The sequence below is a fragment of the Grampus griseus genome (genome assembly GCF_964374135.1).
Source record: "Grampus griseus genome assembly, chromosome: 13".
NCBI classification, from domain to species: Eukaryota; Metazoa; Chordata; class Mammalia; order Artiodactyla; family Delphinidae; genus Grampus; species Grampus griseus.
Genome location: NC_139007.1, coordinates 31,418,029 through 31,490,117, shown reverse-complemented (window position 1 = coordinate 31,490,117; position 72,089 = coordinate 31,418,029). Strand labels below are relative to the sequence as shown.

Here is a 72,089-nt window from a genome sequence, read left to right as displayed (position 1 = left end):
TAAGTGCATTCAGATTGTTGCCATAACAATCATCACCATCCATCTCCAGAACTCTTTGCATTTTGCAAAACTGAAACTCTGTACCCATCAAACAATACTCCCCTCGTCCCTCTTCCTTCAGGCCCTGGAACCACCATTCTATTGATACTTTCTGTCTTTATGAATTTGGTTACTCTAGGTACCTCATATAAATGGAATCATACAGTATTTGTCTTTTTATGATTGGCTAATTTCACTTTGTATCATGTCCCCAAGGTTCATCCATGTGGTAGCATATATCAGAATTCCTTCCTTTTTAAGGCTGAATAATGTTCTTTTGTATTATGCCACATTCTCTTTAATCCAGTTTTCCATCCATGGACATTTGGGTTGCCTCCATCTTTTGACCATTGTGAATAGTGCTTCTATGGGGGCTTCCCTGGTGGCGCAGTGGTTGAGAGTCCGCCTGCTGATGCAGAGGACATGGGTTCGTACCCCGGTCTGGGAAGAACCCACATGCCGCGGAGCGGCTAGGCCCGTGAGCCATGGCCGCTGATCCTGCGCGTCCGGAGCCTGTGCTCCGCAACGGGAGAGGCCACAACAGTGAGAGGCCCACATACCGCAAAAAAAAAAAAAAAAAAAAAATAGTGCTCTTATGAACATGGGTGTACAAATATCTCTTCAAGACCTCGCTTTCAATTCTTTTGAGTATATACCTGAAGTGGAATTGCTGGATCATATGGTAATTCGATTTTTAATGGCATACTGTTTTCCACAGCATTTGCACCATTTTGTATTCGAAAGTGAGATTCTTTTCAAACTTTTTTCTGAAAGTCTAAGATGTAACAGAATACCTGAAGTAAAATATAATGGAAACTGCAGCTCTGAGATCCAAGCTGCTTCAGTGAGATGAATCACAGCTGGTGTCTGGAAGCCAATTCAATGTGAAGAATATGACCCGTAGCCTGGAGTTCCTGAGCCTGGCTGTGCTTCAGAATCCTCCCACCAGATATCCTGAGCTAGAACCTCTAGGAACCTGCCATTACACAGAGCTCCTCCCTTGGCTATATGGCCTGGGTGTATGGGAAGAGTCTTTTCATGAACTATGAGTAAGTCCACGCACTTGTCTTGGTGCTTATGGCACTGGGGCTGGGGGAGAGGAACAACCGGTTAGTATTTATTTTAAAATACCTCGTTTCAATAAATTCACATTCATGACGATACCTTGGGACAGGACCCCTGCACGTGTTCAGTTAACTCCAGCGTTGGGGGTGTACAGAGAAGCTGGAGCCACAGAGATGAACTATGGGGCCAGACCAAGCAGGGAGGAAGTGGGAGAACATTAGAGGGGCGTCCAGGAAATCAGTGGCTGTGGATTTGATCGGCTGTACAGACGGCGGTCAGAGGATGATAGAAGAAAGACTGCAACACAGGATGCAAGAGTAGGCAGGACTCGGAAACCAGGTAGCTGGGAAAGCAATTGGCATCAGGGAATTCCATCAGTAGGGGACAGGGGCAAGACAAAATAGAGGGCAGGGAAGAAAGATCCTAGTCCTAGAGGGACTGAGGTATTTGGAAGTTCACAAAATGAAGAAGCCAGGCATAATGGAACAACCGTAAAAACGAGAACCAGGCTAACGCTGAAACGGACATCCCCATTTCTTCAATTTGTCATCCTTTTGTCCACGCAGTGACAATTGCCATAGACCGACTTGGTGCTTGGCAATATGATTCTGCGTTCAGAGTCCTCTTCTGGAATCCTCCAGTTCCTTTTATTTAAGGTAAAGAATGATCCAGAGCGCCCCCCACACAGAATATTGTTACTAACACATGTAAACTGATTGATTCTCTTAGTTTAAGTAGTGTGTGTGTGTTTTCCTAGGAGTCCGGGTCTGTGAATAAAAAGTGGGCATTCTTTCATTAGGTATTTCAACAATACCATCAAAAGGGGCATTTCAGTCGGTCAACATTGATTTTGATTTCTAACTTTGTCAGTACTCTTTTGTTTAATTCAGGCAACCACTGCTCAGCCAGTAGACTCTTTTCCCTGATGTTCCTGTGTGTGTGTGTGTGTGTGTGTGTGTGTGTGTGTGTGTGTGTGTGTGTGTAAACTTCTCTCCCCTGTGCCCCTGCTTTATGGACTTTCATTGCTCACTAAATTAATGTATGAACAGGAGTAGGAAAAATAACAAAACTAAAATTAGTCATGTTTCCTACTTTTTAGCAGCAGTGATATGATTTACTACAGGAGGGAATTGGAACTGTGAACTAAAATTAAACTTTTGAATTATCTGAAGATTTCACTCATCCTTGTGATTCCTAACCCCAGGGAAGAACTCTGTGAGCTGGGGAAAAGTTGCATGCAAAACATACACCAGTTTCAAATGCTTCCTGCCAAATCTGAACAAGCATAAATTGTGTTTATTTCTCGAACATTTAGGTTGGCAATCTTAATTTAAAATACGCTGCCCATAATTTCATCACTTATGTAGTCGTTAATTAAACTGGTAATGGTATCAAAACAAAACTGAGTTTCAATTTAGTTTTACAAATATATTTTTCATCACCCGCAACTGTTTTACAGCTAAGTATAAATACAGAGCATTCTTTGAATAGATACTTATCATTCCCTAAATTAAGGAGTCTTCTGATGGCACACTATTTCTGACTTTAACTGATAAGAGGCTGACTTATCTGCCCCTTGCTAGGTGACTTACTGATAACTTTCACTGCATCCATTATTCCTTCTGCAACCCTGCTCTTTTTGTTTCTTGATTTGTACTATCTTCATGACATCTCAGTTGTTAAGTAGGTGTTTAGGGTTATCACCTCTGAGAGTTTCTGTGGAAGACATTCAATACATTGGAAGTAGACAGAGAATGACTTATTCTGCTCTAATCTTTGTAACCTTATGCAAACATTTAATATCAAAATTCAACAGAGATGCTTTACAATGGAAAAATTCCATGTAAGTATTATGAGGGATACATCTTTCTAGTTCTAGTTCATTGTTTTCCAAAGTTCTTCTAAGTATCCCAAGCCTGTAGGATACTTCACAAAAGAAAAATCGTTCTGAGATCAGAAAATGGTGCATTGTATTCTCATCACTGGAGATGTCCAAGGAGCGTTAGTATTTTACAGACAGAGTAGACTTGCTGTAAAGTAACTTGTACAACTTATTCAAGTTTTTCCCACAGTTACTCAGAAAAACTTTTCCTCCCCGATGGAAATAGTATTCCAAGAAACACATTTCAAGAAACACTGCTTTTTCTTTTTTCAATGCTTAAAGCATGTTTACCAGCATCTGTGTAATTACTATATGTTAAAAATACAGCACAAAAAAGAGCTCCCTTCCGATGAGCAAATTATGTGCTAACTTTAAAATATAATGTAGATTCCCCATTAAATGGCATATTCTTCCATTCAGAAAATTTTCTTGTTGATATCTAGCAAATAATGTCAGACGGTTAAAATTCACGTGTTGAGAAAAAGTACAACAATGAAATGTTCCCCAGGCTTTTAGCATTTTCAATAAGTTATAAATCAAATTTATACATCCTTAAAATTACTATTAGTTTCTTGTTGAAAGGACTAGTGTCCCTAGGGATGTGAGCGTTAATATTTCTTCCCTCAATGAGCTGGCACCGTTTTAAGTTCTATTTCTTCCTAAAGATCATCCTTCTTGCCAGATACATACTTATGTATGTATACATAAGTATGTATACTTTAGTTATACCTACTTATAACTAAAAAATGACAGTTGTTCCTTGCTCTGTTTTGACTTTTCCTTAAACTGATATTATGTTTCAGCAAAAATTTACTGTTTTCCTCTTACATAGGTGAGTTCTTACTTTACACGGGATTGACATTTTCAGAAGCCTTTGGGATATTAGAGGAAATAATAGCGGGATAAGCATCAGCATCCCGCATTCCTGTCCCATTTTTGCTTTGTGAGTAAACAAGTCCATGAGTCTCTCACCAAGTTTTCACATTGCAAGAACTGACACAATGAGAAGCAGATGGACTTAAAAATACCTGGCCCTAAGAGGCACATGAAAAGATGCTCAAAATCCCTAATAATTAGAGAAATGCAAATCAAAACTACCATGAGGTATCACCTCACACCCGTCAGAAGGGCCAACATCAAAAAAATCTACAAACAATAAATGCTGGAGAGGGTGTGGAGAAAAGGGAACCCTCCTGCGCTGTGGGTGGGAATGTAAACTGATACAGCCACTATGGAGAACAGTATGGAGGTTCCTTAAAAAACTAAAAATAGAACTACCATATGACCCAGCAATCCCACTACTGGGCATGTACCCAGAGAAAACCATAATTCAAAAAGACACATGCACCCCAATGTTCATTGCAGCACTATTTACAATAGCCAGGACATGGAAGCTACCTAAATGTCCTTCGACAGACGAATGGATAAAGAAGATGTGGTACATATATACAATGGAATATTACTCAGCCATAAAAAGGAACGAAATTGGGCCATTTGCAGAGATGTGGATGGACCTAGAGACTGTCTTACAGAGTGAAGTAAGTTAGAAAGAGAAAAACAAATATTGTATATTAATGCATATATGTGGAATCTAGAAAAATGGTACACATGAACCAGTTTGCAAGGCAGAAATAGAGACACAGATGTAGAGAACAAACATATGAACACCAAGTGGGGAAAGGAGGGGTGGGATGATTTGGGAGTTTGGAATTGACATATATACACTAATATGTATAAAATAAATAACTAATGAGAACCTGCTGTATAGCACAGGGAATTCCACTTCTTTCTACAGTGGAAACTAAGACAACATTGTAAAACAACTATACCACCCCCCTAAAAAATAAATAAGTAAATAAAAATACCTGGCTCTAAATAGGGGGCTTCGGAAACAGATTAATGTCAAATGTAAGAGCTGGAAGTCACCTCAAAAATCATCCAATTTGGGAGTTTTCCTGGGCAGCTTGGAAGCAAACAAACCAGCAAACAAACAAACAAGGTTTAAGGGTTCAGCACACAAAGATTTAGATTCAGTTGATCTAGGGTCAAGTCTAACGTCTGGGATTTAATATTTTTTAAAATATTACTGGGCATATACCCAGAGAAAACCATAATTCCAAAAGACACATGCATCCCAATGTTCATTGCAGCACTATTTACAATAGCCAGTCATGGAAACAACCTAAATGTCCATCGACAGAGGAATGGATAAAGTAGATGTGGTACATATATGCAATGGAATATTACTCAGCCATTAAAAGGAACAAAATTGGGTCATTTGTAGAGATGTGGATAGACCTAGAGACTGTCATACAGAGTGAAGTAAGTCAGAAAGAGAAAAACAAATATTGTATATTAATGCATATATGTGGAATCTGAAAAAATTGGTATAGATGATCTTATTTACAAAGCAGAAATAGAACCACAGGCATAGAGAACAAACATATGGATACCAAGGGGGAAAGGGGCGGTTGGGATGAATTCGGATTGACATATATACACTATTGATACTATGTATAAAAACAGATAACTAATGAGAACCTACTGTATAGCACAGGAAACTCTACTCAGTGCTCTGCAGTGACCTAAATGGGAAGGAAATCCAGAAAAGAGGGGATATATGTATATGTATAGCTGATTCACTTTGGTGTACAGCAGAAACTAACACAACATTCTAAAGCAACTATACTCCAATAAAAATTTTTTAAAAAATCTCTAGTGGGGAGGAAAGATCTCAAGTGCCGACAGGGTTGAGGACAACTAATCTTCTCACAAACTTCCTCATTTTATGAGTGAGGAAACTCTTGAGCAGTTAAGTGATTTACTTGCTTACTGTGCAAAATTAATTAGTTCGTTCAAATCAGAAAACAGACCTTCTGATTCTTAACCAGTGCCCTTTCACCATGTAGACTGCCTCCCCAGGCCTCTCTCCTTGGCTGTGTGACCTGGGCAAGTCACACGACCTCTCTGTTACCTTGTCAATCGTACTTGACAAGGGTCATTTTAGGATCAAACAATCAATGGAAAACATGCCTGTGCAAGCTTAGATGGCATTGCTAATTCACTGTCAATGACCCAGATCACTTTGTTCATTTGCACTAATTAATAGGCTGTTTCCCATAAGCTTTCACTTGAAAAAGTGTTTTCCTCAATTTTTATTTGAAATCTAAGACCACCTCTTGGCATGTTATTCACTTCCAGGCTCAGTGTCTTTCCTGAATCCACTGAGTGGTTTTTACGCATCTGTCCCAACATCCAACCCACTATGGGACACAAAACCTTTTTAATGGTTTTTCCAAAAGAAAACAGAAATAGGAATCCTTAAACAAGTGTGCTAGCTCCATGTCCTGGGCCACGACAGTGCTTTGAGACACTACAAAATAAGAAGCAAAAGCAAGTGAAGAGAAAGTACTTTCTCCACATCTTCCCCCAGGGACGCAGCCAGCAGACTCGTTCCCTTTGGGATGGCCCACCTGCCCCCTTCACCAGCTGCATCCCTGACCTTCTGAGCCCCACCTCACACAGCAGGTTCTCCCCGCTGCTAGCTGCTGCACCACTCCTCAGAGCCTCCATCGTCAGTGGGTCTGCCTCCCCTTGAGAAAAAAGCTGCAGAAGAGGATGGAGGAAGGCCTCCCTCGGATAGGATTGGATGCCAGGGCTGCCAGTGTTTCCGCAGAGCAGATGAACTGGCCTGTATCCATGCTGGAACTCCAAGTGGTTCTTGGAGCGCTCTTTAGAATCTTGACATCTTTCTAGGCCAGTGGGGATGAATGGGTAGTTCAGCGGGTGGCTACTACTCTAAGCTCCCACCTACTACCCTGGAAAAATGCAGAAAGTACCCCTGACAAATGCCTAACTGACCTCTGGGTACACGGAGCCGGAGACTGCTGTTATTTCTAGGCCATCAGGACTTGATGCTCCACTGGGAACTGCAGGGCAGCCTGCCTGTTCCTCATTACCATGAATAATCGAAAGTTGGAAGTATGTCAGAGGGCTTCTGTGGACCTTGCTTTTCACCTACCATAAAGTGATGGCGGTTGGTAGAAAAACGATTTCATGTAAGGTCCCTAGAACGTGCCGATCTAAGCAGCTAACATCAGCCCCTCTAAATCAATCATGCCATGGTTTCAGCCTCATTACTGGAATTGGTTTTCAGGCTAAAGTCAGTAAATACCAGAAAGTAAGTTTTATTGCAAAACAGATTGCAGTTCCAGTAAAGATGCCGTGTGTGAACAGAAAAGTGCTGGTTACAGATGCCCATCAGGCCCGATCCTAAGTAGTATATATGACAAACCGAAGGGGGAGGGCACCCACAAGCGGCAAGGACAGATGCTCCTAGCAAGGCATCACAAATCAAAATCAAACCTAAATGTTCACAAGGGGTATGCTGAGACTGGTTGGAATGAAATCAGACAGACTGGATTTTAAAAACTGCTTTAGTTGACAGTAGTCTCCAGAAAAACAAAAGACAAAGAAAACGGGCTCCATTTTAATTCAATGCCTGTTGGAAAGCCTTCATCTACAACTCTATGCCTTGGCTAGAGCAGGTACCCAGTGATGTGAGCTACACAAATCCTATAGACATGAAGAGGAAAGTGCACATTTCAAAGAGTGTTCTATCAGCCTTGTGGCTCAGTTTGTGCCTCCAAACTACGGGGGAGAAAGACCTGTGACCAGCAGGGGGAAAAGGTGGTTACTTTGCTCTGGGAAATGGAATCAAGTTCCCCAGACTTCTGTCTGGTGTCTTTATGCCAAACAAATATCACTGGCTGACAGTCTGATATGTTCACCATTTATTCCCTATTTCTTTTCTCGGATGGGGGAAAGTAATGATCTCTTTGAACCTAATAATCTTTTAGGCCTTTGACCATCAGGCTGTAAGCCTCTTTGAGAGGGTACCGTATCTCTTTCCTAGCATACGTAATAGGTGTTCAGTAAATAACTACATATTCGTGTTAGGTGTATGTCTTATGCAATGGCCTTGCCGATGAGGCCACTGTCAACCAATGGATCTTTTCGATTTGTGCCTTTGTATTCTGGACACTTTCCTATCTATACGGACAGACTTCATTTCTCTCTTACTTCATCCTCCTCTTCTCCCTCCCAGCCCCTCCCCACCTCCATCCCCCAGTACAGTGTGTGGGTCCAGGTCTGGCTGCTTTGAGGAGAATTATCTTCTACCTCACTGATATGATTTCAGAGCTAGTGATGAAGATGTATGTAGCTAACTTTTTTTTTTTTTTGCGGTACGCGGGCCTCTCACTGTTGTGGCCTCTCCCGTTGCGGAGCACAGGCTCCGGATGCGCAGGCTCAGTGGCCATGGCTCACGGGTCCAGCCGCTCCGCGGCATGTGGGATCTTCCTGGACTGGGGCACGAACCCGTGTCCCCTGCATCGGCAGGCGGATTCTCAACAACTGCGCCACCAGGGAAGCCTGACAACTTATTTTGAACTTAAAAAATATATAATTCCTGTGCCTTCCTCCTGAATTATTTCATAAAAAAATTAAAGTTTTTTTATAAGTGAACCTCAGGTGTACTGAATTGGGTTGATCCAAATTCTTAGTTTGAAACGCATTTATCACTATCAGCTCCTGCACAGTCTCATTTTAATGCCTTTGTTTATTTATCCAATAACAGAGTGAGCCCTTGTGAGCACACAGCCCCACACAAACCCTGGAACATTGCTAATGACTTAGACCAACTCGTGTGCTCCAGCCCCTGGCTCCAATGCACAGGAGCTACTGTCCTGAAGTTTGTCATTATCTGTCATCCGCAGGCCTTTTATCATGCATATGCCTAAAGGATATATTGTTTAAGTTTAGTTGCTTTTTGGAAAGGATATCCTGTCTTCTGATGTCCTCTAGCACTTGCCTTTGTCACTCAACGCTGCCTTCATAGGATTCACTCCTGAATCTCCTTTTACGATAAAATAGATTTATCGTTAAATGAAAAAAATATTTTCTTCTCATTTTTTTGGAGTATAGTTGATTTACAGTGTCATTTTAGTTTCTGCTGCACAGCTAAGTGAATCCGTTATACATATATGTATATCCACTCTTTTTTAGATTCTTTTCCCATGGAGATCATTACAAGAGTATCGAGAAGAGTTCCCTGTGCTATACAGTAGTCCTTAGTAGTTATCTGTTTTATATATAATAGTGTGTATATGTAAAAATCCTTACATATTCTCCCTGGGAATGGTATGGCCCTGAATTTGGGTTATGTTAAATGAAAGGACCTCTTCTGTAGAATAACATCTAGAGTAAAACATCAGATGTTGTGTCATTTACTCTCAGTGACTTCAAGTAAGGCTAATTCAAGAGTAACTGACACGTTATGTCCATCTATGCGTCATGTTGTTATTCTGTAATACTTTCTATCAAGGTTGTTACATGAGGTAAGATACAAAATACATTTTTACATCAATATATGATAAAATTACTGTGTATACTTTTTAATATGATGCTCAATATATTCGATTCAAAGAATTCCTCCCTTGAGACTCATATCTGGTCTTTTCAGCTCATGAAAATACATCTCAGAAAGGTATTTCTTTTGGCATTTTTGGCTCATATTAATACAATAGCAAACACCTCTCAAATTTTTCTAGGTAAGTTTTCTAGGCTCCACACTATAATAACTCAGAATTAAACTCCCTGGGCTCTTTGGGGGCTGCTCACAGGATCTAAGTCTTTGAATCTTGTGAGACTTGGCCATGAATAATCTAACGGATCCTTTCACTCAGTAGTTGCCCAACTCACCACTGCTGCAGCGTCAAATCCAATGTGATCACAGAGATCCACCCGGCAGGCCTGGAGGAAGCTGGCCAGCGCTTCATTTTCCAGCTGGATGATTTGTTTCCTCATGCATCACATCCCTCCTGCCGGGCAATTTGCACTGCACCATGGAGTTCCGGTTATTTTTTTTAAAGCCTTTTGGATAACCTCAGGAGCTGCTGTGGAAGTTTCAGCTGCACAGGAGATGAGTCTGAAACGTCAGAAATGAAGAATACAGGATGGGGCTTCCCTGGTGGCTCAGTGGTTGAGAGTCCGCCTGCCGATGCAGGGGACGCGGGTTCGTGCCCCAGTCCGGGAAGATCCCACATGCCGCGGAGCGGCTGAGCCATGGCCGCTGAGCCTGCGCATCCAGAGCCTGTGCTCCGCAACGGGAGAGGCCACAACAGTGAGATGCCCGTGTACCGCAAAAAAAAAAAAAAACCCCAAAACCAAAAATACAGGATGAATGACTAGAAAAATCCGGACTCTAGTTCTTGACCTGGTAATAGTGTAGAGGGAATCGTGAAAGTGTTAAGCGGGGGCAGTGATCCTACTATGAAAGGAAAGTTTTCTTCTTTATTTCCCATGGCCTTAAAGCTGTAGTTAAGGAACAACTTTGAAATGAATTGCTTTGGTTATATGATTGCATTCGTCTCATGTGCTTGGCCAAGACACCGGCTGGTCATTCAGAGTTCTAGTAGGTGCTGGAGAGGGCACAGAGGAAGGAAGGAAACTAACATTTATTACATGCCCAACACTGTGTTAGACACTTCCCCTTTACAGATGAGGTCACTGGGGCTCAGACAAGTTACCTCATTGCCGTGCTTTATAGTGTCAGAGCCAGGTTGAAGTGCAAAGCCCATATTCTTTCCATAACAGCATTGTCTACTCTTAAGGAATTTTAGAGTCTAATTGAAGACAAAGGGAAAAAAAGAAAGAAAGAAGCATGGTATGCTTACTGATGGCTGGAGACGGCATCGGACCAGCAGTGTTGTCAGAGTGGTGGAAGAGGGGTAGATTTCTCACTGAGAAGTGTTGATTTGGGTTCAAGTTCAAGCTAGTGATCATCAGGAAACAGAATAGACTTGAGTAGGATGGCTTTGTAAACAATGGATTTTAGAGAAGCTGATCTGATTATGGCAGTCCAAATTTCATAGCTGTAGTCATAGGAATGGAGAAGAAGTATCTAATAAGAGGGTTCTGTTTTTTAATCTCCACAGTTTGGCTAGAACATGTTATATGGTAAATAATAGTTTATTAAATGCAAGACAGAGATATTGTGAAAGAGGGCATGACAGAACTCAATAAAAAAAATATATATATATAGTCATTCAAAAAGACTGAGAGAATCATTGTGCTGTTGGAATAATTGGGAAAATTATAATACTATCTAACATACAGTGTCAGCTATTAGCCACGTGTGATTCTAAATCCTTTTATTTACATTAATTAATATTCATAACAGCCCTAAGGGTAGATACTATTAACCATATTTCACAGGTGAGGCACGGGGAAATTATTGTCTTGCTGAGACTGACGTAGCAACTGAGTGATAAAGATAGAACCAGGCATTCAGGCTGCAGAGTCTACATCTGCATAACCTCCATGCATGAGATTTCATACAAGAACACTAGGGCAGAGATGGTCTCTTGCCCTTTTGACAGGCTTTCAACATAGAAATTCAGAAGGTGGATAGACTTTACTGAAAGGAATCAAATACACAGATGAATTGTAGTTTTACAGATATGCTGTATCTGCAATAAAAGCGAAATATTCTAGAGGCGTCAAATACTGCATAACTTCAACTGATGCCCCAGAGCTGGGCACTGGTAGCAGGCAACGCTCGGCACACCAGCTCCCCATGAAGCATAATGTCTCTCATTCCTGCCACTGACAAGAGCCCTTACTTAGTTATAGGCTATGGAACACTGGCCACCGTTCTATAAATTTCTTCAAATTGATTTCTAGCTTTGTGTACATGTTTTTCATGCCTGTCTTAGTCAGTTTGGGTTGCAATAAAAATTACCAGAGAATGGGTGACTTAAACAACAAACATCTATTTCTCACAATTCTGGAGACTAGGAAGTCCAAAACCAAGGTGCTGGCAGATTCGATGTCTGGTGAGAGCCCTCCTCCTGGTTTGTTGTAACTTCACATGCAGAAGATATAACTGCTCAGTGAGACACAGAGAGAGACAGAGAGACAGAGAGACAGAGAGAATCTCTCTTATACCTCTTCTTACTCATGAATGATCGCGAGGGCTTCACCTTCATGACCTAATTAACTCCCAAAGGCCTCACCTTCAGATACAGTCACATTAGGGATTAGGGCTTCAGCATACAAATTTGGGGAGCACGAACATTCAGTCCATAGCAACCCCCAATTAAAGTTTAAGACCTTCGAAGACAGAAACTGTTCCTTTGCTCTCGTTGGTATCCTCAGTGCCTATGGCCATCCTGAGCACACAGTGGGTACTTAATTCTTTTCTGAGCAACTGAACGTTTTTGAAGAATAACCTGAGAAAGACTATTTTCAGTTATGCAACATCAACTCCCCACATGGCAACTCCTTATCCTTTCTGTTCTCATCCACAGTCCGCTGGTTGGAGCAGTCGCAGTTAGGGAGAGAGATATGGGAGAGAACCCAACTTCTAAAAACTGTAGAGGAGGGAACAGGTTAGAGCCACTGTGGTGCTCCATTGAAATATCGAGCAGAGCTGCAGGGAATTGTTAATAAAAACAAATCTCTCTTACATTGTCATTACTTACATTTGTACCTTACATATTGTCTGCAGCCTCACCTCTTCTTCCCTAGTAGATATATACTGTTTCCCCAGCAGCATTCTTTTCTTTGTCAAAGTTGACTTCCCCTCTCCAGGTGGTCCAAGTGGGGCTGTCAATGACATCTCTTCATCACAGTGAGATGCACTTGACCTATGACGGTTAATCAGACTAGCCACTCGCCCAGCACAGTAATTTAGTGGAATGAAGCAGAGCCAATTACAGTCTTCCATGAGATTTGCTCTAAGGGCACCAGGACATAGAAGGTCTCTCCACCTTGAATCATACGTTGTGAGAATGTAGGCTTATAGATGCCCTCAGCCATCTCTCCACCATATCAAGAGACTCTGCCTGTGGAATGAAGCTATCACACAGAGAAGGCAGAGTTGAGATACAGCAAGAGAGAGAGATCCTGATGGCACCCGAGTTCCTGCCTCATACTGTGCCCATGGCAGCGCCCCCCCGGACTTCCCAGTTACACGGGCCAGAACTTCCCTTTGCACTCATTCTATTTGGAGCTGGAGTTCTGTTGCAACTGAAATGAAACACTTGTTGCTAGCACCGCCCTTCCCCACCTGATGATTACCAGTCTCTCCTTGTTTCTCCCGGCTCTCTGCTAGCATCTCTTCTGCAAGAGAAACTTCTTTGAGGGTAAAATTACATTTCACACCTATTTTTAGGACCCAGCAACACCTGTAATAACGATAGGCACACTGTGGTAGGTGTTGCTGACTGCAGACATTCTTCTTTATCCGGATCTAACACGTTCCATTTTGTGCCAGAGAGTGTGGGTTCTTGAGGTGCCTCAGGGAAGGTCTGTTTCCAGCCCTGGGGCTGAGCACTCCGGGGACACTTCCCGTCATGAAACTCCTGACCTTTAGTTCTGACACATTTTTAAAAATTAGTTTTCTCTATTTTCTTTGCTCTCCCTTTATAGAACTCATACTTTAAAGATTTGGGGATCTCCTGCATGATGCTCTAATTCTACTGTATTTTCTTTCCTATTGCTGTCTTTTTGTTCTACTTTCTGGGAGACTGCCTGAACATCATCTCGTAAGTCTTCTTCTGAGCCTTTCATTTCTGTCGTCACAATTTTAATTTCTAAGAATTCTAGTTAGTTCTCTGAAAGTTCTTTTTGTGGCATTTTTTCATGCATTTCATGAATCTTATTTTTCTGAGGATACTGGTAGATTTTAGGGAAATTTTATTTGCCTCTGAGTTTCACCTTTCCTCTGAGTTTTATTAACACTTTCACATGGTTTGTTGTGGTTGCTTTTCCCTAAGTTTTGATGATCTGGGGTTATTTGCTCACATTTAAGATGGAGGCTTAGGGTGCTTGGGCAGAGCTAGTCAAGCATGAGCCTCTAAAATTCCTTAAGAGTAGAAAATGCTGTTATGGAAAGAATATGGGCTTTGCACTTCAACCTGGCTCTGACACTATAAAGCATGGCAATGAGGTAACCTGTCTGAGCCCCAGTGACCCCATCGGTAAAGGGGAAGTGTCTAACACAGTGTTGGGCATGTAATAAATGTTAGTTTCCTTCCTTCCTCTGTGCCCTCTCCAGCACCTACTAGAACTCTGAATGACCAGCTGGTGTCTTGGCCAAGCACATAAGAAGAATGCAATCATATAGCCAAAGTAATTCATTTCAAAGTTGTTCCTTAACTACAGCTTCAAGGCCATGGGAAATAAAGAAGAAAGCTTTCCTTTTATATTAGGATCAGTGCCCCCGCTTAACACTTTCACGATTCCCTCTACACTATTACCAGGTCAAGAACTAGAGTTTGTATTTTTCTAGTCATTCATCCTGTATTTTTTATTTCTGACGTTTCAGACTCATCTCCTGTGCAGCTGAAACTTCCACAGCAGCTCCTGAGGATATCCAAAAGGCTTTAAAAAAAATAACCGGAACTCCATGGTGCTGTGCAAATTGCCCGGCAGGAGGGATGTGATGCGTGAGGAACCAAATCATCCAGCTGGAAAATGAAGCGCTGGCCAGCTTCCTCCGGGCCTGCCGGGTGGATCTCTGTGATCGCATTGGATTTGACGCTGCAGCAGTGGTGAGTTGGGCAACTACTGAGTGAAAGGATCCGTTAGATTATTCATGGCCAAGTCTCACAAGATTCAAAGACTTAGATACTGTGAGCAGCCCCCAAAGAGCCCAGGGAGTTTAATTCTGAGTTATTATAGTGTGGAGCCTAGAAAACTTATCTAGAAAAGTTTGAGAGGTGTTTGCTATTATTGTCAGAGTGGAGGAAGAGAGGTAGAATCCTTAAGGAGAAATGCTAGTTTGGGTTCAAGCTCAAGCTAGTGACCATCAGGAAACAGAATAGAGGCTCGAGTAGTACAGCTTTGTGAACAATGGATTTAAGAGAAGCTGATCTGATTATGTGTCTGTTTTTGTGCCAGTACTATATTGTTTTAATTACTGTAGCTTTTCAGTGTAGTCTGAAGTCAGGGAGCATGATACCTCCAGCTTTGTTCTTTTTTCTATAGATTGCCTTGGCTGTTCAGGGTCTTTTATGGTCCCATGTAAATTTTAGCTTTATTTGTTATAATTCAGTGAAAAATGTCAAGTGTATTTTGATAGGGATTGTATTAAATATGTAGATTGGTTTTGGTAGTATAGACAAATTAACAATATTAATTCTTCCAATCCATGAACAAGGGATATCTTTCCATTTATTGGCAGTCTTGAATTTCCTTTATCAATGTCTTACAGTTTTCAGAGTATAGGTCTTTCACCTACTTGGTTAAGTGTATTCCAAGGTACTTTATTCTTTTTGATGCAGTTGTAAATGGGATTGTTTCCTTGACTTCTCTTTCTGATAGTTCATTATTAGTGTATAGAAAAGGAACAGATTTCTGTATATTAACTTTGTATCCTACAACTTTACTGAATTCATTTGTTGATTCTAATAGTTTTTTTGTGTCTGTGGAGTGTTTTTTAGGGTTTTCTATATATAGTATCATGTCACCTGCAAATAGTGACAGTTTTACTTCCTCCGTTCCAATTTGGACAGCTTTTATGTATTTTTTACGTCTGATTGTTGTGGCTAGGACTTCCAATACTATGTTAAATAGAAGTGGCAAGAGTGGGCATGCTTGTCTTGTTCTTAATTTTAGAGGAAAAGCTTTTAGCTTTTCACCCAACTGTCCATCAACAGAGAATGAATAAAGAAGATGTGTGTGTATGTATATATATGTATACACACCCACAGTGGAATACTACTCAGACATAAAGAAGAATGAATTTTGCAACAATATGGATGTACAGGGAGGGTATTATGCTAAGTAAAATAGTCAAACAGAGAAGGACAAATACTGGATTATATCACATATGTGGAATCTAAAAAATAAAACAAACTAGTGAATACAACAAAAAAGAAACAGACTCACAGATAGAGATAACAAACTAGTGGTTACCAGCGAGGAGAGGAAAGGTGGGGAGTGGCAATATAGGGGTAGAGAATTAAGGGTACAAACTATTATGTATAAAATAAATAAGCTACAAGGACATATTGTACAACACAGAGAATATAGCCAATATTTTATAATAACTATAAATGGAGTATAACCTTTAAAAATGTGAATCACTATGCTGTACACTTGAACATATATTATACACAACTATACTTCAATTTAAAAAATCCAAAAAAATTTTTAAAGAAAAAAATTATCTTTTATTTCTAATCATTTTTTGAGTTCTGTCACTTCATGTCTAAATTTTTCCCATTCTGACTTACATTGTTCACTTATCTCTTGTATTATATTCTCAAGTTTTAAAAGATTTTTTGAAATAGTATAATTTTTTGCTTCTAAATGTGTATATAGTATTTAACTTACTATTGCTCATTTTAATGTAAATTTAGTTTTCCTGAATGTTTAAAAAGAAGTAAGCTTCAAGACAGAGTTAATAACTGCACAGATTCTCTTCATGTTCTTGTGTAGTGTTAAAAAAAATTGGCAGATTTTTTTTCTTTTTGTTGAGATTTTCTAGCTCTTTTTCCTGCCCCATTTTTATCTGGACCTTCTCTTTCCTTCATCTCTATTGTCTCAGTCCTCAATTTTTATTCATATCTTATTGTTTCTCTTCTATTATGAATGGAGTCATGAATAGTCCATGTTGAGAGCTCATGGGGCTGGTCCGTTCCGGTCCCTCCAGTCCTTATCCATAGGCTGTTTGCACTCCTATTGGATTGGGCATAGTCTCTCTGAGTTTCTCAAATGGGCATTCTGCCCTTTTAGCGAATGTCTGTTGACCGTGTGGGGACTCCCCTATTCTCAGGTCTGAGAGACGTCTGCTCTTTCCCTCTGCTTCCCCCCACATGGAAGCCGAAAACATCTAGGTCTTGTGGCTATTGGTAATCTGTTCCCATCTCCTTGTATTCTGGAGTTAATGGGGATACTTTGTCACCTTTTTGGGCTGTTCATGGGTTTTTTATCTTGCTATCTAGTTGTCTATTTCTTTTTTACATGGTATCTGGGAAGATCCAAAAATCATGTTGCCACCTCTACCCCAATGGGTCTCAGATTTCCTCTAAATAAATTAATAGTTTTTGAATGTTTACATGTCCTAAGCACTGTTCTTATTGGATTGCTATGGATTAACTAATTTAACCCTCACACTAATTTTATAAAGTAGAATTTATTATTACCTTCATATTATGGATGGTAAAACAGAGGCATAAGGTGGTTAAATAGCTTGCTCATGGTCGCACAGAGCTAAGTGGGTACCAGCCCAGAGGTAAGTGGGTGTCATCTACTAGTCTATTCTGTCTTCCAACATTTAATATCAAAAGGAAATAGCTTCCAAAATGGTTTAGAGGGCAAAGTTTATTTTTCAAGTACTGTCATTCGGGTAGAAGACACATTTGAAAATTAATATGGGATTTATAGAGCAGAGTTAAATGCAATCCTTGGTCATTTTTCACATCATATGAGTCAAACTAGAACACCCTCTTTGTCACACAGCTTTCTCTCCACGTAGTTTTTTCTCCACTTACACCAGTGATAGAAAATGGCATCAAAAGTAGGTAGGGAGTCATGGAAACCTTAATTCAGTCACTTGATCCTGAGCACCAACATGTTTTCTGTCAGGTTTTCTGGAGTGTGAAACGGTGAGTGGTACAAGCAGCAGGAAAATCAGTGTTCTCACCTCACCAGAAACTCTGGGCTGCTCCTGCGTGGTTGAAGGCCACCACAAGTTCAGGAGAACAACTTCTTTCTTGACTCATGCAAATGGGTCTTGACTTTCAATAACCAGGGGTTAATTCAGACAGACATCAGAAAGCAATTCAGGCCCCCATAGAGAGAGAGCCACGAAAAACTTCACAACTAGCAGCTTCTGCAGAACTAAGCTGTTGCTGGTATTGCCCTTGTCTGTTGAGTTTTTCCAGTATGTTTTCCACTTTTTTATTTGCCCATCTCCCCAAGCAGTCTACAGAGCAGGTAAGAGAGTTTTAAACATACATTTCCTGAAATAAACTTTTTTAGAAGAAAGAATACATGACTTTTATACATCTTAAAGACTTTGCAAAACCTGTAGACTTTGAGGGTACAGAGGAACAGCAAGGTAGAAACGATTAGGAGAGAATGGGTAGACTCTCCTCCACACACGGCTTCTCTGGGACCCCTCAGCGTACAACTACTGCCATAATGGAAGTGTGCAAGGTAGAGTATAGAGCTCCTGAAAGGGGTCATGAAGAGGAGTAGGTTCTGAGCGATGACATCAGGAAAGGAAAGAAGAGGTAGTGCTGTGAGTGAAATACCACCCAGGTGCATCTGTGGAAAATGCATGCGTTTCATTCATAGATTGTGTCTTCCAGTGACCGGCCACTTTATGAGTTCTGTTTCTCTTTCTGTGTGTGTATTTTTGATACCCTAATGTTTGGAAGGGATGGAGAATACATTGTCAGACAGGAGATGATACTATTAGATAAACAAGATTACATCTAGTTGGAGGGTGGAGCAAAACAACTTTGTATTTTTCCTCTTAAATTGCCCATCACTCCAAAGTGATGCCATCTCAGCTCCGTGTCAAGGATTTTCTCCTTCTCTGTCTCCTTCCCTCTTGTTCAACTCCCCTGATAGTCCAGACCACCTGTTCACTGGTTCTAGGTATCCTTACGGTGAGAATCTTTGCCATAAGCAGTTTCACCACACAACCAATTGGCCATAAGGCAATTTTGCTGTAACAGAGAAGATAACTGGTTTGACAGTTTGGTTTGACAGTCGGGTTGCAACTGATTGACAGTTTGGTTTCATGTCTCCATAAATACAGTACTCCCATTTTTTATAGTGTATACATTTTAGGCCTCATAATGGTCAAGACAGTGACGAGGAGACATGACAGTCTTCAAATAGTGGATAACAACTACTTATATCAACTTAATAAAAACACAGTGATAAGAAAACTTACTGGAGTTGTGAAATAATAGTGTAAAGCCAGCCTGCATACTACATTAGACTAGAAGAAAATAACATATCAGTTTGCAAATCCTTCAGTGAGCAAATCCCTCTCACCCATTAAAAGCAAAAGTTTACAGAACTATAAAAACTATAAAAGAGGCAGCTAGTAATCGACAACAGTCTTCAAGAGCATTAATCACTGATTCTTTGGCTGATTTCGACACAGCAGCTTGTCCTCCAATGCCACCTTTACCCAATTTATCACACAATAGTAGAAGTTGGGGGCAAAAGAAGATGAAGCTCCTCCTATAATCCCAAAAAGCAATGGTTACTGATTCCTGATAAGTACAAGTTTCTTGAAAATGGTGAACATTTTTTTGCTATTTGATAGTGGAGACCATCGTGTAGACAGAATTTTGGTATTTGGCACAGAATGTGGCTTAGACGATTTGGTGAAATATAGAGACTGGGCATGTGATGGAGCATTTAAATGTAGTCCAGATATGTACTACCAATTATACACATGACATATAGATAAAAAATACCAGCATCCCTCCTCTGCTCAGTTTACTTCAGGGAAATCTAAAGAGACTTAAAGCAGGTTTTTTAATATCGTAAAGAACTTACATCTATCATTAGATCCTGAATCCTTAATGATCAACTTTGAGAAGGGAAGTATCATTGCTTTCCTAAGATATACTTGAATACAACTATAACCATGAATCTACATATATGTTAAGTGTATTCAAATATTTTTTGTATTTTCATTTTTCACAATAAAATCTTTTGAAATTTTCATTATTAATTTTTCATGTTTTGTTACATCTCTTTTAATGTCTCTCTTCTATTTTATTTTCATTATTTTATATTTTTTAAAAAATTTATTTATTTGGCTGCATTGGGTCTTCATTGCCATGCCTGGGTTTTCTCTAGTTGTGGCGAGCAGGGGCTACTCTTCTTGTGGTGCGTGGGCTTCTCATTGTAGTGGCGTCTCTTGTTGCGGAGCACAGTCTCTAGGCACGCGGGCTCAGTAGTTGTGGCTCACGGGCTTTAGAGTGCAGGCTCAGTAGTTGTGGCGCATGGGCTTAGTTGCTCTGCGGCATGTGGGATCTTCCCGGACCCGGGCTCAAACCCATGTCCCCTGCACTGGCAGGCGATTCTTAATCGCTGCGCCACCAGGAAGTCCTTCATTATTTTATCTTTTAGAGCAAAACTGTCTTATGGCCAATTAGTTTTGCAGGAAAAAAGCTTGCAGCAAAGATGTTCATAGCGAAAATACCAGACACGCTTTTCATCTCTCCACCCCAGGGTATTGGATTTCAATTACATTACACCGTCTTGACTTCCACCTCCTTCTCAAAGAGCTGGGAAGGCTGAGGGCAGGTTCTTCAGGTACTCTGTAGTAAACTATTTATAGGTAGACACACCCGTATTTCTTATAATATGACCACTTCTTTCAGCATAATGCCAGGACGTTATTATTATACGGTCCCTTTTCTCGGCTGTGTCAAATATCTACCTCTATTGCTCTAGTTTGGCATGGGCAGTGCTCAGGGAGAGAGGTGAGCCCCCTCCTGCCATCGCCCTCAAGAAGAGGGTACAGGCGTGGGAGGAAGGCCCCTCCCATCTTGTGCACCCTTTGAAGCCTACAGCACAAGCATGTCATTAAAGCTCACCGAACAGGGAATAATTCTCACGAATGCTAGAAAATGCAGGTTGCAAAGATTTTCCTGGTTGCTAACGCTGAGAAAACACAGAATATGCTAGTTATGCAAAACAGACCATTTAGTCAAGATGGCAGAAAAACTGAATTGGGGCAGTTTCAGCCTTTTCTGCTCGTAGCTTTTCCTACCTTTCACTGTGGACCATTTTTGTAAATCCCAGTGCAGTACCAGGTGTTCAGTCTATGTTACCTTCCTTATCTGTGGAAGGTAATCTTTGTAAATTTGAAGGCTGCCTATAATTAAAGGTAGTCATACCAAGTATGAAATATATAATAGTCCCAAGTGGTAACAGAACAAACACCCTTAAAAAGGTTAGTTCCTAAATATCCTATGTTTTTCCTAAGATATCTAATTATGCTATCTATTTTTTCTTCAGGAGACGACTTCAGAAATAAATATGTCTCTAAAGCAACCACTTGTATGTGAAGCTGGAAATACTAACCGAATCATCTTCTCTCTCCCCTTTCTCCCGAGTCCCAGGAGGCTGAGTCAATATCAGTAATGGAGACACTCAGATATAGGCAAGATACACATTTAACAAGTCCCATGAAGGAAAGCTTGTTTGCTGTGTCACTATGCTCTCCAAAGTCAGCTGGGATGATGGCAAAGGGCAACTGTCTTGCGATCTTTTACGTTAGTGCAGAGAAGTGTCCTTGGCGGTCAGAATTACCCACTTTATACCAGGTAGTCTTCAAAACATTTCTAAATATCATAATTCACCATTATAGAGACCGTGTTATTAGAGAAAATAAAATTATTAAGCTAGAGTAAGAGGTCAGGCTGTCCAGTATTAACATGTCATAACAACACAGAAGATGTTGCAGTAACCTGACCTTCCTGTTACAAATGAAAATCAAGTATAAGCTTTTTCTGTTACATTAACAATCATGTAATCCTCTAAAGGTGGCTTTTACAACATGAAGGATTCAACATTTTCTAGTACCTATTAGGAACATTCTTAAATTGAATCTTTCCTGAGTAGAATGACATCTAGTCTTTCTAAAAGGTGTTCCCTTGGGGATTTAATGACCATGATGAACATCCCTAGTTGAGATTAGAGAAATCTAATCTAATAATTTCCAATCGTTATAGAGAAATCATTCCATTTGCTAAGCATTTCTTGACCACCTACTATGCACTGAACACAGTGAGACAAAACGAATAAAAAATCCAGAATCTGCCTCTCAGAAGAAGATAATCTTTCTGGGAAAACAACAAAGGTTTAAAAACTAGAAAGTAAGACAAGGTAGAATATGGAGTAGAAATAATAAATGTTACAGGAGAGATTGCAATGAAAGGAAAAGGGGTGTTAGGGGAGGTCTGGAGCTTGGCAAGAGGGTAGGGAAACCAACCTGAGCGAAATGCCAGTGGGCAAAAGAGCATGGTGGGTATAGACCATAGTGAAGAGCCTTGGGAAATAAAGCCTTATTACCATGAGGAGGGGTTAGATGATAAGAAGTTTCAGTCCCAGAAAAAGGAACTTTTCAATTGATCTCGTAGACAAGGGGGTTATGGCAGTGAAAATGAATCATGCAAGGAAATGGCAGTGGTACAGAATAAACTCAAAGATTAACCATATGCAAACCTGAAAATTTAGGGCTTTTGCAGTAATAGATTCATTAAGGGATTGGAGTCCATGTGACTAGACAGGAAAAACAAAACTGAGAACATGAGGGAAGGACTGATTTATGATAGGGTTCAAAGGAAAATAAAGTGCTGCAGATCAGGCCCTAGGACAGTGTCTGACGGATAACGGTTTTTCAGTGGATGGTGTTTGAATGGATGGCCAGTATGTAAAGCTCAGATTCTGAGCCTGGGTGACTGAGACATTGATAGACAGACAGTAAATGACAGACAGTAGTGTCACCCACACAGTGGCTTAACTGTCTCGGAGATGACCCAAAATTGAAATTATGGTCTCTCAAGGTCAGTTCATTTAATTCAGTAAATCCAGTTTTTAAAAAATCATATGTGTTAGTTTAGTGGTACATAGGAGAGACAGCTAGCTTTTAAATATTTCCCTTCTTGCCTAGTTGGCTTTGATGTTGTAGCAACCTAGGTTCATGAACTTGGAAAGATGGAGCCATATTAGGGGTTGTGAGACGTGCTAACCTTTCCTCCATATTCTTCTTTTACAGAAAAGATACTTGATTGAGCTACGTTTTCAGTGAGTAAATATTTTCCATGGGCTCATTTGCAAATGCCAAAAATAAAGAGAGCTTTTCACTGAACAGCATGCGGTTTTGCCTGAACATAATAAGCTGTTTCTATCAGGGGAGATCTTCTCACCTTCATAGCCTTCAGGAGAGCTGTCACTCCTTCTCTTTTCCTGCTCCTGGTTTTAAATCATTTCTTTACTGTTATTGCTTTGGCTCAAAGCTCCCATAATAGCTTCTTTCTTAAGCACAGGGACATGGAAATCAGAGCAATGGTCACAGCAGAACAGCATGGCTGGTGTGAAGGACGGGAAAGGCCAGGCGGTGATGAGAAACAGGCCGACACACAGTGTTACGTTAGCGTGGAAGTCTCAGGCCACAGTCTCGTTCTTGAAACTCTATGCTTTGTTTTATTTTCAAGTCTATAAACTTGCAATATTTCTTTGGAAGGGAGTATTTTCATAGGAAAGCCAAAACAAGTATATTTAATCCAAGACTAGAAGAGATCACTAATAATTTAATACTTCTTGCAGAGTTCCAGATTGGTGGTGTCATTTAGATGTTTATTTCTGGATCCATTGTTATTATGTAGTTACCGTATCTTTACTTCTAATTAAAAACCTCACCAGGGGAGGATTTGAAAGCTATGAAGGTGCTGCCACCTTGAGGACTCTTCCTTTCCGTTTGGACATTTATCATACCAAGCAAGAGTTGCCTGGCAGTGGTATCTTTTATTCCATAAAGAAACTGAAGTAAACTACAGTATTCCCATTTGGGATATTGCAGAACATGGAGACACACATCTTGATGGCTAACGGCACTTTACACTCTTAAGCCATACATTTCAGAATCAGGTGACACAAACACTGATCTGAGGTGGTCTTTCACATTTTCCTCACTGGTGCCTGCTTGGACTCACATGAACTTTATCATGCAGTTCTTCTTTCCTCACCTTTACCTCCCATAAGCAATATAAAATCATTGGAGAAAGAAGATAGGATTCTATTTCATTGAAGTTGAAATTGACATGAAACTAATAAATAACTAAAAGTACAGATATAATCACAGAAAGAGAATGACAAAACTTAACCTTTCCAACTCTTCCAAATGCTATCAATTCTTTCAGCATGAAAGCTGTAACTAGGACAACAGTGGTCTAAAAATCCCCTGCTCAGAAAACAGAGGAGTTAAGGATGCATGGGATCTCACTCTTAGATTTATAAAAAGGGGCAGGATGGTTGCCAAATTCATTATCATCTACAAATGAAAAGACGATGAGATGTATTACTAAAGGTACTCTTTATTGACTAGTCCCCATTTGGTGAGATTTAGTTCTATGTACATTAGATTGATGTATTAAAAAAAATAAACTTATACAGTAGACTGTTCATTTGGAGGATTTTTTTGTATTTCTTGGCTTTCAGAAGCCCTTCTCATTAACCCTTTAGTATGTTCCCCATGAATTCACTAAGCATGGTGTTTACCGAGATGCCTGCTTCCGGCATGCTGAGAAAAGGAAGACTTGAACTTCTATTGAACCTGAGGCCTCAGCACAACTATGGGGCAGAAATGGTTCCCTTTCCCCCATTAAAAAGCTTTCATTTGCAAGCCACAGATGAAATTTCATCTGCTTTGCATCAGTGTAGTATATAACTTGAGAGAACTTGGCACCACGACCCTAAACCCCATTATTGGTGTTTTCCCTTTTGAGGGAAAATAATACACTTATGGCTCGGTTTTTGTTTATTTTGTTTTTGTTTAAAGAATAAAACACAGTGGCGCCCTCACATTTTTCACCCCTCATTCACAAGCTTTATTCTGGGCTGCTCTGAACTGAGCATCTCCCGGAATGACAGCCATATGTGGTTTTTTTGGTCTCCATGTGTATTGCCAAGCAACCTGGAACTCTGCTGGCACTTACAAACACCCTCTTGGATTGCTGAATCCACTTCCATCGGAAACATTGTTTTATATAGTAGAAAATAAAATGGCATATTTTTAGTTTTCCCTTAGAAAATGTAATCATAGGACAAATACACGTTTTCCTCCTGCATATTCTTATACTACAAAGGCACTACCCAGTGGGTAATTATAAGACCCATAAAATGTAGTTTAATTTGAGGAGCCCCAGACTATCTTGACTGGACATTGACAGCCACGTGGAGGAGTCTATGGAGCTCAACGCAGGGCACATCTAATTCAATAAGAAGCTTATTGAGGACGGGAGCTGGACCCTCCCATTTAGAGAGTGGGTATTTATTGATCAAGGACATAGAAGAATGAGAGGAGAAAAAGAGAAGAGAAAGAGAGGTACTTGCTGGAGAGTGGTTAAGCACTACTAGTAATTACCAGTGGCATTGCTCAGAGAGTTCTAGGCACTGGGGAGGAGCCAGGCAGGGGATGCCCATCTTCATCCCTTCCCCAGAGTGGTATTTCCAGGAATTAACCACTTCCATTTCTATAAGTGTGCAACGCAAAAACAGTGATGAAATGAATGCAAAATCCACTGGAATAAGCTCCCATTTCATTCTGGCAGGGATTTCTTTACCTCCTCTTTTGGCTAGGTTTCTTCTTCCTGAACCAAGCCCTTGTAACTTAGCTACTCTTAGCTATTAGCAGTTGTAACTTAGCTTAGCTATTATTATCAGTATAAATGTCTGATTCAACATTCATTTTGCCAGTATGGAGAAATAGTTTGGCCATAAAGTAATTGGCTGAATTGAATAGATTTTACCATACAAGAGAGAGGCCAAATCTTTGCAAAAAGCATAGTATTGACATTTTTCTTTCAAATGAAATTTTAAAAGCAAAATGTTCAACTTACCTTGCAAAGCTAAAAATAAAGGAAGGGAAGGGCTTCCCTGGTGGCGCAGTGGTTGAGAGTCCGTCTGCCGATGCAGGGGACACGGGTTCGTGCCCCGGTCCGGGAGGATCCCCACATGCCGTGGACCGGCTGGGCCCGTGAGTCATGGCCGCTGAGCCTGCGCGTCTGGAGCCTGTGCTCCACAACGGGAGAGGCCACAACAGTGAGAGGCCTGCATGCTGCAAAAAAAAAAAAAAAAAAAAGAAGGGAAAAATGCAGTTGTTGAGCTTCTTGACAGGTTAAGTCACAAGACATAACAGATACTGTGATTCACATTCCAAATCATGTCATTATGTCCCAAAAGTGGAAACACTTTAAAAAATATTTTAAGATTTAACTCAATGACAAAATTAATTAATTACATATTATCTGTCCTATCTCTCTTCTTCATCTGAAAACAGAAATAAAATATGACTTACAAGGTAAGTATGATACAGATATTTAGAGTAATAAGAATTTCAAGATAAGCCGCTAACTTCATCATATGAATTTCTATCACCAACCTTAGATAATAATAGCATAATGGTAACTGTAAACCAGGTACTGGGTTAGAAGCTTCGGAGCCTTCATCCCATTTAGTCCTCCCAGCCCTATAAGGAAGTTGCTCTTATTATTCCATTTTGCTCCGACACTTAACGAGATGGGACAACTTGCCCAGAGTGATACAGTAGGAAATGGCAGATCAGAATTCAAACACCTGGAGTCCAACACCAGAAAGCACCCTGTGGGCAACCACAGAGTGAAAAGCATCCTGTTAGCATCGGTTGTTTATTCTAGTTCCATTTCAAGATTCTTATTTCTGGTGACGATTAACCTTGGTTCATATTGTCCTTTGAGCGGTGACTTCTGGTGTCTACAGCACCTAAATTCATTTCAGGGAAGTTCTAAAAGAATCTGCTCAGTTTTGTTTTTGTGTTTTTCTAAGTTATAGTGGATGAGGAAACAGTCATTTAAACTCACAATCTCTAAACAGTCAAAAGACTTTGATTTTAGATAAACCAAGTTGGCAGTCTAATTTTTAGGTATAAAAAAGAAAAACGGAGAGAAAGACCTGGCAGTTGAATCATGCATTCATTCTGTTACTCCATTAAAAATCTTACCAAAAAAAAAAAGCTTTAGGAAGAAATTATTAAACTTTTTAGTAGTTTTATAATATTGGCAACAGCGAATAGCTGGCTTTAGAACTAATCATTGAGCTAGGAAAAGAGATCCCTAGAACATTGTTTTATTGGCAGTGGCAGTATGTCCCTTATTATTTTGTCATATGAAAAACAATGGGTGCAACATAGACCTGCTGTCCTCAACTTACCCTTACGGATCCTCATCGCCTCCATCTACCTACGAATCTCTAAAACGTGTTCTCATGAATTAGTGGCGTTGCAGTGTGCCTTGTACAGAGTTATCATTCATTGGAGATGTTAACTAACACAGCGGGTAAAGAGATAGGGTTGAAAGAGTTCCCCCCAATTTTTCACGGTTCACATACCAGACAGGCATGTGCAAGGTCAATTTACAGCAGAGGGCAGAGGTGGCTATGAGAGCATTTCCCTTAATTTTATTTAAAAAAACTAAGCACAGTGGATTTAGGAAGTTGTTTTAATGATCTTATTAAGAGATTTTCTTGGTAAAGACAGGCATGCAATATCTTTTTATTTTTCTGTAATTAAAATAAATAAAGCCTCTTAGGAATTTTGTGATGGTATAATAAAAGCCTAATTTATGAGGCTTTTTTGTTGTTGTTGCTGTTGTTGTTGCGGTACGCGGCCTCTCACTGTTGTGGCCTCTCCCGTTGCGGAGCACAGGCTCCTGACACGCAGGCTCAGCGGCCATGGCTCATGGGCCCAGCTGCTCCATGGCATGTGGATCTTCCCGGACCGGGGCACGAACCCGTGTCCCCTGCATCGGCAGGCGGACTCTCAACCACTGCGCCACCAGGGAAGCCCGAATGCAGTCTAATTTTAAGTTATATTTGGTCAAGGGTGCTTTTTGTTGCTTTGGACTTTCATTTATGATCTAGGATGTGGCCACAGTTTGAATGTTTCCTTGCCTGTGAAGAGCCTGGCTGATGAAAGGGATAAATCACCTCTTATCCATGACACTGCATACAACACGACCTAAGCCACCTCACTGCTTATTCTGGGCACTTCATTATTCCCACTGCTGTCAGACTCCTTGGTAATCCTATTTTAGAAACTTGAACAAACTTGAAGAGTCACAGAGCACTGAGACACTGCTGCCCTGGAAGTAGGTGGATAAGCTACCTTTTCTCTCCGACAAGTATAAGTAACTTGGCCTATTCATACACTTAATGTGGCCATTTTTAGACAAGCAAACCCACCTTCTCTTCTCTAGCTTTTAAGTGTGCGTTTTCTCATATATTTGCACCAGCTCGTTCATCAACGTATTCCCTTTCTGACGAAATGTCATCACTTTTGCTTCAGCTTCCTTACCCACGGCCTCTGTTCTCCATCAGAAATGATTCTTGGGATGTTCAAGGTGGGCATCTGACTCATACATAATAATAAAGAACTCTACAAACTGCAGATTATCTTTGAAACCCTCTTTCTAAGACAACTGTTTTTTAGGAAATAGCCAACAGTAACTTTCATTACTATGTTTTACTAAAATGAAGTCTTGCAGCCTACACAGTAAAAACAAAGAGAGATAACTCCTTCCCCGCAAAGACACAGATTAAATGGCATCCGGGAGAGGCAGTGGGCTAAGGTGGAAAGGGACCCTGAGTAGGACACAGACAGCCTACTGGACTCAGTGTCGTTGAGCAAGCATTGAACTACTCTGGACCCCTGTGGAAGCAACTTAAGTGTCCATTGACAGATGAATGGATAAAGAAGATTTTATACAGATATAAATATATATGAATATTTTATAATATATGAATATTATTTAGCCATAAAAAAGAATAAAATCTTGCCATTTGCACCAACATGGATAGATCTGGAGGGTATTGTGCTAAGTGAAATAAGCCAGAGAAAGACAAATACTGTATGATATCACTTATATGTGGAATCTAAAAAACAAAACAAACACACAAACAAATAAAACAGAAACAGACTCATAGATACAGAGAACAAACTGGTGGTTGCCAGAAGGGAGAGGGCTGTGGGGAGACAGATGAAACAGGTGAAGGGAATTAAGAGGTACAAACTTCCAGCTATAAAATAAGTCACAGGGATGTAATGTACACATAGGGAATATAGTCAATAAATTTGTAACAACTTTGTATGGTGACAGATGGTAACTGGTCTTATTGTGATGACCAAATCATTATGTTGTACACCTGAAACTAATATAATATTGTATGTTAATTATAACTCAATAAAAAATAAAAAATGAGGATTTATGCTAGGTGATCACTAAAACTCTATCCAGCCTTACATGTTAAAATCATAACTTTATAAATACAACTGATGGCACAAGCTATTAGGTTTGACTGTGTCTCTTGTGCACGTGTACCTGGCCTTATTTCACATATCTATTGGATAACAGCTCTTTACTTCTGTTCTGATAATGAAATCACGCAGGTAAATCCAATTAGGGGCAGCCCTTCTCTCCAGGTCCCAGCAGAGTCACCAGCTGCTGATCATTAGAGACCCAGCCACATTCAGGTAGTTCTCCTTCAAAAACTAATTAGAGCACTTCCATCAGGATTTTTAACAGAAAGATGTCCGAGAATAACTCCGAAGTGATATGGACAAAATGATAACCAGCTTTATCAGACACTGAATAAAACACCAAACAAATTACAGTACCTATAAGTGAGTCAGCAGTTGGCGGCTGCATTTTTTTTTCACATCTCCTTCCCTGTTAACGCGTTAACCCATCTCAACCCATATCTTCTGCCTTCTTGGGCATCTTCCTGGTGAGGCCCTTATGAGTTGTGCAGTTCTCTGGGTCTCTAGGACACCGTCCATCTGAGCTGCTGGGAATACTGAGAACATGACAGACGCCAGCTCCAAAGACATTTCTCAGCTCACAACCTGCACCGCAACATGTTGTGGGAGCTATTTGTGGAAAATTCTTATAACTTCTTTGTTTCTCTGCCTCTTCCTTCTACCCTGCTTATACGGTGCTCTCTCCTGTATTCTCTCTTCCCCCAGCCTCTGAGTTTCTGAGACAGCTTTCTCCATGCTCTGCCCTGCCCTGCCCTGAACAGGGGCTGCTTCAGCCATCTTCCTATCCTTTTCTCCAATGTGCGTGGGCAATCATCTATGAAACGAGAGGCTAAACTGGGGGATGCATAAAACCTTGAGCAGCCCACCTGCATAGGCAATCACTGGGGTTGCCTACAAAGGTCCTTCCATCCTTGGTTCTTGGAACTTACTGAAGAGGAGAGGCTACTTACGACACAGATGATGTTTTGGTGGCAAGAACGAACTTTGGGGGCATGCCACCATGGAAAAAAAGATGCCTCCAGGAAGCTGAAGAAAGTTTGTCTGTAATTTATTTTTCTTCATTTTAAAGCATTCTCAGACCATATCAAAGGCCACTGATTCTTAACCCCATCTTTACCCATACTTATAGGTAATAATCATAAGCAATGCTTTTGAGCACTTGCTATGTGCCTGGCACTATCCTGGGTGCTTTTATTCATCCTCACAACCACCATTTGAGGAAAGTACCATTATTATCCCCATTTCACAGATGGGAAAATGTAGCTCAGAGAGGTTAAGTAATTTGCCCAAGGTCATATAGTAGCAAGTAGCAGAGATTGGCTTTGAAATTAGGCAACCTGGCTCCAGGGTCTTTGTGCTCTCCTGCCTCTAAATATAGGCTTTGGATGCGCAAAAATTTGATCGGGATCGTGTGTATGTGGGGGAAGGGGGGTGATGAAATGGTTTGGCTCCATTGAATAGCAAGTGATTGCCTGGATTCTCTTTCCCCCTTTTCAAAACAAATGCTTGACCAAAGCACAACCTATTTGAGAGACGGATGCTGTTTGTTTGCTTTATGGGTTCCTATAAATCTAAAGTTGGCATATTCTCCTCAGAATTTATCCATCCTGATTTGAGCTGGTAATGCGTGATTTTCATCTGCTTTGGGATGGGTTCAGCCACTTTAATAGAGCACCATGTGAATAACAAGACATATAAAAACATGGATGATTAGAGCCGGAAGGGACTTGATTTTTTTTAATAAGAAAGAAAACTGAGGCCCAGGTTGAGGAGGGGACCTGCCTGAGTTCATGACGTTTGTTAGCGATAGGATAGAATTAGAATCACCGATTTCTTAGAATTCTTCTTAGAAGTGGATGATGCCTCTTCTCTCACGGAAGTGAAAGTATCTAAAGTAAAGGCCATAGCCCTGCTTCTCTCAATGGGCTTATATTTTTAATAACACTGTATATATTTTCCTTTCTTTCTACCATCAATATTCAAGGGTAAAGAAAATGTCAAGAAGGAACTAGCAACCATAGTCCCTGACCTTTTCTGTCATCCCAACGCTGAGGACGCAGTTCCTCCCCACATCCCCACTTCTGGGCCAGTGGGACCAGGGCAGAACCTGGAGAAGGGGGGATGTAGAGAAGAAGCCAGCGCCAGATTCACCATCTGGACCCAGCCATACTCATGGTGCCCTTCTTTGGAAATTCTTTTAAAGTAGGGTATCTTTCTTTAAACGAATACTCCCTCTGTCCCCAAATCCTTAGTTCAAACTCCTAAGGCAAATAGGCAAATAACCCAATCATTCCAATCATTAGATGCCCCCTCCATGCTGTCTTCCCAAAGATAGGGAATAAAATTTCTGATGCCAAAGAATATTCCCTATCATGAAGTCCTTTCTAGGTTATTTCTGCCTTTGCAGAAATGCTTCCCTCCCTTTCTTTTTGTATTTAAATAAGGTAAGATCCCATGAGGTACAGCCATAAAAAGAAACAAAATTTAGTTATTTGTAGTGAGGTGGATGGACCTAGAGTCTGTCATACGGAGTGAAGTAAGTCAGAAAGAGAAAAACAAATACCATACGCTAACACATATATATGGAGTCTAAAAAAAAAAAAAATCGTTCTGACGAACCTAGGGGCAGGACAGGAATAAAGATGCAGACGTAGAGAATGGACTTGAGGACGTGGGGAGAGGAAAGGGTAAGCTGGGACAAAGTGAGAGAGTAGCATGGACATATATACACTACCAAATGTAAAATAGATAGCTAGTGGGAAGCAGCCACATAGTGCAAGAGATCAGCTCGGTGCTTTGTGACCACTTAGAGAGGTGGGATAGGGAGGGTGGGAGGGAGACACAAGAGAGAGGAGATATGGGGATATATGTGTAGGTATAGCTGATACACTTTGCTACAGAGCAGAAACTAACACAACATTGTAAAGCAATTATACTCCAATAAAGATGTTAAAAAATAAATAAATAAAATAAAATTTTTTTAAAATAAAATGTAAAAAAAAAAAAAATCCCATGAGGTAAAAATTAAAGAGTTTCCCTAATACATTTCTTTACATTAAGCGATGCCGCACTCTGAATAGACAATCTGGATTTATGCATATTGGGAATGATCTTATTCCAGCATAAGGGGATGAACTATATTATCAAGAGTATTCTAATACTGGACTTCCCTGGTTGGCACAGTGGTTAGGAATCCATCTGCCAATGCAGGGGACACAGGTTCGAGCCCTGGTCCAGGAAGATCCCACATGCTGCGGAGCAACTAAGCCCGTGCACCACAACTACTGAGCCTGCGCTCTAGAGCCTGTGAGCCACAACTGCTGAGCCCACGCACCACAACTATTGAAGCCCACTCGCCTAGAGCCTGTGCTCCACAACAAGAGAAGCCACCGTGATGACAAGCCCGCGCACCACAATGAAAAGTAGCGCCCGCTCGCAGCAACTAGAGAAAGTCTGTGCGCAGCAACGAAGACCCAATGCAGCCAAAAATAAATAAATAAATATTTTTTAAAAAGTATTCTAATACTACTCAGGTCTTTTTCTTCATTTCAGTTTGATGGCTTAATACATTTTGTTGAACTTTGCATAATTGATTAGCATTTTTAAGGGTCTCATGATGACTATGTAACAGAAAGGTGGCCTCGTTGCTCCCCCAGCCACCAAGGCTCCTGGACCAGGGATGGCCATGTCACATAGGCCTATCAATCTGCTGATTGGCCAGATTCTCTCCACGAAGAAATTGACCACAGACACGGGTACACTAAAAAAAATTGGAGGTTGAGGGTTGAGCTGAAAGGTCAGATAGAAGCAGAGCCAGACTTAGTGACACAGCAAGTGAAAGCCACAAGCAAGTTGAATGTTATGGGAAAACCCACACTGAGTAGTAAATGAAGAAGTTCAGAGAGAAAAACAGGTAAGAGGCTATGTGGCTTCAGAACAATAGAGACAGCAGTTCCACTGTTCCCTGAGGACTGATTCTCAGCACCCATCTTGGAGGTTGTATTTTCTTCCTTTGATTCCTTCACCTATTCCTGCAGCCCTTAAATCCCTCACTTTTTGCCTAAGCCAGTTCAGGTAGGCTTGTGGGTTTTTTTTTTCTTTTTAACCAAACTCTAACTAGCAAGTCTACATTATCACCCATATAGAACAGTCTTATTTGTTTGTTTAATCATTCTTTCAGAAAATAGTGAAACATAAGGAGTCTCAGTTGGGAAGAAACAAAGTTAAATGCTTTCAGATTTTGAAAGGCCTTTTTTTTGTCATGTTTCTACAACAAATCTATGTCTGTGTGAAATCAGACGAATTCGCAATATGGTTAGTTTGAGCTCTGCTACCATCATGCTGGGCATTTGTTGAGCAGGAAATACATGCTATTTCAGACTTAAGATAACTATTCATCATTTGGCAAAGTTGAATCTCCATAGTCAGATAGAGCGCCCGGATTCAGTAAATAGAATCCCAGCACTTGATGTTTCCAAATGAGAATGTATGGTATGCTTTTAACATCAGGCTTCTTAAATGTAAAAAGCAAAGACACACACACACACACACACACACACACACACACACACACACACACACACACACACACACACACACACACACACACACACACAATTTAAAAGCAAGCAGCACCACGCAGCGGTGGGACGAGGAATAGCCACCATTTGAGGGAAGCACCAGTATTTGTTCCCTTGGAAAACAGAGGACTGGTTCTTTGTTATTTTTTCAGAGAAATTTAAACATGATCGACACAGTGTTATTTTCTGTGAGAAAGAAACCATTTTTATGATGTCTTTCACTTCTCGGCATCTTGACAAGAACAACTGTTGGCTAAATGTCAAACTTACTTACAGATGAAAATACTAACAATAAAAAAGCAGTTGTCATATTTTACCATGTGTGGTTGAGTTTATTATAACCAAATGCATTTGAAAACACAATGACTCAAAAAAACACTATATTCTGCACAGCAAGGAAACCACCAACATAATGAAAAGGCAACCTACTGAGGAGGAGAAAATATTTGCAAATCACGTATCTGATAAGGAGCTAACATCCAAAATATATAAGGATCTCATACAACTCAATAACAAAAAAAATCTGATTAAAAATGGGCAGAGGACCTGAATAGACATTTTTCCAAAGAAGACATACAGACGGCCAACAGGTACACGAAAAGATGCTCCACATCATTAATCATCATGGAAACTCAAATCACAACCACAATGAAGGGCTTCCCTGGTGGCGCAGTGGTTGAGAGTCCGCCTGCCGATGCAGGGGACACGGGTTCGTGCCCCGGTCCGGGAAGATCCCACATGCCGCGGAGCGGCTGGGCCCGTGAGCCATGGCCGCTGAGCCTGCGCATCCGGAGCCTGTGCTCCGCAACGGAAGAGGCCACAACAGTGAGAGGCCCGCGTACCGCAAAAAAAAAAAAAAAAAAAAAAAAAAACCCACAATGAAATATCACCTCACACCTGTCAGAACGGCTATCATCAAAAAGACAAGGAATAACAAGTGTTGGTGAGAATGTGGAGAGAAGGGAACCCTCTTGCACTATTGGTGCGAATGTAAATTGGTGCAGCCACGGTGAAAAACAGTATGGAGCTTTCTCAAAAAATTAAGAATAGAACTACCATATGATTCAGCAATTCTACTTCTGAGTATCTACCTGAAGAAAATGAAAACACTAATTTAAAAAGATATATGCACCCCTATGTTCACTGCAGCATTATTTACAATACCCAAGACATGAAAGCAACCAAAGTGCTCATCAGTGAATGAATGGCAAAGATGATGTGATATAGATATACAATGGGGTATTATTCATCCTTAAAAAAAGGATGAAATCTTGCCACGTGTAGCAACATGAGTGGAGCTTGAGGGCATTATGCTAAATAAGTCAGAGAGAAGAAGACAATACTGTATTTTCTCTCTCATACATGGACTCTAAAAATATTTTTTCAAAAAGCTGATAGATACGGAGAATAGATTGCTGGTTGCCAGAGGTGCGGGTTGAGGTGTGGAAGAAATAGGTAAACTGTTTGGGTTTCTTTTTTTTAGTTTAAGTAAACTGAAAAACACAAATTTTAAGGAAAAATACCATTACCTTATTGCCTGAGGACATTCCTTTTATTCTTGGGTACAGAGAACATTTTATTGCTAAACTTACTCTGCTGAAAATCAAATTTTATAACAGTAAATTTAGCACAAATGTAACCACAGGCATTAGAGTGATCACATTAAATACATGAAAGTAAAATACACCTCTGATATTATAAATTGAGTAACAGTTTGGCTCATAATTTATTCCATGTGTGAAGTATAAAACAGTGATCTGAAAACCATTTCCACCTATTTCAATCTAAAGATATTACTTCTTCAGTTCTTTGAAGTGTGAAGACCTTAATTTCTAGAATGTATTCTGTTTGTGTCACAATGGGATGTTCATCTTTCCTCAACAATGCTTGATCTCTTAATACCTTTACCGACACCCTCAGTGGACAGCCTTCCTAGGCATTTCTCCGTAAATGAAGAGTTTTTAAGAGAACTTCAGCAGAATCACTGGTGTCTAAAGAGCCATTTTCTCATTATTTAACTTTTTAAGGCTTCTTGCTGTTGGAAAAAACATGATTAGCAGAAGTGCTGCAAAATAATCTGCAGTTTAGAAGAATGCGTGGTCAGGATCAGCACAGCTCAGATAGCATATTTGAACGGTTAACAGAGCATAAAAAATAAAGACAGCCCTTAGCACCGTTGAGTGACGTACTGAGGGATGCCAGTCCTGGTGTTTTCAATACTTTTATGAGTCTGAATATCCCCAGAACACAGAGGATGAAAGGTCCTGTGTTAACCATATTTTTGTATTTTCTCTATTTCTTAATGCTCTGGGGCCTCACTTGCCATGGAGGGACTGGCCCTCCCCGGCTGGCCAATTCCTAGAGATTGTAAAGAACTTGCCTGCAAGTGTGACTTCCATATACAAACCAACATCCAGAACCCTTGCTCCCCAACTACCTCCTTTTCCAGACTCTCACATATCAAGCTACTACCCTCCCTGCCCTAATCACCTCAGGACCAGGCATCAAACAACTCAGGACATCCCATACACCCCAGAGACCACTGAAATTATTCAAAGTAGCCAATCCTAAGCCTGCTTACCTTGCCTTGCCCATTCCCTTCTATAGACACCATAACAAAGGTTTTGGCCCACACTTTCTCCTTGCTTTCCCTCTGCCTCCTGAGTGACCCTGGTGCTTCCTCATGTGGCCCTGCATGGCATGCCTGGCCTCCTGCTTCTAAGGATCTGTAAGTAGAAAACTTGTTCCTTCATGCTAGTCATCTCCATATCTGCATGTCTCACCATAAAACAAATCAGAACAGTTCCTGGGAACATTTTAAAACAGGTTTCTAATAATGTAAGACTCTCTTGTCTCCATCATTTTCATTTCCTCGTACACTTTATTCCCAGAATTATGTGAAAGTATATTTTGTCCAGAACCACGTTTGGATCTGAGGCTCAAGAGATGTATAAAGGGAAGATGATTACTCTCCTTGTTACTTTGTGTGTGGACCTTATTTATGCCACTGAGAAAAACTTAACCCAAATAGTAATTGTAAATCCATGCTTTCTAGGACTTTACGACCCAAATTTAATCTTTTACTTTGAAATTTGATTATGGCTCTGGTCTGTATTAATTCCAACCTTTTTTTTTTCACTGTAGGGGATTTAACTGATTTTAAAGTGCTAAAAACAAACACAGAACTGATTAAATAACCAAAGCATTAATTTGGCAGTAATCAATAGTCACCGCATTTACATATTTGTCCCACGTGGCTTGGGCACTTGGCATATTATGACGTATTATATTTTCACTAAATAATTAACTTCCAGTCTGCCTGATAAATTGTTTCACTCTTCTCATAGTTTGTGCCCAATTGACTCTGCTGTTCAATTTCCTCTACTGGATTCAGAGTGCTCCGAGGCTCAGCCCATTTCATTTGTGCAACTAAACACTGTTCTCCTAGGGTTACATTTAATTAAAACAGCAGTCATTAAGAGAAATATTTCACTTCTCAGGTCTAAACCATCCTTTGTTAGTATAATTACTTTGCAAAAATCACACTGTGGCAAGACAGGAAAAAACCGAAGCAGATGCAATTGTGGAGTCACTCTCTGAAAGCTGAAGAACAAAATCGTCAGGAAGCAGCAGCCATTTTTTTGCCTTGTTTCGACTTAATAAATTCATAAATCAAATATATCAATAAAATATCCACAGTAGATGCCCAGGTCTGCTGCATTTTTATTTTGCTGAGTGAATATAAACAGCTTCTGAATCTTGTATCGAGTATGGTAGACGTTTATGAATGTGTAGTTATGTGTACACATGTGTTGGTGAATGAATGTGTGTGTGTGCGTGCGTGTGTGTGTGTGTGTGTCCGGGGGCACTATCATTAATTAAATACCTACTATACACAAGGCACTTGGCTTAACTACTACTGTACATTTTTTCTCCTACTTTGTTCATATAGTTCTAGTGACTATTCTGATTCTTACAATTATAGCCCTGTGTAATTAATCAATTTTAAATGTTCTTAAATAACATAAAGATTAATAAGAATGGATATTTATACGTGGGTAGAGAACGTAACTGCTGAAATGTAATATGTTCTAGAAATTCTACTTACAAGGAGTTAACATTTCTGTGCCAGGCCCTGAGTTAAGAATTTTACATATGTTTCCTCATTTACGTCTTACTACAATCAGTGAGATGAGATTTCCTTTACTCTTTTTACTATTGAGGAAAATGAGGCTCCCTAGAGGTTAAATGACTTTTCAAGGTTATGTAGCTCTTTCTACTTTCAGGTAGTTTCTGTCAAGGGAAATCCAGATGGTGAAGTAGGTACTATTTTAAGATACCTTCTTGGTTTGCTTGTGGCTCTCCCCTTAGTGCGTCAGTGGCACTCTCAGCCTCGGGTTGGGTGGGCAGACACAGCATCCCAGGTCTCACAGAGAAGCCCCATGTCAGGCTCAACATGGTGCTTGAGCAGGAAAAAGCAATGGTCCAGGCCGAGACTTTTCAAACTCTGTGGTGAAGGAGCAGTTACTTTTGTAATAAAAATAAAATATTATACGTAAAATAACAAAGTAAAATGATAAAAATGAATCGCTAGATATACGAAATGAAAAAAATCCAAAGACATGAGAAGTAAAGCCCCAAGTTTTCATTATTAAATTCAAATGGCTACAAGAAGTTTCTAAACTCTTACTCCCAATTTCTGTACCTATCTCATTGAGAACTAGTTACAAATAATTTTAATAATTTATGTATATTACCACGTCCATATACCACGCTTTTTAGAGCATTGGTCAAAGCCATAAGCCTGAGGTTAGCCATCCAGAGTCCTACTCAGTTTCATTTGGGGTGGGGAAACTAGTCAGGGCTTCCTGGTCCCTAAAAGGCAGAAAAATGTTTGAGGAGACTGAAAGACTAAAAAACCCTTCTGCTTGAATCAAGGAGATGCAGTGAGCACGGAACAGACAAGTGAAGGAGGTGGCAGGATGGCAAGCATCAGCGGCAGATGGAGAAGAGGTAGAAGTCAATACTCAAGACCTGGTGAGATGGTTACACCTCCGTGAGGGCCTCTCAGGGCGGAGATCATCAACCAGACATGCATCCTTCAAATGCACCTCCATTTTCTTAAATAAGCCTCCATAAACCCAGATTCTTCCGAAGAGAAAGGAAGAAGCAGGGGGTGAAGAATCCTGAATGGCTGACTAGGGAGCTCCCCAAAAGACTGAGTTTAAAATCGGAAGTGACTGAGTTTCCTTGATTTGGCAAAATTCAATTTTCTGCTGTTGAAGGGAAAGGAGGGGGGGACTTGTGTACTAAAATGAATGTAATTCCAGATATTTTTAAAGTATATTTTTGAAACTGGATTGTGTATTTTGTAAAAGATCGTATCTTCTACATGGAATTATTTTCATTTTAACAGAAGACAACGCCCTAATCTAGAAAAGTGGATTTTTAATGGAAAGAATTTCTGGTAACAATCGCAAGTAACTAGGAGAACTTAAATCTCCTAAATCACAATGCCACAGAGAATCACCTTCCCATACATTCAGCTCTTTTGAGAAGTTCTCTTGTCCTCCACAGAAATCACTGGCAGATCTGTAATAATATATTTCTCCATATGGCTTTGCATATTAGAAATCACTTAATATTCTATTTGTTTATTTGGGAATTTAGAGTAATATACAGTTATATATCTGAGTGGTAAATAACCCATCTAGATAATGAGCTGAAATTGCTCTTTCAGTCAGATGTTTTGCTAGCATGCAGACAGACGGTAGCATCCATGGGTCACTCAGATCTCACGATCTCATCAGTGTTTGCAGCTATGCCCTCCAGGCCACTACCATTAATGGCAAGGGCTGTCCAAACTTTTTAGCCACAAATTTCTTTTTTCAAATAAAACCAAACACAGACTCTCGATATATAAAATCCCAATTTATAAACAGATAAAAGAGGTAAGGAATTGGAAGTACATCTTACTAGTAACTTCCTCATCATGTCTCTCCCTGAGGCCATGCAAAACCCTGGGTCTCTGAAGAACAAATTTGGAAACCACTTCAGGGCTCCACCTACACAGATGGATATCTCCTTTCTTGAGAAAACTAAGCTCTGATCTTTACCCAAATGTGTACTTCCCTCATATTTAAAGGGCCAAAAGACACTTCAGTGGGGAAAGTGTTGGTTGGTGGTTAGAATGAGAACAGTTGATGAAGAGAATGTCTTGTGTCTGAGGACATGGACTGTATGATATTTTAGATGGGGACTTAACAGAAATCTCTTTTATGTGGCCCTATCATTGGACTGGAATGAAAAGATGTGGTTGGTTTTATTCACTGCAGCTTGCCAAAAAGGCAATGACTTATAGCAAAAATCTGAAAAGTCCTGGGTTCCTATCTTACTTATTGACACTGACTCAGCTAAATGATATCGACTACATGTTTTCAGTCCCATATTTTCAATGAATATATCCAGATTTACTGTTTTGATTTCTTGTGATGACATCTGAAACAAATTTTGAAAAGTAATGACATGAACACTTTATGCTGTCTTCCACTTCCTATACTTTAATCTCCACATTGAGGGCACAGCTTCTCCGTGCATCAACCTTCTAACTTTCTGTTTGGTTGCATAGGGTAATAACAACGTATGGTAGCTATTGACACAATCAATAGCAAAAATAATCCCCAAATGCTCCATTTCCAACATGACCACTTGCTCAATCCATTAATTTAGGAAGGTATTTTCAAACCAACATGTTTACCGTTTATTTAAAATCATATAAATAAGCCATTATTGAATTCATTCTTAATTTCTCTTTAACCTTAAAATATACATTTATTGAATGCCTACCTTATATGATGCCCTGTGTTGGGATTACCAAAGTGAACAAACCGTAAAAAGAATAGATACATGTATATGTATAACTGAATCACTTTGCTGTACACCTAAAACTAACACAACATTGTGAATCAACTATACTCCAATATATATATATATATTGGAGCCGTGATTGAACTAATGAGCTATCTACAGTTCAGTAGGACTGTCAGAGATTTTGAAAGGAGTGGAGTACATGTCCCTCTTCCCAACAGAACCTTGAGTCTCTTGGGCATGAATTTTGGTTATAATTGACCCCAGTTCTACTCCAAGGACAGCTTCTGATTGGCTCAAACCATTCAGCATAATCCCATTCTCTTGACCTTGTCCCAGAATAAAAGGCATGATCTGATTTGGTCCAACCAGAATGAAGCCCTGCCTGAGCTTTGTTCAGGGAAAAGGAAAGAGAAGCTTTCTGATTCCCGGGTACTCAGCGATGGCAGGTCTGATAGATTGATTGTATTACCACCATGAGGGAAACCAGTTGGAGGACAAAGCTTACAACAAGGCTGAGAGAATTTAGAGAAACATAACCAGAGCCACAATCAAACCAACCCTGTGGATTTTTACTGTATGGACAACAGATTATATGGGTTTTCTACACTTGCTACAAAAACACTCCAACAGAAACAACGTCAAGAATGATCGACCTCAAGGAAGGTGGGAGTTACCAAAACTATAGTCAGACGTTTCCAAACTAATCTTATGGCTTTAGATGACATTTAAAATTGAGCTGAAGGTTGTTATCAATTCTAAGTGACAAATTTTCTTCTAAAAAAGCAGGAGCAAATATTCTGGCATCTCTTTCTAAAGGGATGATATGTGTGAGGAACTAACTTTAGGGTCAATTATTTTCTTAGACACAGCCCTGGCTTCAGGGAAATGTTTTATTTAAATTCTGTCCTCCTCAACTTTTGAATAGTTGACTATGGTTCTGGAATCTGAAATCTTGTGAACTAATGATGAGGAAACTCATGAAAGAAAAACAAAGTACGGCGTATTTACAATGATCCTTGTTATTCACCATTGCCCTTTATCCCCAATCACTCAACTAGGACATCCTAGCTCTAGCAGTCTATGATTTTAAGCATCTGTTAAGCAGCTGCTTTGGACTTGACACTGTGTAAGGCTCTGTGAATTCCAAACATTTCAGTGAAGTCTGTAGCATACTAAGCATCTCAGCCATGACCAATGTGAAGCTTACTAAAAATAACTGACTGGCTTCTTTAGTCTAAGTTAGAAGTTTAGTTTAATTTAGGACATAAGTTTGATTTACTTACATCCCACTGGTATGAAAAAATTAATAAAGGATACTGCTTTTCTACTTTAAAATATTCACCAATGTAACAATGACTATCACTTTTTTTCTTAGAAAGGAAGGTCTAGAAAGAAAGGAAGTGTATAAACACTAGGTGGCACTATAGCTTGAAATAACATTCAGATAAAAGGCACCTAAGATATTCATGAGAGATGACAAAATAGAAAAAAGAAAACCAAAAGAGTATAATAAATCCATATTTAAGAAAAGATTAAATACCAAAGTCTTTTAGTGCTTACTAAATAAAGTGAGTAAACCTTATGCAGTCAATGAATTAACTTTAAATGAACTTACATAACCTAATACATCAGAAAGATAAGTTCTTCCCCCCAGTTGAAATAAGACCAGTATTCACTAGAAGGCAGCATCTCATTAAGCCAGAGATAGTTATTCAAAACTTTTTTATTATTCCAGATAAAGCCTAAATTTAGGTTTCATCTTGTCCACCAAATTTTACAAACGAAAAATTTTTTTCTTCTCAGAAAACAAAACAAAATATCCCTTAATGAAAAAATAAGTTACATGAGAAGTTAAGTATATGGTTTATTGCTTTTCTCTATTTAGATCATAGGCACATAGCTAATTTACATCCAATAAGCTCAGTAAATTATACCTCTTATAAATTTAGAATCTTTGCCTGAAGTGAGTTTTATATATATAAATGCAGCATTTTATTGACCATGCATAGTCTTTGTTAACCAGTTGCAAATGAAGAATGCTGGCAGGGTACCTGGAAGGTATTGGTCCCCTGAGTGAGTGATTCATTTGTTTCCATCTTGGCGGGAACCCAGAACCATCCAGAGAGCTCTTGGTTACTTTCCAAATTCATGTCCTCTGTCCTTCAGAGCTATCTACTCATATGATATCAAGCAGGAGGCCTTAGACAACTCCCTCCCAAAGCCACAGAGCCAAGCCTAACATTGAAATAAAATTGATTTTTAAAAACTTCCTGTGAGGTCCCAGCAAAACAAACAGTGTGAAGAACGCTTAGAATTGTGTGCCGTTCATGGTGAAACCAAACACCTCACATGCGACCTGAGCCCACAGTCTTCTAACCGAAACTGCACAACTCGTCTCAGGACTTACCAAAGCTCAGATTCTTTATGTCTCGGCGCAGAAGGAATTCAGCTGAGGCGAAGTGATAGGAAATTCCGATTTGCACACTGGTTTGGCCCAGCATTGCCGGAGAAATCTCCTGGGATGTGTCATTTGTTACTTTGAACTTCTTGGTACCAGGACTGCTTATTGTGATCAGTTACTCCAAAATTTTACAGATCACGAAGGCGTCAAGGAGAAGGCTCACGACGACCCTGGCTTCCTCGGAGAGCCACCAGCTCCGTGTGTCCCAGCAGGACGTCCGGCTCTTCCGCACCCTGTTCCTGCTCATGATCTCCTTCTTCGTCATGTGGAGCCCCATCATCGTCACCATCCTCCTCATTCTGATCCAGAACTTTGAGCAAAACCTGGTCATCTGGCCGTCCCTCTTCTTCTGGGTGGTGGCCTTCACCTTTGCCAACTCGGCCGTCAACCCCATTCTCTACAACATGTCACTGTTTAGGAACGAATGGAGGAAATTTTTTCACTGCTTCTTCTTCTCAGAAAAGGGAGCCATGTTTACAGACACATCTGTCAGAAGAAATGATCTGTCTGTTATTTCCAGCTAGTTAGTTTTTCTCTGTAGGCGTCTATTTGTCACTCTCTGGCAAGCCATGGTGTGTTTTCAAAGGGAGTTCATTTCCAGGACGGTCGCACCAGGGTACCTGCTTTAAGAAAATGTAACCTATGCAAATGTACATTTACAGCACCAGTACATTGAGGGGTGATCATTCAGTATAACAATTCTATCCTTTATAAAAGTATTTGCTGTGGGTTCCTTTTCAATATGAACTTTTTCAGTGTGTAGTATGATTAAGTTTAATAATTTTTATTTGTAACTGTTCAGCAGTCTCATCTCCTACACGTAAAGCCACGCCTTGCCGGTTTCCTGAAGTGAGTCTTGGAACAGGTCCAGGACCCAGATTTTTCCTCTGAAGAGTCATGGCCACTCTAGCTCCCCACCCTGGATTTGCAAGGCTGCAGGATCATTCATTAACGTCAAGAGCGCTTGAGGAATTTCCAAGGAACAAGGATTTAATTTCCAAGGAATTAAAGGTGACTTTATTTTTCATTTATAAAGGGATGCCATGGACCCCTTTAGGAGAAGCTTTGTCACGAAGTCAGACAGGAAGTCGGATGACTCCAAACATTTGACAGTGAGAACAGGAGTGATTCCCTTCGTTGATCCGCCTGTTAGATGCCTCTTAAGCACATGCTGTGGCCGGTGTTCTTGGTGGTGGGAATACAGCAGTGAACCAGACAGCCATGGCCCCTGCCCTCACGGAGCTTACTTATCTTCTAGGTGGGGGCAGCGAAAAACCAAACATAAGTCAATAGACAATATAGTGTTATGGAGTGAATTAGCGTCGTGAAGAAAATGGGACAGTGATGGCAACTTAGATGGGGTGTTGAGGGGTCTGCGAAGACCGTTCTAAGGGGTATATTTGAGGCAAAAGGTAAACCACAAGAAGGAACCAGCCATGTGAATCCAAGGGAGTGGGGCTTTGCAGGTGGAGCAGACGCTGGTGCCGGTGCAAAGAGCCTTGTGTACTTGTGGGACAGAAAGAAGAGGTGTAAACAAAGCAAACTATTGGCTCCTGTATGCCGGGCAATGTCCTTGATGCCAAGACAGAGGGGTGCTGTGCTGGAGACCATCAGTTGAGACCAGAGAGGTTACAGGGCTGGATTACACAGGGTCTGGGAGGCTGCCATAGAGAGTTTATTCTGTGTTCAGTGGGCAGCCACTGGAGGTTTGCAAGTGGATGCTGAAGTGACCTGCTCTACTGGTTGCTGTGCAGGGAATGAACTTTGTGGAGCAGGAATAAAGATGGAGACCAGTTAGGTGGCTGTTGAAGCAGAGAAAGAAGATGGGGAAGTTGGAGGTGGGTGGCATCCGTGGGGGACTGTGAGAAATGATCTTGGGACATACTTTGGGAAGGCAGAGCAAACATGATGTATTGATGGACAGGATGCAGATTAGGAGGGAAAGAGAGGATTCAGGGGTGACTCCTGACAGTGATTGGATGGAGAGCAGGCAACAAAAATGGGGAAGACTAGAAGAATGGGAAATAGAAAGACCAAGAGTTTCATTTGGGGCATTTACACGTGAAACCCCAGTGAGATCCAAATGGAGAGCAGGCAGTGGGGTGCAGGGATGTGGGGTGTGGGCCTGAATATGCAACGTTGGGAGTCACCAGATAGTGTTTGCAGATTTATGGTTTTATGAAATGTCCCTGGGAAGAGAGAGAGAGAAGAAACCGGAGCCAGCGAGAACCCAGGGCTACGCCAGCACTTGGAGGTTGGGCCAGTGGCTGGAAGAGTAGCTCAGGGCCTGGCACATAGGACGTGCTCAACCAATCTTTGTCACCAAGTACATCAGAGCCAGTAGTTGTCTTTGCTGGTGGAGTTTCTTGAGCAGCTTGCTTTTTAAGTAAGGTTTATTACAAGCTTGAGGACTAGAGGACAGGGATCTTTTGTCCATCTTTAGTTAATAAATTTGGTAAATTAAAAAAAAAAAAAAACTTCCTGTGAATATTTGATTTCATGTGACCAAAGACTTCATAGAATAAATGTAAGCTTGTTTTTGTCCATCTGAGAGAAAAAAAAAAGTGCTATTTTTCTGGGTCAGTTTGTCCTCCCTAAACATCCTCTGCCAGGCCCCATCCTCTCTTACAGTATACAGTGACTAGTCACTCCTGTTGAGTGACTAGGAAAAGATATTTTCAAAATAATTAGGTGCTGCTCTGTTAGGAATTTCTCTAGGATTGTCTTTACTCACAAAATACTACTTTTGTGGCTGGAGAAGCTTATAATATATTCACTACCTAAGGCAAAAATATTATTTTCATAACATAAAGAGGCCAAGAGAACTGAGAATGAGGTTTTTTTTAAATTTCAATTAATAACATGTTGCTTTGTTTTGCTGTTTTAAGAAATGAAAATAGAGTATCTTTGAGACAGAAACTTGAATTATAAGAAACTAGAAAAGAATACAAGGGTTCTAGAGTAGCCATAAATCACAAATATATACTGAATTCTCTATTTCTAAGGAACAGGATTAAGGATCATGTAACAAAAATACATAAGAGATGGTCCCAGTTCTTTAAAGAGCTTATAATTTTGGAAAGAAAAGCTATAAACACTCAGAAAGTTAATTAAGCATAAAAAATGTAAATAACAGTTCAAGGCAGGGATAAAGGTAGTTCCTAAGATTTCTTGAATGAATGGTACAAATACAAGAGTATAAAAATTATTTATGAGAAAATATATTTATTAGTTGGAATATAGACTAAACTACTGTAAAAGAAAGAAAGAGAGACCTAAAAATTCAGAGGCTCAAATAGGATAGACTTTGGAGAAAAGGCAGTCCAGGGAACATATATATTTTGGTTCCTCTGGGTCATCTGGGGACCCAAAGCCCCTTCTACTTTGGGTCCCCCACAGTATTGTATTGGTTAAGGTGCTGCTAACATCTAGAAGATAAAACAAGCATCTCAGTGGCTCCACACAATCATTTCTTACTCACATAAAGTCTGGAGGGTGACCAGAGGGGTGCAGGGGGAGGTTGTGCACCAGCTCCCTGCAGACATTGGGAGACCTAGGTTGACTGAGGCTCTGCTATCTTCAACAGCATGGTCCTCAACATAGACATCCAGCATTGATTGCTTATGCAAATTTGGAGGCTCAAAAGTTATTTTTTAATGTTTGTTTTGTTTTGTGGTTTCTTTGACAAGAAAATTCCCTCAAAACTTTAGTTGACTTCAAACCTGTTTATTTTCATCAGCTCCTGTGGTAGGCAGAATTCTAAGATGGCCCTCAAGATTCCCACCCCATGGTGTACATGCCTTGTATAATGTATAAATGCCAACTTAAATTTAAGCAGACTTGTGAATACAATGGTATGTCATTTCCATGAATAGATTACTAATCAATTGACTTTGAGTTAATCAAAAGGGAGCCAATCTGCGTGGGGCTGACCTAATCAAATGAGCTCTTTAAAAGCAGGGAGCCTTTTCTAATGTCAGAGAGATTCCACGCGAATAAGAATATCCATTGTTGTCTTTGAAGATGGAGGGGTCTGTGTGGCAAGGATCTGAGAGCAACCTCTAGGAGCTAAAGCAACTTCCAGCTGACTCTCAGTAAGGAAATGGCGACCTAAGCCCTACAATCTCAAGAAATTTAATTCTGCCACTGCCAGTGATTTTTGGAAGTGGGCTTTGAACCTCAAATAAGACCACAGTACCAGCCAATACCTTAATTTCAGCCATGAGACCTGGGCAGAGGATTCAGCTATGCCATGCCCAGACTTCTCAACTATGGAACTGTGACATAATAAAAGTAGTTTCAAGCTGCTAAGTTTGTGGTAATTTGTTATACAGCAATAGAAAGGTCATATAATTCCCACACAATTGCTAGACATACTTCTCAAGCTCAATTTTTCTTCTTCTTTCTTCTTTGTGCTCACACTTCTTCCCTTCAACTTAAAGTATCTTTCTTGAGACCATCAGACTTGGGAAAAAAGGCCATATCCTTAATATGATATTTTCTACAAGGCTAAGTATTAATAGGCTTTTGTTACCTAAAGACTTTTAAAATTTTACTTCTTCCCTTTGAGGCTGTCTTAGTTCAGGCTGCTATTACAAAGTACCACAGACTACGAGGCTGTAAGTCCAAGATCAGGGTGCCAGCAAGGTCAAGTTCTGGTGAGAGCCTGCTTCCTGGTTTGCAGGTGGCTATCTTCTCCTTCTACAGGAAATAAGAAGGAAGCTCTCTCCTGTCTCTTCATATATGGGCACTAATCCCATCCATGAGGGCTCCACCCTCATGACCATATACCTCACAAAGGCCCCACTTCCAAATACTATCACCTTGGGGATTAGATTTCAAAACATGATTTTGGGGTTGGGGGGCACAAATATTCAATCCATCTCAGGGGCCTACAGGAAGCTGGCATTTCCAATCCCTCTAAATTCCAAATTTCTGGACTGACTCTATTCCATCCTTTCTCTTGCAAATGTGCTAATGCTTGCTGTGGTGTTCTCTTTCTTGTATAACCTTGCTAAATGAAACCAGTTACCAACACACACACTACTAAGATTCTGTTTCCAACTACATTTGAAAATCTGAATGAAAGGGATACATTTCCAAGAAAAATATAAATTATAAAAGTTTGTTCGTAAAAAGAAGAAAATAACTTGCACTAACAAATAATAGGGTAAAATGACACTTTTGAAGTAAAAACATTAAAAACATAGCATTAGGCTCAGATAGTTTTTTTGTCCAAATTCATTAAAACCCATAAGGAACAATAACTCTCATACTATCTATATACTTCCAGAGCAGAGAGGAAAAGGAAACTTCAAGTATTTTTTTTTAAAATAAGCCATTAGAACCTTGATTTCAAAACCTGACAAATAGAGGATGCAGATAGAGACCAATCTCACTTTTGAACAGGATGTGCGATCAAAAAAATTGGCAAAAAATATGTATTTTAAATATAGATGTAAAAATTCCAAAATATTAGCAAAGAATCCTTCAGTATAACAAAAGAATAAAACTGCATCACCACAGGAGGTATATTATAGTTCTGTGAACATTGTTTAATATTAGCATTAGTTAGCAAAGTGAAAATATATCATTATACATAAAGGACAAAAAGGGAAAATTAGATATTGATACACTTCAAAAAAGATGTTTGATGACATTTAATATTTATCTATGATTACAGTTTTCAATAAAATAAGAATATGACATATTTCCTTAATGCAGGGGAGAGGAGAGGTGGAAATCCATTTATAATCAACAGCCAATGTCATGTTTAATGATAAGACAGTAAAAAGAGAATCAAGAATATTTATTATCATCAAAGTCATTTAAGAAAAAAAGTTGTAAATGTGATTGTAGTTTGCAAGTAATATGATTACAAACCTGACAAGTACCAAATAATCAATTGAAAAAAATTAATGTTTAATTAATTTAGTTTAGAACTAACTTTTTAAAAGTTATGGGTAAGACAACAGATTAAAAAATAAACAATAATATTTTAAATATAAAAAATATATAATCAGTCAAAATATAATGGGTAAAAGCCTTATTCATAATAACACAAAAATAAATACTTAAATTGAACTTAATAAATGCAGAAAATATATGGGAAAAAACTACAATAATTTTTGAAAATCATTCAAGAAAAGTTGAAGCAGTATTGGCAAAAAAGGCATTTGGGACAACTTGCTAATCAACTGGAAACATTAAGATTTCCACCTCATAATTTATACCAAATGTATTTTAGCTGAATTAAAGATAAATATAAAAAATAAGATTATAAAGCTAGAATGAAGGATTAGTGAGTATTTTTAATTTGGTGTGACTACAGACTTGTAAGTTTGACTTCAAAGGCAGATTCCTCCAAAGAAAAAAATTTGTAGGTTTTATCATATAAACTTTAAAACCGTCATCTGTCATTTTCAGTGGAGAGGAGGTATTGATGATCAAAAGGCGAGCCCTCTCTTTCCCATGGATGGAAGCACACCAGAATCTTTGTGTGTGTGAATTCTAAAATTACTCTCACTTTGTGTAATAAAAAATACTTTTTTATTTTTTTAACTGTCATTAACTGAGTGTTTAGTATGTGCCAGGCAATGATCATATGAAGTGTGCATCATTTTTTCATTTCACAGATGAAGACTGAAATTTAGTGAAGTTATCAGTACCAAGTAACACGATTAGCAGCTTGCATATTCTGAATACTGTGCTAAGTTCCTTTTAAAGAGTCTCATTTAATTCTCACAGTAATTCTATGAGGTAGAAGCAATTACTACTCTAATATTCAGGTAAGAAATCTTAGGCTCATAGAGGTTGAATAATTTGACCTGTTTGTAAGTGGTTACCTGGAGCTGAGACCAGTCTGCCTTTATGTCCCCTTTCCCCATGAGCCAGAGCTCAGAAGCATTAGTTATGCTGTTGAAATTTTGTTGAAATTCTCAAATAATCTTAAAGGTAGAAATGAGATGTTCATGTTTTTCAGAAGCAGATTTTGTTTGAAGATGTTGACAAACAGTAACTTAAAACTTTTCTAAATTCCAAAGTTACCAATTAACAATGTAACATAAAATATTACGTAAAATGTAACATAAAAATTAGGGAAAATTGTTTGTAACATGTTTAATAAGTATTTATTGAATGCCTACTGTGTGGTGGACACTGTTTTAGGCACTGAATATCTAAAGAAGCAACAGATAGGTTTCTACCATTATGGAGTTTACATTCTAAAAGTAGGGTTCATAGCCTTACAAACTGTTAAAGAAAAAATAATCAACAACCCAACATATAAAAAAACAAGTAAGCAAATAGTCAAGAATGAAATGAATTCTCGGGAATATATGCTCACACTCTTATTAATAATGAAACAAATGAAATTTAAACAACAAGATGTTACTTTTGATCTACCAGAAGAGCAAAGATTAACAAGAATGATTACAAGTAGTCTTGGGGTTGGTGTGTGGAAGGTCATATCCTACCAGTGGGAGCATAAACAACCCAGAAATTGATGTAAACCTGTGGGAACAGGACTATTACTGACTCAAAAAAGTTGGACACAAACAATAAACAATAAGGAATATAATAAAATGGAATTTACATATAATGAAACATTATTCAGTCATTAAACATGATGATTAGGTTGCTACTTCCCAAGAGGAAAGATTGTTAAGAAGTAAAGAATATCATTAGGTGAAGAAGAGATTACAGAGAAAGAAATATTTGAAATGAATTCATTTTTAATGAAAATCACTGTCTCTCTATCCTGCTGCAATATTAGAAGATTTTTTAAAATTTGCATACATGATTTTAAAAATCATGTTTAATTTCCATACTTTCTAGGTTGCACCTTTACCACACTAAACCTGCACGAATCCAGTAAGTTCAGGGGAAAAGTCAGACTCTAATCAACTGTTGGGATCTTAGAGGCAAAAAGCCTACAGATGGAATCTTACTGTCCCTGTTCTATTCTGCCTCTGCTCATTGGCTAAATTCTGTCAAGCCTGTTTTGTGCAGACAGGTAAAATATACTAGAATTAGAGGGTATGTAACAAACCTCTAGAAAAATAAGGCAAATCACAATTATTTAGGATTTGTTAGTCTCTAAAAATAGAGTATTAATAACAACGTCTCAAATAGACATTAAAGATGCAGAAGCTATGAGTCATGCTTGGCAGGTTGAATATCTTATTTGCCCCTAGAACTTGGACCACGTCTTTATATTTCATTAAGTAAGCCAAATATGGCATCAGGGAACAGCTAATTCCTCTGCTGTCCTAGGTCACTGCTGATATTAAATGACCCTTTCATCACTACCCAAGTGCTAAGAAACTAAGTGAAGCAACTACAGTTTTGTTTATATTGGGAATGAGAGAATAAGCTTAGGACTTGCTTAATTGGGGTTACTAGTCTAAATGTTTATTCAACTGGCAAATCAATTTTGTGTTTTCCCCCTAGTAAGTTGATTTTTTTAAAACCCAAGCAGAACTGCCAATGGTATTGGTATTACATAGATATAGTCTCAAGTGTTTTATTAACAAAGGATACTTTGACCCTAAAAAAGGGCATTTCTATTGGAGAAATGCTAATATGTCACCTATGTGCAATTTAGCTAGAGATTGCCGTCTAATCTTAGGCAAGGCATTGGGTTTATGAAGGGTACAGAGTTTTTAATTATGGAAATGTAGGGCTTACCTGTCAGGAAAAGGATAGATTTTTCTTTTATATGAACTAATTCTGCAAAAAGAGGTCTAAAGCTGAGGTCTCTTGTGTGCTGAAGCCTAACATGCTATTGAGTAGCTAAATTCTCAAAAACACCCAAATTCAAATTTGATAACAATATTTAAATTAATCTGGCAAATTATTATCTAAAGCTTTTACTTCAATAGTGCTTTACATTTTACAAAAACTTTATGTAGTTCTCATTTGAGATAATTCACAAAACAGCTTTTGCACCTCAGGAGGTTAAGTACCTATGCTGAGACACACAAGTAGTAAGCAGCAAGGTTCAATTCAAATCCAGGAGGCTCTGTTTGGTGATATTTTCATTATAGTGGTTATCTTTCTATGTCCTACATTCTCTTTGGGTTAGCTTTGACCTGAGCACAGCCTTGAGTAAAATGACTCATAAATCTTCCATGCCCATCACAACTCTAGGCATTAAGGCAAAGAGCATGAATGACATATAGCTGACATTTATACTGGTTTACTCCACTCTGACACTGCACTCTTTCCTGCTATTCCTGGATGTGGCCTCAGAATCCTTCACAACACAACCCTCCCCGCATCCACTATAAATTAATTGAATTTGGAATGACAGAGGAAACCTATTTTCTCATCTCTGGAATAATGTTCTGTTGTGTTCCATTCTCCTAATTCTTAACAATTACACAAATTATAAAAAATACTTATGTGCCTCTGGAATGAATAAATTTTCTATAGTTTTATTCATAGATTAGTAGTAATTCAGATTTTTCTCCTCCTTTCATTCCACTGCAATGCTGTCTTCCCAAAGCCCTGTTTTTATCAGGGTACCTGTCTGTTTAAAAGTCCTTATTGTGGGCTTCCCTGGTGTCGCAGTGGTTGAGAGTCCACCTGCTGATGCAGGGGACACGGGTTCGTGTCCCGGTCCAGGAAGATCCCACATGCCGCGGAGCAGCTGGGCCCGTGAGCCATGGCCGCTGGGCCTGTGCGGCCAGAGCCTGTGCTCTGCAACGGGAGAGGCCACAACAGTGAGAGGCCCGCGTACCCCAATATCATCATTATCATTTAAGAAGTTATTGTTTTTCATTATACTCTAATATCATTAGGTATTGTCTTGTGATAACACATCTGTCACATACTGCCTTGATACATTAGTATTGGTATATAAGCCCTATGTTCTTTTCTAAATTTTAAGTTCCTGTAGGAAAGTGATCAAGAATTTAACACATTCTTAGCTCACAAAACCAATAATACAGTGTCTTGATCATTGTAAATTAATAGATATCTGTCAAACCCAGTGATTTGTCAAAAGAATGTTATCTATAAACATAATTTAATATGTATTATATTTTCAAAAATTCATTGTCTTTTTCCATCTTACATACAATCATAAGTAAATTATTTGTTAGAATCTCCGAGCAGGCAACGAACTTGAAAAAAATTTCAATTTCCTCTTTGACTTCCGGTGTAGGGGTACCTAAGCTACTCAAAACAAATAACTACTTCTCGACATTTAATTGATCTCAAAGGACAGAAATACTCCAAATCATCCCTTTTGGCCTATTCCAGTATTTATTTAGATTAATGCTTTTCCCCAATTCTAGCCAAATTCTGACACAATGAATATCTTCCAAAGATATTATCTTCTCAGTCTTTAATCCAAGTAAAGCAAAATTATTAGTTTCTTCTCAGAGTATCTATTTTTCTCATCTTTAAATCAACTTGAATCCTCTTTCAAGATTCATTCTCATTCCTGCACTGAAAAGAAAATACAGAAACCAGCGCCAAGTTTCAATGATGAATGACTTTCTGGATACATTAATATATTACCTTGTATTTTTTCATAAAAGCTACATCTACCCTTGTGCTCACTGTGATTGATAAGACCCTCGGAACTTGGCTACATTTGTGTGGATTTTCTCCATCCCAGAGCTGTCTGACTTTGTTTTAGTCCCTAAGTGAACTGTTTTGCAATGGGGTCTAAAAACCATTCTCTAATATATCAAGGAAACTCTAGGAGGTGTTATTTGCCCTAGCTAATTTAGTATCATGAGCAGACATGATGAAATCTCAATTTCTTCATCCACGTCAGAGCTATCCAATACAATCAGCCCTTGAGGGGCTCCTGAGAAGCCATTCCTAATGGGTGATCTTTCATCTTATTATTGTATTCACTAACAGTAGTTTGGTCTAGACTTAATCTTTTTAGCTTGTAGACAAGACTGTCAGGAGGTGAGTAAGTGGTGGTGATGAGGGGGAATCTAAACGCTTATCAAAATCAGTCCGGGTATGCCTGTTGCTTCTCCTGGGTCTAAATGCAGCTCACCTCTCACATAGCACGAATGCCATATTTTACAACATGACTCATGCCCAAAGAACCATGTCTAATACTAATACTTTATGTTTATTTACATCATTGGAGTGGATCATTGGATCATTTTTAATAATTCAAGAGCTTTTCCTATGACTTTTAGGTTGCACCAGTCTAGAAAACTATTTTAAGAATGCTCCTATTAAGACTAAGAAGTTTACAAAATAATGGACGAATTTGTGGTTGAAAGCCTAAAAGTGATAAATGATAACCACAAAAATCCCACATGTGAAGAAATTCTCTGTTCTTTTTGGAAAAGGAAAGGCACTAGGGAAGATTAGATCTAAAGTTTTCCCAAAGGCTTATGCCCTGAAAATTGGAAAAAGACCAAACTCTGGAAACTGTTAAGATTTTTTTTAAGGGATTAGTCCTGAAAGCAGGCTGAGGGAGAACTACCCTAAACTGAGAGAGGGATTGTGCCCAATTGATATCAGATGTCTGAAGTTAAACACCAAGTAATCTTTCCATTTTACTTTTCATGATAGTGACAGGCAAATCTAAATCTATTTTTGATGCTCTTTCATGGAAGATACTGGAGAATCTATCCTGCCTTTGTACATTTGGTGTTTATGACAGGTCATATTTTCTTTGAAAGCCATAGGGATTGAATATATAGAATCCCAGGAAGTGGCATAAATGACCCAATAGAGATGTTACCAGTCCCCAAACAGTATCTATAGCTTTGAAAATCTGCCGAAGGAAGTTAAATAACAACAACAACAACAATAAAAATGACAACAATAATTCTTCAGTGTAGCTGTACTTTCACTAGAAATGAAAATAATGTGCTGTTTTGCTCATTGTAAAAATTACACATATTCACTGTTCAATAAAAAGGTTAAGAAAATTACAAAAAACAAAGTAAAAATCACTGACAGCCTTTCATTCACACAACTACTTTTTGTTTGTAAGCTTCCTTCTATCTCTTTACATACATAAGTACATGGAAAATTGTGTGTCCAAGTTTACACAAATGGGATCATATTGTGCAATATATTTTCATTCTACAATATAGTATAAATATTTTAATGTTATTAAATACATTTTTAATGGATGCATAGAATTCTATTGAATATGTACATTTAGGTTGATGGATATTTAAATTATCTTCAATTTTTGGCTATTGTAAATAAGACTTCCGTAAGCAAGCTTCAGCATATGTGTTGGCAGATTTGTGCAATTGAGTCTTTAAGAAAAATGTATTTGAAGTCGATTTCCTGGAATGAAAAGACTGTACATTTAAGTTTTTGGTACATATTACCTAACTGCTTTCCAGAAGATCTTTATTAATTACTCTCAAAACAATGCATCATCAAGTTCATTTATTATTCTAAGACTAAGCTTACTGTTGCAAACAGCAACTTCCATCAACTTTTTATCATTGTCAATTTGCTGGGTGAAAATGATGTTTAATTGCTGCTTATATTAATTTATTTGATTAATAGCAAAGCTTAAAATATTAACTTGAATTTTTAATTTTGTCAATTGTCAGTTTATTATGTCCTTGGTCACCTATCTTTCTAGTATTGATTTTAAGGAGCTTTTTCTAAAACTATGTATTAGGGATGATCAATTTTGTCTACCATGTTTAGTTCAAATATTTTCCTGGATTGTTGTTTGTCTTTTGACTTTGTATACAGTATTTTTTAACTGTACAAAATTTGTAACCAATATAGTCAAAATTTTATATAGTCAATTTTACGCTTCTGGTTTCCGTGTCATGATATATTTAGAAAAATACTCAGCCCTAATAATTTTATGTGATTTTTCTTTTCGAATTTAAATTTTGGAATCTATGAAGGGATTGAATTCTATATGAGGATAAAGATTGGGATCAAGATTTTTTTTTTAATTTAAATGGCTAAACAATTGTCCCAATATCCTTTAGTGAAAAAAAAATCATTCACTTGCTCCATTATTTAAAACATCCTCTCATTATATATAAGATTCTCATATATACATGGTTATCTTTCCATAGTCTTCTATAATTCAATTAATCTGTCTCTCCCTATAGCAGGAACATCAGTTTTAATTACTATAGTTTTATGATATGTTTTGCCATCTAGTGAAAGATCACTTTCTTATATTTAAAGAACACTTCTAGTTCTTCTCATGTATTCTTCTAAATGAACTATAGATACATTTAGTCAAGTTCGAAAAAAATTTTTGGACTTTTAATTGAATGAGTAGATAAATTTAAGTAGAATTAACTGTTGCCCTCTGTGGTTGCTCATGACGTGTCAACTTGGGTAGGTCAAACTACATATCCAAGAATTCCATTTCCTTATATATGTGTTAGCATATGGTATTTGTTTTTCTCTTTCTGACTTACTTCACTCTGTATGACAGACTCTAGGTCCATCCACCTCATTATAAATAACTCAATTTCGTTTCTTTTTATGGCTGAGTAATATTCCATTGTATATATGTGCCACATCTTCTTTATCCATTCATCTGTCGATGGACACTTAGGTTGCTTCCATGTCCTGGCTATTGTAAATAGAGCTGCAATAAACATTGTGGTACATGACTCTTTGAATTATGGAATCTAAAAAAAAAAAAGTGGTCATGAAGAACCTAGGGGCAGGACAGGAATAACTAAACAGACCTACTAGAGAATGGACTTGAGGACACAGGGAGGGGGAAGGGTAAGCTGGGACAAAGGGAGAGAGTGGCATGGACATATATACACTACCAAATGTAAAACTGATAGCTGGGGGAAGCAGCCGCATAGCACAGGGAGATCAGCTCAGTGCTTTGTGACCACCTAGAGGGGTGGGATAGGGAGGGTGGGAGGGAGGGAGATGCAAGAGGGAAGAGATATGGCAATATATGTATATGTATAGCTGATTCACTTTGTTATACAGCAGAAACTAACACACCATTGTAAAGCAATTATACTCCAATAAAGATATTAAAAAAAAAAAGAATTCCATTTCTTGTGTGTTTCCTAGTAGAGCGGGTCACAAGAGGGCTTCTTGGGTGAGATTTAGAAGGTGGAGGTGAAGCAGCCACCATTTTGACGCTTACATACTTTATAACTACTTTGCTGACTCCCTTTGTTGGTATGAGGCAGCTGGACCTGCAACTGTTCCACCTTCTCCCGGATCCTCCATCAGTTTCTCTGACTTCCGGGCCAGGTGTGTGTGACTTCCTCGCCATGACCAAGGTCTCCAGCTTCTTCATGGTACCACGCCATCAAGATCTGAGATGGACAGGACTAGGGTGAGGAAAGCAAGGCACCTAGGGCTCCAGTGTTAAGGGGTGCTCACTCTCAGATTCGTGCAAGTACCGCCTTATAATTGCACAAAACTGAGAGTGCGTGCCTGCTTCAGTTGGCCCTCTAGGAGTCCTACTGCCCTCACCCTAGTTCTAGCACTATACGATGCAGCTAGAACTGACTCAGGTTTGGTTAGTCCCCGCCAGCTCCTGAGTTTGTTTGTGAGTTCTACTTTGTTCTTTCTCTGTCCCACCTCATATTCATGCTCTAGCTCAGACCCAAAGACAATCACTTTACAGAGACAGTTTAAATAGTTCCCACAATTGCATAAGGTCAAATCCTAGTAACAAATTCCTGTGCATACTCACACACAGAATTCAGAAAAATATTTGAACTTATTATGGCAGACAAAGTTGAACAATGCTAATATATACAAAAATGTTCTTAAAAATCAATAGTAGAAAAATAAGTGACCAAGGACATGATAAACCAGCAATTCACAAAAGGATGAAAACTTCAAAGTAATATTTTAAGCTTCGCTATTAATCAAAGAAATGAGTATAAGCACAACCATTAAATATCAGTTTTCACCCATCATATTGGTGATGATGATGTGTAGGTATTCTTCCCAGCTCCATTCTATTCCCTCCTTCCTCAATAATCCCCAATCCTTTGACTTATATTACACAAATCAATACAACTCACTCTTCCATCTTCTTATAGTCATCTACAGAAAACCAATCACTCCTTTTAACTCACTGAAGTTTTATCTCCTGGCTCACCATCTACCCCTAATCTGTCATCATTCTTGATGTCTCACAAATCATCTATTCAACACCCTGGACTCTCCATTCATAGAAATCTTCCATCTCAAGGATCTTACCCTCCACTCACCTCAGCCACACTTTCCCAGACTCATGCCTCATGCTGTAATATCACTGGGTACTGTGCCACATCAGAAATCTTGTCACACCTTCCATTGTCACTAAAGAAGTGGTTAATTAGATGTCTAAGGACTATAGAAGCAAGGGCTCCAGAACTTAAGTAATGACCTCACAACAGCAGTATTTTGCCTAATACTGGTTTTCATTTTTAACAATCTGACATGCATCCTACCTCCCAGATTTTAGTCTCCAATACCACTCTTCATCCAAAGGAACCAGACGATTGTGAAAGTAGCTGAATCCATGTCTTGGGTCAAGAATAAGTCTAGATAGGTCTATGATATATTGTTGTTTCCAGAAATCAAGAATACTTTTTAAAAAGTGCTTAAACTTTTTAAACAAAGCAGCTACTTAAATTTGCTCTTGAAGACTGTTACCACAATTTAATATCATAATAAGTGTTTGGAGCAAGTTAAATCTGTGAAAAACCATTAGCCTATAATGAAATTCAAAAAGAAAAAGTTAATACTTTTAAAATAGTTATAATAAAAAAAAGGTGGCAAGAATAGGAGGTTAATTTTTAAATTTAATTTTAATAAATTTTTGGATGAAAACTCTAATGGAAAATGTGCACATACCCTAATGTTCATTGCAGCATTATTTACAATAGCCAAGACATGGAAGCAACCTGTCCATCAACAAAGGAATAGACAAAGAAGATGTGGTACATACATATACAACAGAAGATTACTCAGCCATAAATAAGAATGAAATAATGCCATTCACAGCAACATGGATGGACCTAGAGATTATCATATTAAGTGAAGTAATTCAGACAGAGAAAGACAAATATGATATCACTTATATGCAGAATATTTTTAAAAATGATACAAATGAACTTATCTACAAAACTAAAATAGACTCATGGACATAGAAAACAATCTCATGGTTACCAAAGGGGAAAACAGCGGGGAGGGACAAATTAGGAGTTTGGGATTAACAGATACACACTACTATATATAAAACAGGCAAACAAGAAGCTGCTGTATAGCACAGGGAACTATATTCAATATCTTGTAATAACCTACAATGGAAAAGAATCTAAATAAATAAATAAATATATATATATATATATATATATATATATATATATATATATATACACACACATAAAATCACTTTGCTGTACACCTGAAACTACATATAGTTGATTTACATCTACAATGTAAATCAACTATACTCCAAAAAAAAATTTTTTTTTAAAATTTTGGGCCTTTGTATACGTGGATGTTGTTTTTTCCATACTTATATGCTTGTCTAAGAAATGCATTATTAAAACCTGAAATTGCCAACCTTTGGCCATTTTGACTTACAAAAATGGCAATGTCATATGGTTCAGCCAATACAGCCACATTTGTATGTATCTGTGTAGGAAACAAAGGGTGTAAACTGATAACTGTAAATGCCAAAAATACTAGAAACTGTACAAAGAATTGTAAAGAATAATTTGCTCTAAGGGTCATCCCAAAATAACCAGTTAAAAAGAAGGGGAAACACTGAGAAGCCAAATAATGGATTAGCCCATGTCCTGAAAGGAGAACTCACTGCATAAAATTACCTCCTTGTCATTTGGATGGCCCTGCTATTTATGGTGAAATAGCAAGAAGGCCCAAAAAAGTAAACTATTTTTCCTTATACAAAGAAGCCCAGGCATTATAGATCCCAACTATGTCATTCTCTCCTCTTTATCCAGCCTCCTTACTACAATGCAGACATGCAATTCTATGAGGCTGACAGCATTTGGAGTCCACTGATCTCACTACTTTACACTGACCTTTCCCCACTTCACGTTCTCATATCTCTCCTTCCTGGCTTAGAGTCCGCAGTGCCTCACCAGAATTGCTCTTTGCAAACATGCTCCATTTCCTTGTTCTCTTTCTACACTTTCTCAACTGGCAAAACACAGGTTCAAGTTTCACCCAATTGTCCCCCTACTCCATGACTTACCACAATTGGCTGACTGGTCAGACGTTAAGTGTATGACTGAGACTCTAAAGTAGGACATCAGCATTGCTCAGCAATCCTAGAAAATTCACTCTCAATCCAAGATGACAACGTTATACTTCTTTCTCTGTTTCAAATCTCCATTATCCTCTTCTCTTTTTTCCATTTCAACTGATTACCTTGCCCTTCATTGCACTGGGGAGGTAGAAGCAATCCGAAGCAAAGTACCTCATCTTCCTACCAGAAAACCTACTAACCTACCCATTTAAGTTGCCATAAACTCTGCCTTCCTCCTATTGTTAGTGATGGTCACTACCTCCCCTTATGTATTTAAGTGCATACTGCATACTCTCTTGTCTGTTCAAGGACATTGATCCTGCGATTACCTGCTTTCTCCTAACAATTACCTGATGCTCTTTCCCGCAGTATAAAAATGCGCTAATTTTCACATTAAAAAACAAACAACCCTTATTGACTCCAAATTCTCCTCCAAGCTCCATTTTTTCAGCAGAACTCCTCATAAGGGTTTCTATACTATCTTTCTACAGCTATCTTACTTTCTTACACTCATTATCTCCATTTATTTAATCCAAGTCACTTTACTAGAAGGATTCAGGTCAAGGCTGCCAAGGAATATCTTGCTGGATTTAATGGTTAGTTTTTGCTCTTCATATTCCTCCAGCCTCTTGGCCGACTTCCTTCTTGGCTTTCCTCGCTTGTCTCTAAGGATGCTGTACTCTCCCTATGTTTCTATTGACTAACTATCGCGTCTTCTCAGTTTCCTTTATGAGTCTCTTGGCTTAGTTCTAGGTCCCCTTCTTTTCTCCATGTCTTGCTCCCTAAATATCTCATCTAGCTCCATATCTTTATTTTTTTATTTTTATTTTTTTAAAATTTATTTATTTTAGTTTATTTTTGGCTGCGTTGGATCTTCATTGCTGCGCACAGGCTTTCGCTAGCTGCCGCGAGCAGGGGCTACTCTTCGTTGCGGTGCGCGGGCTTCTCATTGTGGTGGCTTCCCTTGTTGCGGAGCACGGGCTCTAGGCACAAAGGCTCAGTAGTTGTGGCACGTGGGCTCAGTAGTTGTGGCTCGCAGGCTCTAGAGCGCAGACTCAGTAGATGTGGCGCACAGGCTAAGCTGCTCCGCGGCATGGGGGATCTTCCCAAACCAGGGCTCAGATCCATGTCCCCTGCATTGGCAGGCGGATTCTTAACCACTGCACCACCAGGGAAGTCCCTAACTCCATATCTTTAAATGCCACATATACACTGATGACTCAAATTTATGCCTCCATCCTGACCTCTTCCTTGATTTCCAGACTCCTATGTCCAACTGCCTACTCACTTCACGTGGATGCTTCACAGGTGTCTTTGTCAAGGTTCTTCAGACAAAGGAGACCTAGAGGATGTGTATATACAGAGAAAGACGTTCATTTTAAAGAACTGGCCTATGCATTTACGAAGGCTGTCAAATCCAAAATATGTAGGGTGGGATGACTGGCTGGAGACCCAGGAAGAAGCCAATGTCACAGCTGTAGTCTGCTGCAGAACTCCCTCTTGCTTGGGGCAAAGTACAAAGCAAAGAGACCAATTAGGAAGTTCCTGCAGGAATCCAGTAGAGAGTTGATGGGGGCTTCCACAAGGGTGGAGGCAGAGAGGGTAGTAAGAAGTGGCTAGATCTTCAATATATATTTCAAGATATGACCTGAAAGATTTCCTATCAGATTGGATGTGGAGTGTGGCAGAAAAGCAAGATTCAAGGATGACTCCACAGTTTTAAAGACTGAGACACTAGAAGAATAGAGATGTGATCAACCAAGACACAGGGGATTGCAGAGCTGCCAGAGTTTGTTTGGAACAGTTAAGTTCTAGATGTTTATTAGACTTCCCAATGGAACTGCTGAATAAGAAGTTGGATATGAGACCAGAGTTCAGAGGAGAGTTCTGGCTTGGAAATAAAAATTATCAGTTTATAGATGGTAATTAAAGTCTTGAAACTAGATGCAACCACACAGGAATAATGTATATAGGGAAAAGGAGAGGTCCAAGGTCTGTGCCTTGAGCTACTTCAACATTAAGAGGTCAGGAAGTTGAGAAGAAACAAGAAAAAGAAGCTGAGAAGAAGAGGCAAGAGAGAAATGAAAAAATCAGGTGTTCTTGAAGAAAGCGTTTTACGAAAAAGCAGCAATCAAATGGGTCAAATGCTAGTAGAAGATCGAAAAAGATGAAAAGTAAGATGTGGCAGTTGGACTTAGCAATACATTTGCCAGGAGGACCTCAACAAGTACAATTCTGATGGGGTAGAGAGGACAAAATCCCTCAGATGTTCAAGAGAGTATTGGAGAAAAGGAATTGGAGACAGAGAGTACAGACAACTATTTCAAGAAATTTTGTTATAAAGGAAAGGAAAGAAATCAGCCAGTGGCTGGAAGGATCAAGAAATATTGGATTTCTTTAAGGTAACAAAAATAATTGTAATGTCCAACAGAGAGTAGGCAATTGGTGTTGCAAAAGACAAAAAGGAGTTGGAGTTGGTGAACAAGGTAGAATCCAGTGCTCAAATGGAAGAACAATCCCTGGGTAGGAGTGTGGCATATGGCACAGCAGAGAGGGCCAAGTGTATGTTCACAGATGCACCTCATCTGTGTAAGCCCCGTGTAATTCCCTGAATAATGTCTCCTGAACTCAGACAAACTTATCATTTATGACACCCACAAACACTCATCTGATGTGTTGGCCAGGAATCACAAGATAAAGACAAGGAATGGACTTGGGGGGCATGATGCTCCCTGTGTTTGAGGTTTCTGGTGCATCTGGAGCAGGTGGCTTCAGGCCTTGGCAAGACTTGAAATATGATATTTATTTTCCCATTGTAGTTGCCGAAGTCCAAAGTGGCTTTTCCATGCCATTTTTAAAAAATTGAAGTGTAGTTGATTTACAATATTTTACCAGTTTCAGGTGTACAGCAAAGTGATTCAGTTATATTTTTTTCAGATTATATTCTATTATAGGTTATTACAAGATATTGAATATAATTCCCTGTGTAGTAAATCCTTGTTGCTTATCTGTTTTATGTACCGTAGTTTGCATCTGTTAATCCTACACTCCTAATTTGTCTGTTTCCACACCATTTTGACCACAGGTAAGTGGTCATTTTTAATATTTGGATTGTAATCTTCCTATGAATTTATATTTAAATTCAAGTAGAGTTTATTAATGAAACTCATCTCAGTGCCTCCTGTGAGCAGAGTGTACTGTGCCCTGTTGGTCCTGTTAGGACACTCAAAGTTCTGTGAAGCAGCCTCACGAACAGGGAGCTGGACTGCCTTGATCAGTTGTTGATCTCCTCTAGGGAAATGGAGCTAGGTTAACCATGGGCTTAAGGGTTAAGCCCAAAGTGTTAAGAGGAATGGATCTGGGGAACACAGTTGGTGGAGGACACATACATTCCCCCTTTCTGGACATTTCCTTCCTCCTATAGGGATATAATACTCCTGACTCTGCTCTATTCCCACATGCAATCCTATCACAGAGGGATGGCATGCTTTATCTGACTGGTGAGTTTGCAGGAAAAAAATGAGCATGCAAATTCCAGCTCCTTTCCCTTGCATTTCTCCAGTAATCCAGGCTGCCAGCAGAGCTCATGTAATCTAGGTGGCTCTAAGATGTGTGGTAAAATTACAAAAAAGTTCCTGCCCTCTGGTGGTTTAATGCTGCCTCTGTCTAGAAAGACAGATCTGCCAAATTCTGAGATTCATATCTGGAAAGCTCAGAATCCCACAAATATAAGCAACCTACTCCAAAACCAACTTTATCAGTAACACAGTGATATTTTGATCTCCCATATGCTCTGCTCCTTGTCTGTCATTAAATAGTTCCCACTTCAGGTGGAGAGGAGTGTTACCATTTACCGAATGCCTTTAAATTCCCAACAACCATTTCACTCATAAAGGCTCAGTACAAAGGCTATGGCTACTCTGATTTACAAAGATTTTGGTATACATACGTTTGAAAGTGTGAGAATTCTGTCTATTTTCATTATTTTTACATTGATCCTGAAATATTTGCATATGTAAAAATCTGTTTGAATGTTACTGCCAAGTGCTTAAAACTAGTCCCCAAAAATAAAAAGGACTATAGACAGAGTAAAATTAACATAAGTTGCAGAAAAACACAAAATTCCTTAGGGCTACTATTTTATTGCTAGTACTGAGTACGAATGTATTTCCTTCTGCATATTTTAAATTATTTTTAACACCACCAATCTCTAGGATCTATTTACCTGGATGATTATACATTAAAATTAAGCCTGCAATATAAACCAGATTGAAAATTTTTAATCTGCTAGGCAAAGAATGGAGTCATTTAGCGTCTCACACAAGTCAACAAAAAACAGAAAAGCAGCTGTTTAATGAGGTTTTGCTAATTTTTAAAATAATGAGATGCCAAACTGGTACCCACGCACCAAAAGAGCCCTGTTCTCATTGAGGTGATAGCAATGTTAATGGGAGTTTCATAAATATGGCTTCTTCATATGGGAGCTTCCAGTCTGTCACAACTTAGTGGTTTCAGTAATGAAAAATCATGCTTGAGCAAAATGTTATTTACAGATGCAAATGAGCCCCCAAAATAAACTTTTCTGAACATAAATTGTGCAACTTTTCAGAGAGAAATTATATTAGCCGTTTGACTTGTGTTCATTGATTAGGTTCTAATACTTACCCCAAAATACAAAATGTAAGCTTCATTTGGCATAACTTGTGTTCAATTTTAATGCTTTTCTTTGTTCATCACTCACACAAAAATTGATTGCATAATACTATATCATATGCAGAAATTTCCATTACATTTTTCACATTCACAATTACTCAGTATGTATTTAGGTATTTCTATCAGCTTTCACATCAAAAAGACAGTGGAACAGTGTAAAAAAATAAGTATAGTATCTTTCCCGGTGACTCTAGGCAATTACTAAAGTGAATATTTTTGGCACTAAATTTAGAGAATCAATAATTTAATCATATCTGTCATGTGGGGATTTGAATTCATCATTTGGAAAGCCTAAATAATTAAACTTATTAGCCAACCAATCAAAAATATTCATTATTGGGCTTCCCTGGTGGAGCAGTGGTTGAGAATCTGCCTGCTAATGCAGGGTACACGGGTTCGAGCCCTGGTCTGGGAAGATCCCACATGCAGCGGAGCAACTAGGCCTGTGAGCCACAACTACTGAGCCTGCGCATCTGGAGCCTGTGCTCCGCAACAAGAGAGGCCGTGATAGTGAGAGGCCCGCGCACCGCGATGAAGAGTGGCCCCCGCTTGCCACAACTAGAGAAAGCCCTCGCACAGAAACGAAGACCCAACACAGCAAAAATAAATTAATTAATTAATAAACTCCTACCCCCAAAATCTTAAAAAAAATTCATTATTTTGAATGAAGAGGATCTCTGGTTGAATCCAAGCTAATAATAATATTCTGATTTTTGAATTAAATATGAAGTCATACTCAGTATAACTTTATCATTTATTGAGACTGTTATGTGCTGGGTACATATCAGATGCTCTACATATTTTATCTTATATAATTTAGTTCCTACAATAATACTGAGGTATATAGCATTATTCCAGTTTTACAAATGTGAAAACTGAGTCTCAGAGAGGTTAAGTAACTTAACTAAGATCGCACAGCTTGTAGGCAGCAGAGCTGGGATTTAAACTTAGGGATGTCTGCCTGCAATGCTGTCCTATGTCTTTACATATAAAGTATTTCAGGTGAGGATCCCTTTGTGCTAAAGTCATCATTTGTGAACTGGTTGGTCCGTATGGGGTTCAGTTCTTTGCAGCAGTTTAGAGCAAGGCCAGCCATTCAGTCTCAGGGTAAATTCTAAAATCTTTTCCTTCATTGATAACATGAGGTAAGTAGTTGGACTAACTTGTCAAAGACATCCCCAATGACAGGGTGAATTTGATATGGAATCATAATCTCTAGTCAACTCAGGTTTCTACAGATATCCTAAATATCTAAAGTATTTATGACCATTTATCATTGATCTAACCTGCCCATACAAGCTGTACAGTTTGTTGATCTTGTACAGATATTTATTAAGATCGATGCTATATGCATAGAGAGGAAAGTTAAGTAGCAACAAGGTAAGTAATTAATGCCTCCCTAACCCAAGGTCCTTTTGCATAGGATTTCTTGAAGTTAACAAAGATTATGACATCTTCTGCCAATATGTAACTCAGTTTTGTACATTTGTATTTCCCAGCTCAGCCTTGGCTACAGTTTAAAGCACCAAATAACTGGTGAACAAGAATCACAAATAAACAAAATGTGTTTCTAATATTGTATTAAAAGTAAAATAATAATAATAATAGACCTGAATGTTATGGGACAAGTAAATACTTAAAAATAACTAAAAAATGAAATTAACAACTAATGGGAAATCTCAGAAAGATGTAAGAGTTTGAGGCAGTGAACAGTACTATCTGTCATGTAATCTTCACACCACTACTCTTTTCATTTGGTTGTCCACCTGTCCTAAGAGTTCAGTGGTAGTGGATTCGGTTACAAATCCCTGAGTTCTAAAGATACTAAGCATGCTAAACTTTCATCACAGACATATATAATCCATCTTCATTAGGGAGAGTAATGCACGCTGATAGCAGCAGTAAATGTCAACAATCTGCACTCAAGGACTCAATCAGGAGATTTCAGTGAAGCCATTTCTCAGAATCCTTCCATCTTGAATATGTGCATATCCTTTGACCCAGCAGTTCCACTTCTAGAAGTTATCCCACAGTAATTCTTACCCACGTATATTAAGATATATCTACAGCGACATTCACTGCAACATTGTTTGTACTAGTGAAAGCTAGGAGGAAGGAAAGCTAAACCTCTATCAGTAAAGGAGTGATTAAGTAAACTATTATTACTATGGAGCCATTAAAAAAATAAGGTCAATTTTTTTTGTACTGATATGAAAACCTCTCCAAGATACATTATTAGGTAAAAATAAGCAATGCAAAGGATAACACATATAGTATGATGTAATTTCTTTAAAAATAAATGTGTTTGGGCTTCCCTGGTGGCACAGTGGTTGAGAGTCCGCCTGCCGCTGCAGGGGACGTGGGTTCGTGCCCCGGTCCGGGAAGATCCCACATGTCGCGGAGCGGCTAGGCCCGTGAGCCATGGCCGCTGAGCCTGCGCGTCCGGAGCCTGTGCTCCGCAACGGGAGAGGCCACAACAGTGAGAGGCCCGCGTACCGCAAATAATAAATAAATAAATAAATAAATAAATGTGTTAGTATATATGTGTATAAACACATAGAAAAGGAATCCAAAAAAGGAATACCAAATATTTAGCATTAGTTACCTCTTAGGAAGGAAGCGAAACTGGGAAGAAAAGCAAGCGAAGGGGAGCATTCTCATTTTTCTAAGTATTCTATATTGTTTTAATATTTTATAATGAGAATCAATTCCTGTAGTACTTGTATAATAAAAGAACAAAGAATTCAGTTATGATACTAGGACATTACTTTTTAACATACCAGAGTAATTAAAGGATACATAGGTTTATGTGATGCGTGTATATGTATATATAATTTTTCACTAATTTGATTTTCTGATTTGAGATACATTTATAGTCATAAATTGTACTCCAAATCTGAAAATTCTTTTAATTGAAATCATGTGGGGATAAAAAAATGTATTTAATCCATGTAACAAACCAAGATAATCCAGACACTGATATCAAAGTGCAAGCACACTGCTAAGTATAGAATTCCAGAACTAAAATATTCTTGAGAACAGTTATTTCCTCATGATTATATCTTGATTTTAAATTATAACATTTATAGTTTCCCCACTTCTGAATTGTTGGATAGAGGAGAAGGTCACCTGAAATGATCAAAACTGGTGAGTTGGAAGGAAGCCTCTGGCCTTGATCTGTACCTAAAAATTAAGCACAAAGCCCACTCCGTCAGCATGCGCCATGTTACACTCCATCACGTGTGCATGGCATCATGTAGTATAATGCTTGAATTTATCATTTCAGCACCTGTAGTGTGGAAGGCGCAGATAACAATTCTCCCTTTCATTAATCTGATGTTTAAATGCCTAATTCAAATAAGAACTATTCTACATCTATATTTCACGGTTTCTTAATGAAGAAGGAACAATAATGGAAGAACTGCTGGGTATGAACATATTAAGAAATTAACCAACCTTTAAATATTGTGATCATGGACATCAATGGCTATTAAGCAGTGAAAAAATGCAATCAAAGTCTCATAAACCAAGAAGTTTATCGTAAAATTCCTACAGTACTCAGAGCTCTCTGCCCTCATAAACCTCTAAGGGTCAGACGTGATGCAACTCCTCTTTGCTGTTCATTCACTGACTTTTTTTTGTTGTTATTTCCAATCAAAATATTCACTACATTAATCCTATTTCCTGTCATTTGGTCCTTGATAAATACACAGAACAACTCAATTTCCTTCTCATAAAATCTCAAATGTTTCACTATGGCATAAATAAAAATAATTTTTTTTCTCATGACACTTGTGTTTCACTGAGTGAAGTCATTGCAATCTCATCATGATCTACATTTCCTTTGAATAATAACACCAAATATCTCCTTTCAATACAGCCCAGCTGTGTTGAATATTTCCATCCTTATGCCTCATACAAAGGTTAAGATTTCTATTTGTTTCAGTTCATCTTTTGGCAAGAAAAAAAGGAAGGAATGAACATATCGAGTGCCTACAAGATGTTAGGCATTGTGCTAGGTGTTTTCGTAAGTCTTCCTGTTTAATTTTCCCACTAAAGTGGATATTACTTTCTTCATTTTGTAAGTAAAGAAGCAGTTATATAAACTATTGAATATTACACAGCCAGTAAAATGCAGAGCCTGGATTCCACCAGTGAAATCCAGTCCTTGAAATATGAAATTGCAGATGTGTTTAATACTCATTGCAAAATTGATACCTTCCAAATACCTTTTCAGTCACTCTTGGACTTTCTTGGCGCTACATACCTCTCTGCTCTCAGGTATCCTAACCCCATCCCCAAATTAGAAGAAAACTGATCCCACCAAACAGGAATATTGGGAGAAATATCATCTGCAGTTGGATTAGTACAAATATTCAAAGAAAAATAGCATTGAAGGTACAAATGCCACATTTCTAAATAGTTGGAAGTCATAAATTAAACTACACCCACCATCCAGACCTAATGCTCCCAAAAGGATTACCCTCATGCCAAAGCTGAAGGAGCACTCCCTGTTCCAGACCACGTTTGCCTCCTGCAAACCAGAGGAATTGCTAAGCTAGGGCAGGGTAGAAACTGGACCCAGACCTGTCAGAACCAGGTCAGGTCCCCAGGAATTGGAAAGAACAAGTTCCCCTTCCCCAGCCTCACTTGTCTAACTCAGGATTCCAGGTAGCTGTCAGCACCTTCCCAAAGCACACGACCCAGTGGAGGGAAGGAAGGGCACACTGTTTTTCTGGGACCCTTCTCTGCCGTAGTGAGAAGGGACCAACTGGAACCAAGGCCCCCACTCTTTCTCTGGTTTCCCAGAGGAAGTCCATAATCTTCTCCAACCACCCCATTTTTTTCTAGGAAGTTTAGGGGCACCAACCACAATTCCTGAATGCTCAGTCAGTTGCCACACTTTCCAAAAACTTCTTACAAAATGTAAATGAAATAAAACATGTTTGAGTTTCCATATGCTCAAACTATGAAGCCCTCTACACGGCAGGACCTTTAACAGGATCCCCTCCAGGTGGGTTGAAGGGCAGTACTGCTCTAAATGCCTTTCTACCCAGAGTCAAAGATCTGCTGTTTTCCACTGAATATCATCTCCATGCTATCAAAAGCACTGATGAAGAGCATTTCTTTAAAAGTGTTCAACTCTTTTTTGCCAGTACTTTTTTCTAAGCCATGTATCTCTAAGAAACGTTTTCAGTTGATTAAGCAAAAGATAAAAATTGGCACATTATTTTTGGTATGTTTGCCCATTTTCAAGTTGGTAAGTAAATACACTGTGATTAAATCTTAATATTTCTGTTTGTATTCATGAAATAAATATCTAGAAATTTCCACAAGACAAGCATAGTTCTTAATGCCTAAAAATTCTACTTATATATATTTTCCTTCTCATACATTCTTCAACTTTCAAAAGTTTTGAGGAAAGAAATCCAAAAAATGTACTCGCTGTATAATTTTCCCATCCTCACTTGTACATTGTTATGCTTTAGAATAGCAACTACTAAGAGCAAAAAAAAAAAAGGTTGTTGTTTTAGGGAGAATAAATTGTTATCCAGTGATATAAGAAGTTAAATTTAATAAGTTTAAGTTAAGTTATTAAGTTAAATTTAATAGCTTACTGTTGGTTGATGGTAAAATTATCCAGATTCACTTTTCAAAGTCTCCTCATTTTGTTTTTTCTTCTACCTTCCCTAGGTATGAGGTACAGGGCAAATTGTCCTTTCAAAACACAAATAACCTTTTTTAACTGTCTTTTTTGTTTTTAGCACCAAGTTATTGGTAAAGGTATAATTATCCTTTAAGAGAACTAGATTCAAAGTTTCCTTGAGTGCTATAGAACCCATAAAGTCACAGATATATTCTAGATGGCAAAGAAAGGTAATGAAAACCACAGAGGATGTTCGTAGCCTGAATCCACATGATGGTATAATACCCACCTCTAGTTAAAAGGAAAATATCAGGAAATTGGGAGAGTTATGCACATAACTATAATAAATACTTTCCTAATCTGCACCAAAAATTTTATGAAAGTGTTATTATCTCAATAGAAATTCGAGAAGTATAAAGGATTGATGTCCTCTTATGAAAAATGTAAAGACTAGCCACTCATCTATTCATAGAGGTTCCAGATTTATGGGGGAAAAAAAGGCAGGACGTCCAGTTAAATTTTAATTACAATGAAAATTTTTGGTATAAGTATACCCCAAACATCTCATGGGACATACTTATACTAAAAACTATCCATTGTTTATCTGAAAATCAAATTTAACTAGACGTCCTGTATTTTATCCAGCAACCCTATTTACTTATCAAAAAAACCCTATGAAATTGGTTTTATCTTCCCCAACTACAAGTGAAGAAGTTGAGTCTCAGGATTTAAGCAAATCGAGATCACACAGCTGGGAGGTAGCAGAATCCATATTAGAGTCCTAAGCCCGCGTTTCAATCCCACATTCTGTGTACTAACTGAAATTACATTTCATATATTTAATATGTATAGGCAGAGCTCTACATGCTTTCTAAAACTTAGCTCAGTTAGTTCTCATTACAAACCTATGAGGTAGGGACTATTATCATTCCCTTTTTATAGATGAGAAATCTGAGGCACAGTGGAGTTAAACAACTTGTCTCAGGTCGTATAACTAGTAAATGGTAGAGCCAGCTTGCAAACCCAGGAAGTCAGTCTCTAGAGCCTGGCCTCTACTCTCCATCCATCACTCTGAAGCACCACTTGTAATAACACTGTCTCATTTCTAAATTTTGAGATGAGTAACTTTCATAAAGATGTAAAAAAAATGTACATTGAAACAAGCCTTAGAACATGGTTTTCAATGACAGTTAGTAAAACTTAGCTATAAGAAAAGTATGATGAATTGGGAGATTGGGATTGACATATATACACTAATATGTATAAAATGGATAACTAATAAGAACCTGCTGTATAAAATAAATAAATAAAATAAAATTCAAAAAAAAAGAAAAGTATGATCCTCCAGGTGATACAAGGTATCAATGACATGAGTAGAATAGAAATATTAAATGTGAATTTTAAATTTTAAATATCAAGAAATATTGAGTTTAAATATAGTTATTTAAATAAATATTAAGAATTGAGCTATTTT

The 72,089-nt window shown here is 38.8% G+C and overlaps 1 protein-coding gene across 1 annotated transcript; it reads left to right on the top strand.

Moving 5' to 3' along the window:
• Positions 1-14,527: 14,527 nt before the first annotated feature.
• Positions 14,528-43,546, top strand: LOC309831475 (free fatty acid receptor 4-like; the record flags this gene model as incomplete). Its single annotated transcript, XM_082668698.1, has 3 exons — positions 14,528-14,604; positions 19,347-19,407; positions 43,028-43,546. The coding sequence occupies 3 exons, from the start codon at positions 14,528-14,530 to the stop codon at positions 43,544-43,546; spliced, it is 657 nt and encodes a 218-aa protein (XP_082524824.1).
• Positions 43,547-72,089: the final 28,543 nt, after the last annotated feature.